The sequence below is a fragment of the Notolepis coatsorum genome (genome assembly GCF_963971535.1).
Source record: "Notolepis coatsorum genome assembly, chromosome: 17".
NCBI lineage: Eukaryota > Metazoa > Chordata > Actinopteri > Aulopiformes > Paralepididae > Notolepis > Notolepis coatsorum.
The window spans coordinates 93294389-93352999 of record NC_140181.1 but is presented as its reverse complement, the minus strand read 5'-3'; the positions used below and the strand labels follow the sequence as shown (position 1 = coordinate 93352999).

The window sequence follows — 58611 nt, the reverse complement described above, 5'->3', positions numbered from 1 at the left end:
GACCTAGCAAACAGATAAAAAACAAATAAAAATAAAATAAAGACTAATGGGGAGAAACGTATATTCAGCACGGTAGAAGGGAGCTCATGTGAAAACACGTCTACTCCATGATCGCTCAGCTCCGCCTCCGTGACATCATCATTATTAAGAAGGGACGACCCAGCACCCTCAACGACTACAGGCCAGTCGCTCTGACGTCACACGTCATGAAGACGTTTGAGAGACTGGTCCTGCAACACCTCAAGCCCCTGGTGTGTGACTCCATCGACTCCCTGCAGTTTGCATACCAGGCAAACATCGGGGTGGAGGACGCCATCATCTATATGCTCCACAGAGCGTACACGCACCTGGAGAAGCCGCGCAGCTCAGTGAGGATTATGTTCTTTGATTTCTCCAGCGCCTTCAACACCATCCAGCCGTCACTGCTAGCGGAGAAGCTCTCTGCGATACAGCTGGAGCACGGCTTGGTGGCCTGGATCAAGGACTACCTCACTGAGAGACCGCAGTACGTCAGACTAAAGGACAGTCAGTCTGACGTACTGGTGAGCAACACCGGTGCCCCCCAAGGAACTGTGCTGTCACCCTTCCTCTTCACCCTCTATACCTCAGACTTCTGCCGCAACTCAAGCGGGTGCCACCTGCAGAAGTTCTCCGACGACTCCTCCATCGTAAGCTACATCACCGACGATGATGAGGAGGAGTACAGAGCCCTGGTGGAGAGCTTTGTGGGGTGGAGCGACAGCAACCACCTCCAACTCAACACCAGTAAGACCAAGGAGCTGGTGGTGGACTTCCGGAGGGGCAAGAAGAGGCCCCCCCCCGATTCCCATCACCATCCGAGGGGAGGAGGTGGAGGTGGTGGACTCATTGGGGTACACCTGAACAATAAACTGGACTGGTCGGATAACACAGAGGCCCTCTACAGGAAGGGACAGAGCAGGCTGTTCTTCCTGAGGAGACTCAGGTCCTTCAACGTGTGCAATAGACTGCTGCAGTCATTTTACCAGTCTGTAGTGGCCAGCGTCCTCTTCTATGCTGTGGCATGCTGGGGAGGCTACATCAACTCAAGGGACACCAACAAGCTCAACAAGCTGGTGAGGAAGGCTAGCTCCGTGGTGGGAGTCGAGCTACCTAGACTAGAGGGGGATGAGAAGGAAGCTGGCTGCCATCCTGGAGAACCCCTCCCACCCTCTCTACGACGAGCTAGTCAAGATGAGAAGCACGTTCAGCCACAGACTCATACCCCCCGACACTCAACTAACCGCCTCAGACAGTCCTTCATACCAGCGGCCAGACAGGCTCCACAACAGTGGGCAGGGACTGCTGCCAGACATCGACCTAGAACTAATAGGAACCCAAGGACAATAACACTACCTTAGGCATACTGCACCTTCTGTGGATACTGTGATACTGTGAATAATGTATATTTCAGTTAGTTAGATAGTAAATTATAACACTACCTTATGCATACTGCACCTTATGTGACACTGTGAATACTGTGAATATATATTTCAGTTAGTTATAGTAAATTATATTGACCTATTTGTTTACACTTGTAACTGAGGGGTACAATTCCCTGACTGTATTACTAGATATGATACTTACTACCACTACCTTTGTACTTAATATTCGGCCACCCAGTACACGGCATAAATATATTATCATGAACACTCTCACGTAGATGAAACGGATCCAACACAAATGTACGAATTAGAAACAGGTCTTTATTTTCTACACAGCGATGGTGTGTAGAATAAGCACTTAATCACTTAATTACATTTATGAATTGAAATAGTATGCACTTTTATGGCAAGGAGTATTCGTCGGTATATCAATAGAGAATGTCCAATCTCTGAAGGCGCAGGTGGTAAATATACGACCTGGAATAGTTAAGGAATAACAGCAATGATACTTTAATGATTATACTAGATACACTAGAGGGGGTTAATCCGGTCGCTTGTAAGCCGACAGGAGTAGGAGGGGGGGGGGGGTAGAATCCGGCTGCCTCGTCCGGCCAAGGGTATCCCAGGTGAACCCACTGTAGTGCCGTTCAATGCGCCGGCGATCCTTGGACCACAGATGAAAGCAGGTGGACTCTTTGTGGGCCGGCTCTCTCCGGTCCACGGGGGAGAGACGTGAAGCGACCTCGTCTTGCAGAGCGTCTCCTCACCTTGCGTCCTCTCCAGGGGGGGGGTTTCCAACACACGGCAGTGTCGGGGGTCTTTATCCATGGAATAATCAAAGTATCCAAAGCATAATCCGTGCCTGGGAAGGCGGGCTGTCGTCGGTAGAATAATCCGGTATACAGGTCCACTCGCTCGTCGGCTCTGGGGCTCCTCGGGTGCAGCTTCACATAGGGTCAACCACCCTGGGTAAGCAGCCAGTTCTCTGCCCGAAACGATGGGGTACTGACTACGGTAGTATTCTCACCGCACGAAGCACTATATATTAACAGACTATTATTAGCTTAATAGACTACGTCCAACTCGACGATATAGTGCCAAATATGACTATTCAAATATTAATATACACGATGTCTCAATACCGATGGTAGGCGAACTTGGCCTTACTCCCACACGTGGCGTCGCGGGGAGGCTTTACGTCTGTGACTCTATTGGAGGGTAAGAAACTGGACTGAAAAGAAAGTCCTACTTTAGTAGCGCAGTATATATACGCACTATGAACAAATAGTCCCATTAGTGGTGCGGTAGCCAAATTCCTACGCGGAACTAGGACTTGTTCGTACATGTCGAGCGGTACGTTTGAACTGGGTCTGAGGGGTATGGCAGCCTGGCACCAAGGTCTCGACCAATAGTAGAATGGAGACTATTATGGGATGTTCAGTAGGCTAGAATGGATATTCAATGCATATTGTACAAGGAATATACAAGGGATATCAGGGAATATTAGAGAATATACAAATACAATTAAATATATATATATAAATAAATATATATATATATTCGGTTTAATCTGGCCCTTCACAACAGCCACCCCCTGAATAGGTCCCAGACCTAATCAGTTAAACAGAGACAGATTAATCGCGTTGTCTATTTACACATAAGGGTTTGCTGTAGGGGTCAGTCAACTTCACAAAGTCATAGGGTTGTAGGGTCATGGTCATCATCGATTGTGTCTGGGAGTCGAGGCAGTTCTATGAGCCTTGCCACGGGACGGGTGTAAGTGCGACCCTGGACGAGCACTTCAGCTGCTCGGACCTTGCCGTCGGCACCGGTGATCACTTTGCTTACGCGGCCGGCCGGCCACATAGCTCTGGGCAGTGATTGATCAATAATCATGACGACTGTTCCTTCTGTCAAATTGTCTCTCTCCTTTACCCACTTCTGGCGGGTCTGTAGAGACGGTAGGTAGTGCAGTAGGAAACTGTTCCAAAACTTGTCGGCTAATACTTGGCTGTACCTCCACATTCGTCGGCCGTTCGCTTCTTCAGGCCGGTACATTGTCTGTGGTAATGCAGGATCTAGCCGCCCCATCAGGAGTGTGTTGGGGGTAACTGGGTCGATATCCGCCACATCACTGGAGACATATCCGAGGGGCTTCGAGTTAAGTACTCCCTCAATCTCCGTGAGGACTGTCATTAGGACTTCTTCCGCCACAGTCTGGGCCCCAAGTACTGCGTACAGGGCTGTCTTTATGGAGCGCACTTCTCGTTCCCAAGTGCCACCGAAGTGGGGTGCGTTTGGGGGGTTGAATTGGAAATCAACCTGTGCTGGAGCGAGGTGGGTCTTAAGTTCTGGGCCCATAGCTTGGAAGCTCTCTCTCAGCTCTCTTTCGCCGCCTTTGAAGTTTGTCCCATGATCGGACAATAGGGTAGACGGTCTTCCTTTCCGTGATGTGAATCTACGGAAGGCCATAAGGAACGAGTCTCTCTGGGCTCGCTGCAGTAGAAGCAATTCTGCTTCCTCGTAGTTAGCTGCTGACATATCAGCGGGGGACTTGCACTCCGGGTGGTACCGCAGGAATGTTCTTTGTTGTGCACTCTCTATGGACGTGCAATCGTCTATGTTAGGGTCGGTGGAGGCTACGGTGCTCAATCCACAGAACACAGACTTCTTAATTTCCACCTCCTCTGGACTTGCTTCCCTCGGGATAGGCATGGGCCACTGTCCTTCCGGGAGTCTTAGGAATGCGGGGCCGTCACTGTAGACATTGCGACGGGTGAGGTCATCCAGGGGCATCCCCCGGGTGATGACGTCAGCTGGGTTCTGTTTTGTATCAACGTAGCGCCACTCTGTTTCTCCGGTTAACTCTTCGGTTAAGTCTTGAATCTCGGTGACTCTGACTCCCACGAAGACTTTGTACTTGCATGAGTCCGATTTGATCCAGGCGAGTACCGTCGTGGAATCTGACCACAGGATTGTTCTAGACACCGGTATGGTGAGCTCACGTTGGATGAGCGTGGCTAGGTGCGCTCCAGCTAGGGCTGCGCAGAGCTCTAGACGTGGGATAGATTGTTGCTTGCGTGGGGTTATTCTCGAGCGGGCGAGGACAAATGCTGTGTAGATCTCTCCCCCCTGGTCTTGGGCCCGCAAGTAGGCTACTGATCCGTATGCGACCTCTGAGGCGTCACTGAAGACGTGTAAGTCCATTTTACATGTCTCTGGCCTCACCGTGGGTGGGAAGTAGCTTCGGCGCATATTAACGCCTGGGAGTGAGTGGAGCTCCATCTCCCACTCTCTCCAGGTGGATGCAAGGTGTGCGGGAATGGGGTCGTCCCAGCCCTGGTCCTTGTCCCACAATGCTCGTACAATCATTTTTGCCCTGGTGGTGTACGGTAGAATACATCCTAGCGGGTCATATTGTCGGGCGAGTGTTGTGTACACACTCCGTCTGGTGGTCGGCGCCGCCGCCGGCCTTCCCTGCTCCGTAGTCAGGGGCTTGTGTCTGTAGTGAAGCGAATCTGTTTTGAATCGCCACACCAATCCCAGGGTCATCTCCTGGGCTTCTCCCGGGATTGTAGCCATCCAGGTCTCGCTGCTGGCTGCCTTGTCCTCGGAGGAGAGGCTGCGCAGTACTTGCGGATCGCTGCTGGCCCACTGCCTGAGATCAAAGCCGCCTTTGATCAATGAGGCGCGGAGTTTAATCAGGAGAGCCTCGGCTTCTTCCTGGGTTGAAAGGCTTTGTAGACAGTTGTCTACGTAGAAGCTGTTCTTTACGCTGTGTCGGACCTCTTCGTCCGCTGCTGGGTCCTCTGCTACATGTTTCTGTAGTGCAAATGTCGCGCAGCAGGGGCTGCACGTCGTTCCGAAGGGGAGGACTTCCCATTGGTAGATGGCTGGGTGCTCATCTCCTGGCTTCTCTCTCCATAGGAACCGTAACAGGGGCTTGTCCGCCTCTACTAATCTCACCTGCAGGAACATTCCTTTAATGTCCCCGCTGATGGCCACCTTTTCCTGGCGGAAGCGGAGTAGAACGCCGAGTAGGGAGGGGCCGAGTGTGGGACCGGGCAGTAACTCTTTATTCAGATTTTGGGATCCGATCTGGTAGCTGCAGTTAAATACTATGCGGTCTTTACCGTTGTGATGGACCTTGTGGTGGGCCACGTACCACGATTCAGTGGTCTGGTCAGCCTCTTTAATGTCCATCTTTGTGACGTGTCCCACTGTGATGAGCTTCTCAATCTCAGCGCGGTATACACTCTCTTGGGCGGGGTTCTTGGCTAAGCGCCGCTCCGTGTTCAGCAGGTACCGTTCTGTGGCGTCTGTCTTGGCGTGGAAAGTAGGCATTCCTTCTCGCCGCAGGAGTGGCGTGGCGTATCTCAACACGCCGTTGACCGGGACTCTCTTGGTCCCTGTCTCGAGGAGGTGAATGGCGTAAATGTCATCTTTAGAGCGAATGTCTTTCTTTCCGTTCTTAAAGGGCATTTGTTCTAAGGTCCATAGCCGCTCTACGTGTTGCAGGAGTGCGGTTTCTCCCTCTGTGACTCGGGAGTGGAGACATCTAGTGGCTGTACTTCGGTTGAGAGATTTTGCGAGCGGGCCTTGGAGAGTCCATCCCAAACGGGTCTCGACTGCTGCAGGGCAGCCTCGGGGTCCGGTATGAACCCGGTCTATCGGGACAATGAGGTCTGCATGGTCGGAGCCTATCAACAGGGTCGGCATAGCATTGTCTATGAGCGGGATCGGTAACTTGCGCAGATGTGCATATTTCTCCATCAGCTTGGCGACGGGGTATGTGTACCGCGACAGTCCTATTTCTTGGCTGGTGAAAGCGTCTGCAATCTGGTACCGTCGCTCAGGCTGGCCGCTTGCTGCGATAGAGAATGAGACATTCTCGCCCTTTATCGTCTTCAAATCTCGTCTTATTGTCCGAATTGTCATTTGGGTTTCGCTTCCCCGCAGCCCTAGCTGGGCCGCAGCGGAGGCGAGCAGCAGGGTCTTCTCTGACCCGTCATCGAGGACGGCGTAAGTGTCCAGGATTTTATTCTGGTAGCTTAGTGTCACACGCACTACTTTTAGGAGTACTCGGGCTCCACTGCTGCTGGCGGGATCGATGTACATGACGCTCGCTTTGCGGCTGGATGGTGCAGGTGAAGGGCGCCGTCTGTTACTGTCGTGAAGTATGTCCAGATGGGCTCCATCGCACTTGGTGCACCTTTTCTTTAAGCGGCATTCGGCTGCCATGTGTGAGCGCGCACAGCGAAAACAGCGCTTGTTGGACTTTATCCATTGACCTGCTTCCTCCGCGTTCAGCTTGGGGAAGGAGTCACATTGCGCTAGCCAGTGTTCTTTCTCACAGTAGGGGCACACTATCTTCCACTTCTGGAGGGGGTACTGTGGCTCCTGCTGCTCGGTACTGACTCCGATTGGTGCATCACAGTCACCGATCTTCTTCCATCATTTAGTCGTCTGGTTCCTTCTCTGGAGCCAGGGGTGCTCCGTCCGAATGTATCTAGCCGTAGGCTGCTGACTTCTCTCGCCAGGAAGTCTGCTAGATCGAGGAGGTTCGGTTCGGGGCCATTCGGGTCTCTGTGGTCCCTCTGCCGCCTAAAGCGCTCCTGACGAGCGGGCGGCAGCTTCTCCAGGATCCTTTCCACATTTGAGTTGGCGTAAAGTTCATGCCTCCCCTTCTCTCTTTGCGCTCCCAACATCCCTACCAGGGACTGCACTCTGATGGACAGGTCGTCCAGTGCTCGATTGTCTATTGCTGGGGGTAAGCGGTCGATGTGTCGGATCTCCTGGATCACGTAATCCCATATGCGCCCATACCTCTGGTCCAATGCTACCAGCGCTGCTGTGTATGGGGTGGTGGAAGTCGCGTAGGCGAGCGCTATATTATGTGCGCGGGGTACCTTTAAGTGCTTCAGTAGGATGGCGTATTTGTGGCGTTCATCCAATACATCCACCAACATGGTCTCCAGACACATGCGGAGTTCTGTATACTGGGCCCGGTTCTCTTGGGTGAAGTCGGGTACCATAGGCGTGCCAATGTATGACGCTGACTGTGGATACATCGGCGAGCGTTGGGGGAGAGGCCTCCTAGGCGAGTCTCCTCCCGCTCCTTGGTATGGGCTGGTACCGGCAGTGTACCATGGCCCGCTTGTCCAGGTGCTGTTCCTCGGTGCGGGTCGTGCGTCGTGCTCACCCGTGTATAGAGTCGGGGGTCTGTAGCGCAGCTCCGCGGGAGTATAGCCTGGGCTGTACCGGACCTCCTGGTCCGGTAGAGTACTGTGCTGTCTTCGGGCGTGGTTCTCCTCCTCTTCCTCTTCGTCTTCAGTTAGGTCATCCAGTGCTTGTAGTCTCTGGTTTAGCCTCTCCACAGGATATGCTGCTCCTTCCCGGTTGCTAGGTCTCGCTTGGACCGGTGGGGGGAGGTGGTCTGTGGGGGGTATAGACCTCGTCTGTTGGTCAAGTTCAGGGTTGTTTACTCGGCTAGGGGATGCCGCCCTGGAGGTGTGTCTAGACGAGTTCCTGGAGCCTCTGGCGGAGGGAGAGGGTGTTGTCCGTCTGATCAGCTGTTCTATTAGTTGCGACTGCTGTCTGTTGCGCGCTGCGTCCCGTTGAGCACCGGCTCGTTCTCGGGCCACATTCTCTTCCATCTGAATGCGTCTTATTTCTAGACGTATCTGCTCGTGTTCGCTTCGCTGCTGGATCTGCAGTCGGTCGCGTTCAGCAGCGGCGTTCAGGCTGATGAGGAAGGCCTGCTGTAGGGTCCTCTCTGCCTCGCTGGGAGAAGGCGGTTGTATAGGGGAGCCTTCCCTCGGGGTACTCCTTGCGGAGCCTTGGAGCTCTATCTCCACGGTGCTCTCCCCGTCTTCTTCCGTGCCGAGTTCTCTCTCGGTAGCGTTGTATTCCTCCCGGGACTCATCGGGGACTACTTCTTCAGTACTGGCGGGGTGTGAAGTCATGTCTGGTTCCCACTGGTCCCCACCGTGAACTTGGTCAGCTACATTAGAGCCCGTAGGGGCCTCTATGGTCGGGGTAGTCTGGGCGTTGGGGTTAGACATACTTTTACTTTCTAGTTTTACCGCGTTTACTGTTAGTAGAAGACTAGGTTGTTGACTGACAGCGTAAGCCTCTAAGTACTGAGGGAGCCGTCGTTCGCGCTGCGGGCGTTGGTTAGGAGGATCGTTTCGTGGAGTGTTCATCATAGGCCATTTCAATATTAATAACACTATATTAATATTACACTAATTACCATCCGGCTCGAAGGACCAATTTTAACTGAGGGGTACAATTCCCTGACTGTATTACTAGATATGATACTTACTACCACTACCTTTGTACTTAATATTCGGCCACCCAGTACACGGCATAAATATATTATCATGAACACTCTCACGTAGATGAAACGGATCCAACACAAATGTACGAATTAGAAACAGGTCTTTATTTTCTACACAGCGATGGTGTGTAGAATAAGCACTTAATCACTTAATTACATTTATGAATTGAAATAGTATGCACTTTTATGGCAAGGAGTATTCGTCGGTATATCAATAGAGAATGTCCAATCTCTGAAGGCGCAGGTGGTAAATATACGACCTGGAATAGTTAAGGAATAACAGCAATGATACTTTAATGATTATACTAGATACACTAGAGGGGGTTAATCCGGTCGCTTGTAAGCCGACAGGAGTAGGAGGGGGGGGGGGGTAGAATCCGGCTGCCTCGTCCGGCCAAGGGTATCCCAGGTGAACCCACTGTAGTGCCGTTCAATGCGCCGGCGATCCTTGGACCACAGATGAAAGCAGGTGGACTCTTTGTGGGCCGGCTCTCTCCGGTCCACGGGGGAGAGACGTGAAGCGACCTCGTCTTGCAGAGCGTCTCCTCACCTTACGTCCTCTCCAGGGGGGGGGTTTCCAACACACGGCAGTGTCGGGGGTCTTTATCCATGGAATAATCAAAGTATCCAAAGCATAATCCGTGCCTGGGAAGGCGGGCTGTCGTCGGTAGAATAATCGGTTATACAGGTCCACTCGCTCGTCGGCTCTGGGGCTCCTCGGGTGCAGCTTCACATAGGGTCAACCACCCTGGGTAAGCAGCCAGTTCTCTGCCCGAAACGATGGGGTACTGACTACGGTAGTATTCTCACCGCACGAAGCACTATATATTAACAGACTATTATTAGCTTAATAGACTACGTCCAACTCGACGATATAGTGCCAAATATGACTATTCAAATATTAATATACACGATGTCTCAATACCGATGGTAGGCGAACTTGGCCTTACTCCCACACGTGGCGTCGCGGGGAGGCTTTACGTCTGTGACTCTATTGGAGGGTAAGAAACTGGACTGAAAAGAAAGTCCTACTTTAGTAGCGCAGTATATATACGCACTATGAACAAATAGTCCCATTAGTGGTGCGGTAGCCAAATTCCTACGCGGAACTAGGACTTGTTCGTACATGTCGAGCGGTACGTTTGAACTGGGTCTGAGGGGTATGGCAGCCTGGCACCAAGGTCTCGACCAATAGTAGAATGGAGACTATTATGGGATGTTCAGTAGGCTAGAATGGATATTCAATGCATATTGTACAAGGAATATACAAGGGATATCAGGGAATATTAGAGAATATACAAATACAATTAAATATATATATATAAATAAATATATATATTCGGTTTAATCTGGCCCTTCACAACAACACTGCTTGTGTTGTTTTTACTACCTGTACCCCCCCCCCCCCCCCCCCCCTTCCCCCATGCTGCTATGATGCCTGAATTTCCCCAAGGGGATCAATAAAGGAATATCTTATCTTATCTTATCTTATTAAGCATTTTGAGCAGGTGGCCTAGCCTGGTGGCTACACAGTCACACACACACACACACACACACACACACACACACACACACACACACACACACACACACACACACACACACACACACACACACACACACACACACACACACACACACACACACACACATCCCACATAACACACTCACGTCCCATAGCCATCACATATTCCACATTACACACACTTCTAACAACATCTACGTAGCCTTCTCTGTCTGCATACCACAGTCAAACATGTACAGTACACACACTTTCTCTGTCCACATAGCATTCTCATAGTTTGCATATCATATCTACAACTCATAGTCTGTACGTCAAGGTACCACTTAGTTTAGTCTCTCCTGTATAAATACTTTGCTAGCTCACCATTCTACAGAGATCTGGGCCATAGGGCGCCATTGCTGTAACCTATAGGTCTCTCCGTGTTGCAACATGTCCTTCTGTCAGTAAGCTCACTCCTTAATCAAATACCCGTTGTCCGCCCCCGTGAATAATCTGGTCAAATTATTCCACGCAAACCGGAACACTACAGTAGGTGCCCTGTGTTTGTATATGTCATACATGAGCACACGCACGGCCATGCACATGCATAATGCTGGGTCACATCTTGGGCCTGGGAGGTATAGTGGTTACGTCATTGCTGTTTCCCAAGCAGTCCACCCCTCTTGAAATCACAATGTATTTCCAATGGACCAACAAAAATGGAAAGCTTGCCAATGATCATGAGGCAGAATTATTACAATAACTGATAATACATTTTCCCAATTATAAATCCCTATACGGGTGGACCGTGCGGGAAACTAAAGTGATGTCAGACTACACCTCCCGTCAGTCATGCTCTCAAAATACTATCAGTCACAATGTTAATATTCCTGCAATAATTTGTTCATTGTGCACAGAGTTAAATGACAAAATGGTAAATGGTGCATTTATATAGCAGCTTTTATCCAAAGCACTTTACAATTTTGTTCCTCACATCACTCACACATTCACACACCGACAGCGGAGGCAACCATGCAAGGTGCCAACCTGCTCATCGGGAGCAATTATGGATTAAGTGTCAAGTACACTCAAGGACACTTCGACACGCTGCCCTTCCAATTACCAGGCGACCGATCTACCTCCTGAGCTAATTAAAGTTAACATTTGTATGTTGTTCAGTAGGCTATTATAAATCATTGCTATAATCAGGGACAGACATATGTAGGCCTACAGATTAATAAGAAAATATTCTATTAGCTTTCTTTTATTTAGGACACATGCAAAGTAATGTAATATGAAACAAGGGCAGCAATGACAGTTATGTAATGTTAGTGTTGTAGTACTCGAGTCCTGGACTGATTTTCAGGACTTGTGACTCGACTTGGACTTGAGCACTGATGACTCTGACTTGGACTCGAGCATCGACTGCATTCGGACTCGGAAGGTGCAGACTCGGACTTGTTACTTGATCAATCGTTTTTATATTTTTGTAATAGGCCCTAATCATTTGGCATAAGACATTGATGGCTAGTGCATTTGTTTGGCTATTGTGTCACAAAGTAAATAAACTCCCTTTGAAATGGTGACCGCAGTGTTTATGGTTAGGTTAACGTAGACCTTTTTTTATTTGTACGTCAGCTCTTTGACTGCCCGAGTGGGAGGTGACTCAACCTTGATGACTTGGACTCGGGTCATGGGGACTCGACTCAAACTCGAACACTGGGGACTCGAGATTTAGTGACTTGACCACAACACTGACTGGTCTGCAGCGGCTGCCTCCCGGTGGCTCAGCAGACGGTAGTGCACCCCACGTGCTTGTGCTGTTGTGGGTTTGAAACTTTGAGTCAGGAATGCAAGGCATCAGCATCAGTAGCTTTTCAAACCAGAGCTAGAATGGTGTGTTGCCAAGTTACCTGTAATTCAATGACAGCTGATTTTTAATCCCCCCGAATACATGTCTCCATGGAGACGTCATGGAAGCAAAGAGTTATATTATATATGGAAGTCATGGTTAGATATTTGCCGCAGACAGAGAGAGGTGTCTGGAACATGATGGCCACATTACACGCCTGGCCAAACAATGGCTCTGGCCATTAAAATACAACGTTAATATATTATTCTACATGTAGAACTCGGGCCTAGAGAAGCAGGTCCAACACCAGTATTAGGTACAGAATGTTTCCTGAACTTTTAGGATTTAATGTATTTTTTTAACCATCTCGTTTCACATACTGTAATCTCTCACAACCATTCAGAAGAAACCTCTCCAGGGAATGATTCTCTTATCAAACAGCAGTCTGTATCCAATGTCACCCCGTCTGGAATCATGCAAATCAGTACATTGTCATCTGTGTTACAACTTTGTTTGTGTAGCCACGTAGATAAGCCTTCAAATCATCACACCACTTCAAAATCCAGATATTCCCTGATGTAGTGTTATTGACTGAAGGTCAACGGACATGGAATCAGGAAGCTAGCCTCAACACAATGGGCGACTATGTAACTCGGAATAAAAAGAGAACAGTCCTGGGAACGAGAGTTGGATATTTTATTTTTCTAAAAAACAGGCTTAAAATGATCCCAATATCCATATGCCTTTATATCCATTATGCTTCTCCAGTAACATGTCTAATACCATGCATTTTACGGCTTCCTTGTGTTGAAACAACGGACCCATTTTAATTAAGCAGTCTCATTTGAGATGCCAGTTAAATATTGTTTTATAATAGTTGAGAGTATACAGTTCAGGGTGGGAAATTTGTTTCATAGTCTTATGAGAGTTAATAGGCAGATAACTACACATTTTTCTGAAGTAATTTTTTATTCTGGCTGGTACAAAAGCTTAGGTGGATTGTTTGATTTTGGAATACACCGGCTATTGTAGCAGGGGGAAGAAAATATTAGTTTCCTGCCGTGAGAGGAAATCAAATAAATAATAAAAAGACAATGCAAATGCTCACGATTGCCATAAAAGCATCCTCATTAACACTCTTTGTAACGTTAACTTCAATTTCCTCTTCCTACTCCAAGTCTCGATTTGAATGGCCGTTCTTATTCTCTTCACAGAGCTTTGTCTCCTTGCCAACTGCTACTTTGATGAGAAGGTTTAGTTTAGACAAGCTTTCCACCCCTGCCATTCCCCAATTTAGTCGTTCTGCCATTTCCCATCCTGGTTGTTGCGCTGCCCTACTGTCGGTCTGTGGAGGGTGTAGACTATCACATGCTGCCCTACTGATGGTCTGGGGAGGGTGTAGTGACTATCACATGCTGCCCTACTGATGGTCTGGGGAGGGTGTAGACTATCACATGCTGCCCTACTGTCGGTCTGAGGAGGGTGTAGACCATCACATGCTGCCCTACTGATGGTCTGGGGAGGGTGTAGACTACCACATGCTGCCCTACTGTCGGTCTGAGGAGGGTGTAGACCATCACATGCTGCCCTACTGATGGTCTGGGGAGGGTGTAGACTACCACATGCTGCCCTACTGTTGGTCTGAGGAGGGTGTAGACCATCACATGCTGCCCTACTGTCGGTCTGAGGAGGGTGTAGACTACCACATGCTGCCCTACTGTTGGACTGGGGAGGGTGTAGACTATCACATGCTGCCCTACTGTCGGTCTGTGGAGGGTGTAGACTATCACATGCTGCCCTACTGTCGGTCTGAGGGTGTAGACTATCACATGCTGCCCTACTGTCGGTCTGTGGAGGGTGTAGACTATCACATGCTGCCCTACTGTCGGTCTGAGGGTGTAGACTATCACATGCTGCCCTACTGTTGGTCTGAGGAGGGTGGAGACTGCCTCCTTCGATGTGGAGTCTCCCTCCAGATCCCCTCCCTGCTGAACAGCAGGAGTTGCTATTGCAATGACCAGGACTCATACCCCACAGGCTTCCCACAAACGATCACTGCCAATTGTATTCATAAGGACGACTAACCAAGCTGGACAGCTGGATTCGAACCCAGAGTCTCTGCGGTGGTAGGCGGGTGCTTAGACCTCTACGCTACCCGCCCGTGACTTATTTACACCTTTTCAGCTCTGAACCTGGACTTAGAAAAGGTGGTCCCACAGAGGGACCCAGGCTCTGGTAGGTTGTGTAAAGCAGCAGTTGTGATAGACAGGACCCCAGCACGGCACGGAACGCATTTCGGACTCCAAAACCATAACGAGCGACACAGTGAGCTAGCTTAATAAATAATAAACAAGGTAATAAAGCTTTTGACAGAAAAACCAGGTTGGAGATTCTGCAGAGCAAACACCGCAGCTCTGGTTTGTCACCCGGGTCGACGTTTATAAAAAGGTTCCCGTGCGCAGATTTTGTGCTTACGATGAAATCCAAGCCAAAGTTCTTCTTTATCTTGTTAACTTTTTAACTGATTTACTCTTTTTTTAATTTATGTTCTGTGATATCAAAAGCTAAATATCATTATGTATCATCAATACTGGAGGTATAATTTTTTTTTTTTTATCATATTCTTTGAAATGATAATACAATAGAATCTAGGATAAATAAAAGAAAAAGAAAATCTTTATAAATAAGGCCCCAGATCTTAACTGCACTCACGCCAGGATCAGACTACGGGATTGTCTTTCACAATGGTCATCATGTCAGATTAAGCTAATCCTAGCATTAGAAAACCTTGCTGTGTATTGGCCGGTGTTGTGCCGAATTCTGACCCCCTGCCAGAATCGGACCCACCTCGCGTGAATAACGTTAGAAATAAGAGAAAAAACAAAATAAATTGCGTCGCGCGAATTTATAGCGTCAATAATCGCCTATTATAATATATAGAGCACGGATTATGAGTTGAGTTAACGATGAACGTATTTATATGCTGCTGATAGCTGATAGGCTGATAAACTGATCGCGTTAACTCAACTCATAATCCATGCTCTCACAGAATTATTATATATTATAATAGGCGATTATTGACGCTATAAATTCACGCGAGCGGCATTTTAATTTTTTTCTAACGTTATTCACGCGAGGTGGGTCCGATTCTGGCAGGGGGTCAGAATTCGGCACAACAGGGACTCGGGAGAGACAGCAATCACCCCATGCCATCTTGGTATGAAGTTGGCCAGGGATCGGGGGAGGAGGGGTTCAGTTTGGACTAATAATTTGAATCCAAGATCAAAGAACACATCACAAGGAACCGTCACAAAAGAAGAAAAAAAGGCAAAAAATTCTAACATGCTAAACCTTTCGTCTGGGTGTCATTGTTTGATTACTGTATGTCACGCCACAAGGGGTAAAAACACCCATCCGTCGTTCATAAATCGGACACGACGCTGGAAACATGTCGTCCACAACAAAAATCGTGTATAAAAATCTGGCTGAATTTGTGTCGTCTGATCCCGGCATGAGGTCTGTTGTAAAGAGGATGTCAGTAAAGAGTAAGTATATAGGATTAAGCAGTTTTCATATCCAAATGGTTTGATATGTAGGGTGAATAATACTAGGGCTGAGATCTTACGTTTTCAAGAAAACTATAAGCATATCCCTGGTCAACTCAAGATCTAAATTACATTGAATCTGTTAAATGAATTTTTTACAGATTCAACAAATCGATCCATAAAACCTGTTAGTCTGTTAGTCGACTAAGAATTTATTTTAAGGAGAACAATAAATAAGAATTTATTTTAAGGAGAACAATAAATAGGAGAAGGAAGGACAAAGGATTCATGCCATGGTGGCTAAATCAGGGGTGACCGATCGTATTTGATACCTCTGCGTTGTGTTAAAATAAATAAAAATGAAAAAGTAGCGAATGTGAGGCAGCAGCAGGGCTCTCCGGCGACACGATAAAATGCATCCAACAATCTATGTAATATAAGACACATCATCATCAGCGTACGGTGATCATAAAACCCACTTTCCTATTCCGCAAGCATCTCGGCTTCAAACGCTGCCCTCACTCTCTGCCCCGGGCCGGGCCAGGCCAGAACACAGCTTAATGACACACAGAACACCCTCCATTAGTCCCATACAGAAAGTCCAGTTAAAAGATAGAGGTGGGTGTCCCCTGCGAGGTGGTCTTCAGTTAGCCTTGGCACGGAGCTGTGCCCTCTTGCCGGTGACGGCCTGGAAGCCGGTCTTGATGCTAGCGACGGAGCAGCGCGAGTGGCAGGTCTCGCACTGCAGGAAGTAGAGACGCGTGTCCTTCTGGAGGATGGTGTCGGGGGAATGAATGAATGAATGAATGAATGAATGAATGAATGAATGAATGAAAACTTTATTTAACAGATTGCAGAATGGGTACAATACAGTACGGCTCAATACATACAATTGTTAAGGGGATGCAGACCTGAGAAAGACGTTTGTCTTGTTTCCATCAGGGTCCCCCATTTTCAATTCATATAGACATATATGACATACATGACATACAGATAGTCATTACTGCTACATCTATACATTTATGACATACCAGATTTGCAAATACAGTACTGTTTGTGATACAGAAGGAGTCAAGAAAAGGGAGTATATACATTTGACGTAGAAACTGTACATTGGAGGTTGGGTGGGGGGGGTTGGGTACATTGGGATATTGACAACCATACTGGGTAATTTACATTGGAGGTGGTTGGGGGGGGGGGGGGGCGGGGGGCATACTGTATAAACAAGTAACACTGTACATTGAGGGGGGGGGGGGAGGAGACACTGTACAAACAAACACAATTGTACATTGAACTATTGACAAAACCATACTAGGTAAATGACTGTACATTGGAGGGGGTTGGAATGATTGGGTTAGGATATTTACAGGGGCCAGTGTTGAATTGCAGTCTCCCGTAGGTGTCCCTTGAGAGAGGTTTTGAAAGTGGGTAGTGATCCACATTCCTTTACAGCTTTGGGTAGGGCGTTCCACATTGATGTGGCATAATTGCGAAACGTGTTTAGTCCCTTATTTGAGCCGAATCTGGGTTTGACATGATTTGTGGAGCTCCCTCTGGTGTTGTGATCGTGGTATTCACTGACCTTTGGGAAGTATTTTGACATGTACATGGGTACCTTGGTCGTGTAGTGTATCTTGTAGACCAGGCCCATTGCAAGTTGTTGTACTCTGTCGTCTACTCTAAGCCATCCTAGGTTGTCGAAGTGGGCAGGGGTGAGGTGGGTTCTAGGAGTAAGGTCAAGCAGTAGTCTGACCAGTTTGTTTTGAGATGTTTGTAATTTTGTTTTTAGCGCCTTTGAGGTGCTTTGGTACCATGAGGTGCAAGCATAGTCGTAGTACCCCTGAATGAGTGCTCCTGCCAGAGTCTTCAGGGTGTTCTTGTTTACCAGAGAGGAGATCCGGTACAAGAATCGAGTTCGTTGGTTGACTTTTTTTATTACATTGGATGCCATTTTGTCACAGGAGAGATTAGCCTCTAGGATGGACCCCAGGTAGGTAATTTCATCTTTCCTTGTGACAATATTGTCACCCACTGTAACTGAGAAGCCGTCGGTCTTGCTGAGTTTGTTATTTGAACCGAAGAGAATGGACTCTGTTTTGCCCATGTGTAATGATAGTTTGTTATCAGCGAGCCATATGCAGATTCTGCCTAGTTCCGAGCTGAGGGTTTTTTCAACCTGTAACTTGTTCTTGTCAGAGACCAGCAGGGCTGAGTCGTCCGCAAACAGGAACAAGTTGCAGTCACAAGCTGACGACATGTCATTTGCATAAATTAGGAACAGTAGCGGTCCTAGTATGCTTCCTTGTGGAACACCACAGCTCACTGTGAGGGGGGGGGATAGGGTACCGTTTACCTCCACCATCTGTTCCCTCCCCTCAAGGTAGGATTGCATCCAGCTCACTGATAGACTATCAAAACCAATTGCTTTTAGCTTGTCAATCAGAATGGAGTGATTGACCGTGTCAAAGGCCTTTTGTAGGTCCAGCATGACCATGCCGCAGTATTTGCCTGCGTCCACCTCTTGTTTGATGTGGTCATTCAAATAGAGAAGGCATGTGTCAGTGGAGTGGGATGTTCTGAAGCCAGATTGGAATTCGTAGATTAGATTTTTTTCCGCTAGGTACTTTTCGACCTGTTCGTAGACTATTTTTTCCATGACTTTCGAGATGGAGGTGAGAATAGAAACAGGGCGGTAGTTGCCTGGGTCTAATTTGCTGCCCTTTTTGTGCAGAGGGGTCACCCTCGCAATTTTGAAGTCCTTGGGGACGTGTCCCTGTTTTATGGAGAGGTTTATTATGTGTGTGATGATTGGTGTGATGGCGGCTGCTGAGTCTCTGAGGAATTTGGAGGGGATGTTGTCATGGCCAGTGGCCTTGTTAGGTTGGAGGGCGCTCAGTTTATTGAGTACCTCATCTGTTGTTACCGTTTCCAGCTTGAAGTCGTCCTTGCGGACCCCTAGGTTTTTGTAGAAAGCTACTATGTGTTCTACCCCATAAAGCCCTGAGTGGGAGGGTAGTTTGTTTACCAGTGTTGTGGCTATGTTTGTGAAGAAAATGTTTAAGTAATTGGCTACATCCAGCTTGTCTGTGATGAGCGTGTTGTCAGTTTTTATGTTTATGTTTGAGAATCTGGTTTTAAGTTTTTTACTGCATCCTAGTTGATTATTGAGTAATTTCCAAAGTTCACGTGGTTTGTTTTTGTTTTCCTCAGTTTTGTCATTGATGAAATTCTTTTTTGCAGTTTTGATCATGGAGTTTACGTCGTTTCTTAGTCTGTTTCTTTCTAGTTTGAGTTCAGTCACGTGGGCTTGGAGTTCACTGCTCGTGCTTTTAGTAAGCTTTGACTGACTTTTACGAAACTCAGAGCATTTTTTGTCTCTGGTTTTCATAGCGGCCAGTATTTCGGAGTGCATCCACGGCTCAGCGCGATTTTTTACCCTGGTGGTTCTTAGGGGGGCCATGTCGTTTAGTATTGCTGAGAATTTGGTTTTGAAACCAAGCCATGTTTCGTCAACCAGTGTACCATTGAGTTCATCTGACCAGTCCAGACTCTCCAGTTCAAGGTTGAAGGCCTCGCTAGAGTAGGTTTTGAGGTCTCTAGATGTGACTGTTTTGTGGCAGCCAGCCTTTTGTTTTAGTTTTTTTCGGCACGTGTGACACGTCACGTATTCCTCTGTGGAGGGAGAAGAGCGAGCGTTAGATCACATCTCTAGGAGAGGACAGAGAGGTTCATCTGTAGAGGGAGAAGAGTGTGTGTTAGATCACATCTCTAGGAGAGGACAGAGAGGAGAATGGGAACTCAGAAGTAGCTTCTATCCCCAGGCCATCAGGATGCTCAATGACAATGACACTATGTAACAACCCATCATCTACACACTGCACACACATCCACATGTACACACTCACTTTAAACAAACACTCACCTTACCACTCACTTTATTCACTTTAGACACTTTAACACACTTTATATTTATCTATTATTAAAGAGATTTGCACTACATTCATACCTCATTTGTACCATACCCTAAGTTTTGTACCTCTGCATTGTACCTCACTGTTACTCATTTGACTCTGTATTGTATATTGTATATATGTATATTGACTTTACTTACTTTGTACTTACTTCTTAATAACTTTTTTTACTTACTTTCTTTTTACTGTATGTAGCACACTCTCAGGGGCTCATACAGAAACAAGCATTTCATCCTCTTAGCATGCGCCGTCCCGCATGTGGGATGTTTTAGGACGATTTGCACACCGGCACTTTGGCGACCCCTAGTGGCTCGGGTGTGCATATTTTGTAATACTATATATATATCGAATTGAAGGCTTATTTGTTGCCTGTCGATAGCGACAAAATCCTTGTGCAAAGTAGTATACGGTATTGCGCAAAATACCACTCCCGACTCTTGGGGCTCTAGTTCCGTCAATCTAGATCCGATCTCGAAAATGATTGTGGAGGGTTGTAGCCAATGAGTGTGGCTTTCCAATGATACCCCACGTGGGGATGTATGAATCTAAAAAACAAAAGAAAACTAACGAGCGAAAACAGGAAAAGAAAAACAGCTGAATTAATTGAAGTCTATGAGAAAACTCAGTTTTTCTTTTGTACACAGTTTACCAAAATCACTCCTAATCACTCAGTTCTGAATGGATCTTTATGAAATTTGGACATGTACTACATAAAGCCATACCACCTTCTGGGGAAATACTACCTCTGGACTACTAACTACTACAGAAAAACTTGAGTAACAAGTTTTTCTACAACTCAAGTTCAGACCTATGTTACTTGAAACTATGACACATTAACTCATTCTGCGCCATCGCTTAATCCGTGAGAGGGCGCTAGAACGCCACCGCTTTAATCAATGGGGGGACTGCAGGATTTGCGAGTGCTTAAAATATATCTTAAATTATAGCTATGGGTCTAATACACCCGTCGATTATCAGTGAGTTGCTTCCAGTCAACATGTACAAAACGGATTGTTTTTTCATCGGTACATTTCCGTTTTATACCGTTTTGAATATGAGTATAGTTTTGGTGATTCTTAGTAATTCCAGGAAAAGACGCGATAATAGCCCTTTAGTGGAATACACTAAACACGTTGTCATTTTTCGCCTGATTATCGAATCTTCCTGAAATCAACACTAGATCATCATTATTATCCTTCCTCATGCAAGAATGAAAAGAGCCCTGGACCGCGGGGCTCCCCCAGTCCCCTCCTCCCACCCAACGGCACACAGCCACACATACACACACAGAGACAGCTTCGATCGGGGTAGAAAGACATATCAGATCAACGCAAGCTTTTATATATAGTGTTCTTACCTGGTATCTGATGTAATGCAAAAGAAATAATCCAATTATCTGATCGCCATTCCAAATACTGCTCATGGAGGTCCGTTGCACATTACCGAGCGTTACACACGAACGGGCGGGCGGGGTTACTGTTCCATGCCATCGTTGTATAGACCTACCTCGCCTGAGTATTTAAACCCCGCCTGCACGGCTCGGATCGTCCCAGAAAAGAAACTACACCATTCCTAATGGCGGTATTCGCCCTTTTTTCTTTTTTTTTTTATCCACTTTTTCTCCCATTTTTCTATATTTTCTCCCATCCCAATTTCGTATCATCCAATTCAACCCTCCCCTGTCACGAACGCTGTTTCTTGCCTCCCACAAGCCGGCTGCAATGTGGACTAAGTCATACATAGCACAAGTCCCTTCCGGTACTTGAGGTAACACAGGGATTAAAGCAAAAAACAAATCTCCTGACTGAACTTTTTTTCAGGCCAAGTCATATTCTTATTTTAACCTCCACTGTATTTCTTTTTAATAGCGTTGCCGTTTTAAGGGAGCCTACTTGTTTAGGTTTCGTCGATAATCCAATGTACAGTTACCCCCCCCCCCCCAACCACCTCCAATGTACAGTCCCCCCCCCCTCCACCCAACCTCCTCCAATGTACAGTTTCTTCGTCAAATGTATATACTCTCTTTTTTAGACTTATCACAAACAATACTGTATTTGTAAATCTGGTATGTCATAAATGTATAGATGTAGCAGTATTATCTATCTGTATGTCAAGTATGTCATATATGTTATGATGAATTGAAAATGGGGGACCCTGATGTAAACAAGAGGAAAGTCTTTCTCTGGTCTGCAACTGCAACCCCTTAACAATTGTGTGTATTGAGATGTACTGTATTGTACCGATTCTGCAATATGTTATAATAACAATCAATCAATATTTAACAGATTGCAGAATGGGTACAATACAGTACGGCTCAATACACACAATTGTTAAGGGGATGCAGACCAGAGAAAGACGTTTGTCTTGTTTACATCAGGGTCCCCCATTTTCAATTCAGTGACATTTATGACATACACAACATTTATGGCATAGGGACATACATGACATACTACAGAACAGGTATATAGTAATGTTACATTTGTGACATATACGATATGCAAATATACAGTACTGTTACCCATAGATCCTAACAGAGATTATATACATTATGATGGGGAGGAGACTGTACATTAGGGTGGGTGGGAGAAAAAAGATACATACGGTGGGGAGAGAATATACAGTGGGGAGGAGACCGTCTACAGATACACCTGTGTGATGTTGCTACGGAGTTAAGCTAATAAAGGATACTCACAACCACAGCAGAGGACTCACATATTTGTAGTGTGAAGTAACACGACAATGACAAATGCGTTGTTTCTGTTTTTCTTTTTGACATAGTTGCGGAACACGGAACAAGTTAACAACTCACCACCGTCTACAGCCCCCGCATCATACTGTAGCCTAGCCAGTCTCTTGAAACACTGCTATCTTCAAACGTCCATCCTCTCGTAACTTTCTTTTGTTGGGTGGTGCCGCTCATCCTTTTCGTCTGAGAACACTGCGTGCGCTTTCTTTTTAGTGGCCGGCTTACTCCTTCCATTATCGTTATTATGCTGACGTTAGCTAATAACTATGTGTTGGGGATAATGCTTCCGCACGGACCATATTGTTTGTTACATTGCTGTCGGCAAACTCGCTCAGAGTGTCAACATAGTGTTGACATTGAGTTGATGTTAGCTGCTAGCTGGCTACCCAAATCCACAACAGCCAGGCAGCCAACCGTACAAAATACAGTCTGAGCCAATCACATCGATTTGTACAGTTAGTTAGCTCCACTCCATTGCGAAATAAAAGTTAGCCAGCCAGGACAGCCCGTATTAGCAAGCTACAGTTGCTAGGTAGCTAACCGTTAGCCACCCGAAGAACGGTAGCTAGCTAACGTTAGCCACAGCTTCAAAAACAAATTTCAATTATGTTATGAGCTATCAGCTAGCCAGCTAGATAACGTTAGAGAACGCCTCGTGTAGTAAACTAAAGTGAATAGTTTACTGGGCCATTGTTTAATGCTTCAGTGGTGTTAAAAGAGGACCTGCACGCTTGCTATCTTCGGTGCAAATGATACGGGTCTGTGACAAGACAGGTCTGTGAGGGGGAGGGCACTGTGAGCAGCGTGTGTGCGTCAAGCTCACGTTTGATTGGTTAGAATGGTCAAAATGCCCTACGCATCTACAAATCATATTATACCAGGTAGCCAATTCCGTCAGACTCCAAATCAAATTGACGAAAAAATAAATAAAAAAGACTGAAATCCGTCTGGAGACGGAACGCTTTAATGCATGGGTAACAGCAGTCGCATCTTTTCACCTGCGCAGCTCGATCTCTCAGTGGCGAGGAGTAACACGTGGGAGGCTCACGCTGCCCCCGACACTTCCTGATTCTACTGCGCAGGCGCACCAACCGACCTGTAGGAGTCGCTGTCCACAACGCCCAATCCCCACCCATCAGTTTCCCACCCCCTAATACGGCCAATGTGTATTAGTACGGACGACCAGCTAAACTGAAAGCAAATGTGGAGCGCTGGGCTCGAACAGGCAAGCCCAGCGTCTCCAGATTTCGTGGCGAGCGCCTTGCCCACTACGCCACGTAGCCGCCCACGGTATTCGCCCTTTTGCGAGCTCAGACCCATTCCCAATGATAACATCAGGCTGGATGGATGAAAATTTATGGATATCGCTAATAAAAGAAATAACGATTAAAACCCGACTATACACGTGATTGGCGCTGAACGGTTAGCGAGTTAACCCGTCTATCATCGTGACTGGCGGATCTCCTCACTGGTAAACAAGAATACCCTGAAGACTCTGGCAGGAGCACTCATTCAAGGGTACTACGACTTGCACCTCATGGTACCAAAGCACCTCAAAGGTGCTAAAAACAAAATGACAAACATCTCAAAACAAACTGGTCAGACTACTGCTTGACCTTACTCCTAGAACCCACCTCACCCCTGCCCACTTTGACAACCTAGGATGGCTTAGAGTAGACGACAGAGTACAGCAACTTGCAATGGGCCTGGTCTACAAGATACACTACACGACCAAGGTACCCATGTACATGTCAAAATACCTCCCAAAGGTCAGTGAATACCACGATCACAACACCAGAGGGAGCTCCACAAATCATGTTAAACCCAGATTCGGCTCAAACAAGGGACTAAACACGTTTAGCAATTATGCCACATCAATGTGGAACGCCCTACCCAAAGCTGTAAAGGAATGTGAATCATTACCCACTTTCAAAAACACTCTCAAAGAACACCTACGGGAGACTGCAATTCGAAACTGGACCCTGTAAATGTCCTAACCCAACCCCCTCCAATGTACAGTAAATGACCAAGTATGGTTTTGTCAATATTCCAATGTACAGTTTTGCTTGTACAGTTGTACAGTGTCCCCCACCCACTCACCCCTCCTACCCAACCCCCCCCACCCCCCCCCCACCCCACCCACCCAACCACCTCCAATGTACAGTTTCTACGTCAAATGTATATACTCTCTTTTCTGGACTCTTTTTGTATCACAAACAGTACTGTATTTGCAAATCTGGTATGTCATAAATAGATGTAGCAGTACTGTCTATCTGTATGTCATGTATGTCATATATGATGAATTGAAAATGGGGGACCCTGATGTAAACAAGACGAAAGTCTTTCTCTGGTCTGCATCCCCTTAACAATTGTATGTATTGAGCTGTACTGCTGTACTGTACCCATTCTGCAATCTGTTAATAAAGTTTTCAATCAATCAATCAATCAAATGAGTTAAGTACAAACAGGTGAAACTCCCACTTACTGATATATCTTCTCAAGACGTTTTCTATCTGTTTCTGCTGGAATCTGCCTTTGATTACAAGCTGGTTGTTTCCGTCTATGGAACCACTGCATGTGAATAAATAACATACATATTAGCCATTTATAACAAAAAAACACCCAAATACTAATATTATGTATTGGAAGTTTCAATGGTATGTTGAATAGTGTGCATGTGCGTGTGTGTGTGTGTGTGTGCGCTAAATAAAAAGAGCACTTTACCTTGTTCCCAACTCAGCCAATAGGAAAGCCAGGAGATGTTTTGGCTGACGATGCAACCTGTATGGAACAAATAAGGTCTATTTAAATGCGTAGTCTGCCGTTATGGGAATTAGCAGAACCTCAGATAAATGGTTGAGGGATTATGTAAATACTTGCATTAAAAGGCAGTAACATCTTTTGTTTAATATTGTATGTCTGAAGTTGACAAAGGAGGTTTTCTGGGTATATATAACATATTAAGCTAATAGATGATAACATTCATGTAATATTGATTATATAATATTGATATAGGGCTCTTACAGTTTGCAGATGTTCTATGAATATTTCTTGGTATAATATAGAGTATATTATACTTAATAGATCATAACTTTGACATAATATTGATGTAGGACTCTTACAGTTTGCAGGTTGACGAGTTTTTTCCAGGTACATAAGAATATATTAAGCTAATAGATGATAACATTAATGTAATATTGATTATATTACTTAATGCCACGTAAGTTGCATTGGAATCTGTTTCTTTAGAAATCCATAATTAGAGACTGTCCAAATTATATTACTTCTTTATTGGAATGGACCACTGGACCCTGTCATATACGATCCAGTGATTGTCTTACACCTAAAGTGCCTAGAGTTTGTACTGAACTTGATCCAGTGATTGTCTTACACATAGAGTGCCTAGAGTTTGTACTGAACTTGATCCAGTGATTGTCTTACACCTAGAGTGTCTAGTTTGTACTGAACTTGATCCAGTGATTGTCTTACACCTAGAGTGTCTAGTTTGTACTGAACTTGATCCAGTGATTGTCTTACACCTAGAGTGCCTAGAGTTTGTACTGAGCTTGATCCAGTGATTGTCTTATACCTAGAGTGCCTAGAGTTTGTACTGAGCTTGGTCGATCTGATTTTGGCTTCTCTGCCCCCTACCTCACGGAATACCCTGCAGGAAACTCTGAAACTAGACACTCTAGTGTCTATGGGTCAGTTTAGAACCTTGATGACCTTGGTCACCACAATAGGTAATTGTTTTTAAATGATTACCTCTGGTTTCTTTTTAAATTATTTTTAAATGTGCTCTTAATTGTTCTGATTGTCTGATGTTTCTGTATTTATTAACGCACTATGATGACACTTGTGAATGAGTTTAACTACACAGTGTATTTATCGAATATAAAATAAAGATTGAATTAATTGTATTGCTATAGGGCTCTTACAGTTTGCAGATGTCTGTGAAGTTGACAAAGGAGGTTTTCTTGGTGCCGACTCGCACCACCTGAGGCGGCTTCATCACAAACTTCCTCTTCTCTCCGGCCACCATGTCCGGGTTCTTCTCCCTCATGATGTTGAAGACTCGGTTCAGGAGCTGGAGGTCAAGTGGAGGAGAAATGCACATTATCTGGTGGAAGTGTCCCGTCAGTGGGTGGGCGCGGCTGGGTAGCGTAGAGGTCTAAGCACTCGCCTACCACCGCAGAGACTCTGTCAGCGGTACCTCCGGCTCGGTCAGTCGTCCCTACGAACACGATTGTCAGTGTGATCGCGTGTGGGAAGCCGGTGGGGTATATGAGTTCTGGTCGTTGCAAAACAGCGACTCCTACTGGTCGGTCGGGGCGCCTGTTCAGCAGGGAGGGGATCTGGGGGAAATAGCGTGAAAGCCGCGAACCTCTGTACGCGTTGCGTTGTCCCAGTGAAACGCGTCGCTGTCGGGTGAAAAGCAGCGGCTGGCGACTCCACATGTATCGGAGGAGGCAGTGGGGCAGCATGTGGTAGTTCTACACCCTCCCCAGGCCGACAGTGGGGCAGCATGTGGTAGTTCTACACCCTCCCCAGGCCGACAGTGGGGCAATGCGCGCAACGACCAGGAAAGGAATTGGCCTAATGACTACATTGGGGGATGGGAGAAAAATGATAGAAAGGTGTCTGTCAGTAGTGACTGAGCGACTAAAAGGTCTCTGTACACTTGCTTTTAACCACACGTGTGGCTGTGCTATGATTCTCCTTCCAAAATGAGAGAATTAAAAGTACTGTCTTAAAAGAGAAGGTTGGTGTGTTCTGCTGTCCTAACAGGTATCGAACAGCAATTACAACCCTACCACATCGCAGAGTGTCCCCTCTCTCCATGAGGTCGCTAACCCTTCTAATTGAGTGTCACTCAAAATGAAGGAGAAGAGTTTAGTGGTCAAATTGGGACGGAGGGCATGAGTGTGTGTGTGTGTGTGTGCCGCACGTGCGTGTGTATCACTCGTATGGAGTAGAAAGTGTTCATGAAAGTCTAGTAAAACAGGGTGAGAAATTAACACCAGCCACCAGCTGGTAAATGTCTGTCTGAGCAGTTAGGGGTTAAGTGTCTCGCTCAATGACACTTCCAACACACTGCCGGGAGGAGAGGGAATCGAACTGGGAACCTTCCGACTACCACGCAACCGCTCTACCCCCTGAGCCACTGTCACGCTCAATGAGCGAGTGTCAGTGTGTGTGTGTGTGTGTGTGTGTGTGTGTGTGTGTGTGTGTGTGTGTGTGTGTGTGTGTGTGTGTGTGTGTGTGTGTGTGTGTGTGTGTGTGTGTGTGTGTGTGTGTGTGTGTGTGTGTGTGTGTGTGTGTGTGTGTGTGTTCATGCGTGCGTGCGTGCGTGTGTGCGTGCGTGTGTATTTCTGACTTAGCCTAAAATCCGGGATGTGTTTCACACTACAAACCAGTTCGGGACAAAAGCGCTGACCCCATTTTGTAAATAGCTGATTTCTGGGTCAGAGGTTATAGGGTATTGTCTTTATTCTCTCATGTAGTAGTGCTGGGAAAGTCTCCAGAGTCAAAAACAAGAGCAACTATTGTGCCCAGACATGGTGAAGTGGTTTAAGGAACACTTTCTTCCAAGACAGAATTCTGAGGAAATGTCTGGAAAAACTCAAACTAAAGAAAACCCCACTCGCACCTCAAAGGTTTAACCGAAGCGGTCAGGAAGAAACTAGTGGCTAAGTGGCGCAGTGGGCAAGGCACTCGCCACTAACGCAGGAGATGCTGGGTTCGAGCCCAGCTCTCGGCGTTGCTACCGGCTTGGCTGGTCGTTCATACTAACACAATTGGCAGTGTTAGGGGTGGGAAAGTCGGTGGGTGGGGATTGGACGTTGTGGACAGCGACTCCTAAAGGTCGGTTGGTGCGCCTGTACAGCAGAATCAGGAAGTATCAGGGGCAGCGTGAGCCTCCCACGCGTTACTCCTCGCCACTGAGAGATCGCGCTGTTCAGGTGAAAAGATGCGACAGCTGCCTCCTCGTGTACCGGAGGGGACACGTGATGCAAGGCTTGGTCCTCACTGCAGCCGACCAGTGGGAGGCATAGTCTAGCAACGTTCGAGACAGGGGAGGGGAGAATTAAATGGAGAATTGGCGAGGCGAAATTGGGATGAGAGAAAAATAGAAAAATAAGGAGAAAAAGTGGATCAAAGAATAAAAGAAACCTGTTTCAGTTTGTGTCTGCTATTTTACCTCCGACTTGAGAGGGTTATGTGGGTGTGCAGTATACAAACCACGTGTTCCTACATTTACATTTAGTCATTTAGCTGAACACTTTTATCCAAAGCGACTTACAATTTATGCAAGACAAGTCAGCAGGAGGGGTACCTTACAAGTTATGCAAGACGGGGGCGGAGCTGAGCGATCATGGAGTAGACGTGTTTTCACATGAGCTCCCTTCTACCGTGCTGAATATACGTTTCTCCCCATTAGTCTTTATTTTATTTTTATTTGTTTTTTATCTGTTTGCTAGGTCGTCGTGTTTAGTATACATTCATCAACTTTTTTCGACTTTCTACGATGGCGGGGGTGGAAACCAGAGCCATGAAAGAATTAGGCACGACACCGACACCGCCGAGCATGGCCGTACCGTCTCCCGCTGTCGGGGAGTTAAGCGAAGCTGTGCTCTTGGTCATGACCAAGCTACACGCAGACTCTGAGACACGCATCGCTGAAGCACAGAAGAAAGTACACGCAGACTCTGAGGCACGCATCGCTGAAGCACAGAAGCAAGTGCTGGCGGATTTCTGTATCAGCCTCCGTCGTGAGATATCAGAAGAAATACGGCTGGCGGTAGTCCCGCTGACAGACAAGATGGAGACGATTCACGCTGCCTCATCGGCTAATGCTAACGAACTAGCCATGCTAACGACGGAGGTATCATCACAATGTGAGAAGATGGCGGGTCTTGAATCCGCCCTGCTGGCTAGGCAGGCTGAAGTCAACAAACTACAGTCGGCGATGGAGGAGATGCAGTCCCGGGATAGACGCCACAACGTCAGGATTGTTGGAGTACCGGAGACCAGCGGTGAAGGCCGTCTCTCTGAGACCATGCCCGAACTGCTGCAGAAGATACTAGGGACGGACGTCCTCCCCTCGCCTCCTATCTGTGAGTCGGCCTATAGAGCGGGCAGGTTTTCTCCCGGCGTGAACAAAGAACCGAGGCCCATCATAGTCAAGCTGAACAGACTCCAACAGAGAGAAATCATCATGCGGTCGGCTCGTACCAGAAGGGGTACTCTGAGGTTTGGCGATCACAAAGTGGCCATTTTCGAGGACTTTACACCGGAGGTTCAAGCTCAGAGAGCCGAGTACAAGGTGGTCCTGACTAAGCTATGGAGACTAGGCCTGAGGCCCACGTTATTCGCTCCCGCGAAACTATCTGTGTTGGAGAAGGTCGGTGGTCAGCGTTTGTTTTGGTCGTTGGCTAAAGCGAAGGAATATCTCGCGAAGACACCCGAGTCTGTTGCTTGATATCTATGGAGGGTGAGTGACTTGGCGGTTTGGGCCTATATACATTGATTAGGTCGACTATTCACAAACACTTGCTGTCATGCCCAGACATGCTAACTGTCCTCTGCCCATCCAACTAGCGGGGCTTCCCAATGACTTCTGTTACTTGCTAAAGCTGACCTCATGGTCGTACTTGTGTATCGCCCCTTTGGAAGCTAACGAGCTAGCTGAACAATGTACATAGTAGGCTAACGTGCTATCCGGATTCGTCACTAGCTTACGCGCTAGCCTCGGGCTAGCCAGCGGGCTTCGACTATGGTCTGCGCTGAGACATTCGTTAATGGTTACGTATTTTGGTTGCTGTTGCTGTTCAAAGGGACATTGGTTTGCACAGTTCAAGAGTGACCGAGTCCCTAACTAACTTCTGGTATGCTTTTTATTTTTATATCCAGGTTGTTTTGAGCTTTGGTGATCCAAAGTAGATGCCAAGGTCGGTTGAATATGCATAAACAATATTTGATAACAGGTTGGGTCGGGTATGGCTTGCACTTAATGGCTATATGGTTATATGGCTTGCACTCTAGCCATTACCCTCTCTTCCTTTTTTTTTTTTTTTTTTTCTTTCCTATTGTCGCTGTTTTTATGTCATCTATATGCGCGATTTAAATGTGATCCGGTTCTACCTTGGACTAACTACTGACTCGCCTTAATTTTGTTTTGAATTTTCCGTGAGGCACTTATGCTATAACGTTGATACATTAATATGCAGACTCCAGGGTAGATGGTTACAGGTTGATGCTGAGTAATTATATAATAATTAGTGTCGCTGTTTTAAGGGCAATTGAATGAGCAGTTAACCTGTGACCCGAACCTGCCTTGGACTATCGGCTGGGATGCTTTAATTTAATTTTGTATTGAATTTTCCTATATGTTTTAATGGCATTTGAATGAGCAATTTAAATGTGATCCGGTTCTACCTTGGACTAACTACTGACTCGCCTTAATTTTGTTTTGAATTTTCCGTGAGGCACTTATGCTATAACGTTGATACATTAATATGCAGACTCCAGGGTAGATGGTTACAGGTTGATGCTGAGTAATTATATATTAATGGCTAATTTTTCCATTATAGCTGTCATGTTAGGGCCAAGGCTCACGTTGGCTCTCGACCGAATATACATAAAATATGTGATAACAGGCTGGCTTAGGTTTAGCTTTGCTTGCACTTTAGCCATAACCCTCTTTTTCCTTTTTCTATTATTGTCGCTGTTTTAATGGCATTTGAATGAGCAATTTAACTGTGATTCGATCCTACCTTAGACTAACTGCTGATATGCTTTGATTTTGTTTTGAATTTTCCTTTTTCCATTTATACTATAATGTTGCAACATTAATATGCAGACTACGAGGTAGTTGGTCACAGGGTTGATGCTGAGTAATTATATAATAATGGCTAATTTTTCCATTATAGCTGTCATGTTAGGGCCAAGGTTCATGTTGGCTCTCGAACGAATATACATAAATATGTGATAACAGGCTGGGTCAAGTTTAACTTTGCTTGCACTTTAGCCATAACCCTCTTTTTCCTTTTCCTATTATTGTCGATTCTTACATAGGTTATGTCATGTCAGCCGTTGTGCCTGATCAGAGGGACTGCTTCAGGGGTGCACTTTAACCATAACCCCTTTTTTCCCTTTCTTATTTTTGTCATTGTTTAATTGACATTGTTCACACAATTTTGCACAATTAACCTGTGACCCGATCCTGCCTTAGACTATCGGCTGGGATGCTTTAATTTAATTTTGTTTTGAATTTTCCTGTACCCATTTGGGCCATAACATTGCGACGTTGAAGCGCAGATTCGGAAATAGATGGTTGCAGGTTGATGTGGAGTTATTATTTAATAATGGCTATTTTTACCATTATGGTTGTCTTATGTTAGGGCCAGTGCTCAGGTGGTTTTCGACCGATATCTTTATTGAATTTAATTTTTATTATTATTTGTGTTTATTGGACTAGTGGGGGTTTACTCAGGGGTTTAACTAGAGGGGGGTGGGAGTGGGAAGCGTCTTATTGATCCATGTCTCTAGTGGGAAGTGATAGGAAGATGACCATCCTCAGTGGGTGGGGCATAGGGTGGGGATTGGAGAGTGGGTATAGAGGAACTTATAGTAGGACGGGTGGGTTAGGGTTTAGAGTAGAAGGGGGGGGGGCTGTAGCTGGGGTGGTATTTTTATGTGTTCTATGTACTGTTGTCTTATATATGTGTAAGTGTTCCTCCTCTGAACTCCTGGGATTGACCGTCCGGGCCCGCCGGGATCGGCACCTCTGTACTCAGCCTGGCTGCACGGGTATGTTCTCTACGCACTTATACAAGCTCGACCATGGCTAAATTGAATATTTTAATTTGGAACGCAGGAGGGCTTAACGCCCCACACAAGCGTGCCAGTGTCCTTTGGCTATTGAAGAGGAGAAATATTGACCTTGCTCTCCTTAGTGAGACGCATTTAATGGTAGGTGACGTGTCAAGACTGGCAAATCGGCAATATCACGTTATCTCCGCATCCTCAGCCGATGATAAGACGAAAGGAGTAGTCATAGTTACAAGACGTAACCTTGATATCAAAATCTTGGATGTATGGTCGGACACGGAGGGAAGGATTACTATAGCAAAAGTTGAATTCTTGCATAGGAAGATGGCTATAATAGCATTGTATGCTCCTAACACATTTGATTCAGCGTTCTATAATACAATCACGAAGAATATGTTGGAACTTAATGGATACGCTCTCATTGTGGGTGGCGATTTTAATGCGTGCTGGGATGCGGAGATGGATAGGTCTGGGCCCTCTGAAACGAGCGACCAGAAACGGGCCTCTAAGGCCCTCAGGATGTGGGCCAAAGACACGGGGCTCTCAGACCTCTGGCGCTTATGCAACCCCACCCTCAGAGATTACTCTCACCTGTCAGCCAGACACAAAAGCTTTTCTCGAATTGACTATGCATTCGCGTCCCCTAATATGTTTGATAGTTTCGATGTCTCATTGGTTCCCTTGGCTCTCTCAGACCACAAGGGGATTTTCCTTACGGCAACCTTTGGCAGGCTCTCCGCAAGAGCTCCCAGATGGCGTTTTAATTCGACCTTGCTAAAGAACGATGACTTCTGTTCTGAGTTCAGGAGTAAACTAGCAGAATTTTTGCAGATCAACGTTGGCACAGTAGAAGACCCTAGGGTCCTGTGGAACGCATTGAAAGGATTCATCAGGGGTCATGTCACACTATTTGCCTCCAATTTGCGAAAATCCCGGTCAAAAAAGCTAGAAGGACTGGAATCATTATATGCGGACCTATACGCATCCTTGCAAACTGACTATAATGAACGACTAAACACACAACGTAAGATAGTCAAAAAAGAAATAAACTCCATACTTAAACAACAGTCTGAGTTTTTGATACATAGGACAAGACAAAATTACTATTTTCACGGCTCCAGACCTAGCCATCTATTGGCAATGAAAATACGCTCAAATGATCATTTCTCAGATATCCCCTCGATTAGGACGAGCCAGGGTGCAGTCACTACTGATTCGAAAAAGATCAATGACACTTTTAAAGAGTTTTACTCACAGTTATATAGCTCAGAGGGTAATCTGGATGACTCTAGATTTGAATCGTTCATCGGCGGGCTTGAGATACCCCACATTTCTGAGGAAGAGGCCAAGGAACTGGGGAGACCGATTACTCTCGTAGAATTGAGGGAGACTATTGTTGAAATGCAGAGGGGTAAGGCGCCAGGCTGGGATGGTATTCCACCCGAAGTGTATTTAGCTTTCTGGGACCAACTGGGTCCATTGATGCTCGATATGATCAATTACGCTATCGAACAAGGGGAGTTCTCAAGAGATGTCAATATGGCGTTGATTTCTTTACTTCTCAAAAAGGACAAAGATCCCAATGATTGTGGTAGCTATAGACCCTTGAGTCTTCTCGGGGCCGATTTAAAGGTGTTTGCCAAGGTGCTGGCCCGTCGCCTGCAGAGATTTATGCCTGTATTGGTACACTGCGATCAAACTGGTTTTATCCCGGGGCGTCTGGCTGCAGATAATCTTAGGAGGCTGTTGCATGTAATCGATAACAGTAAAGACAATACAACTCCATCCACAGTTCTGTCTTTGGATGCCATGAAGGCGTTTGACAGACTTGAGTGGTCATACCTGTGGAAGGTACTTGAGGTCATGGGTCTTGGAAAGAGTTTTATTCATATGATTAAAGTCCTGTATGCCTCGCCGTCTGCGATGATACTGACAGGCAAAAACTGTTCCACACTCTTTCCAGTCTCCAGATCTTCTAGACAGGGTTGCCCTCTGAGCCCGGGACTGTTCGCGCTTTCCCTCGAACCTTTGGCCCAATTTATTAGGCAATCGGAGGACATCGTCCCCATAATGGTCAACAATACTCCACACAAAATTGCTCTCTATGCGGATGACCTGCTGATTTTCATGGACGACCCCTCCCGGTCGGCCACAAAATTATTGAGGATAATCGACGACTTTGGTAAATTGTCAGGTTTTAAGATTAACTGGAACAAATCAGCCTGCCTACCTCTTAATGAACTGGCCAAGGCGGTACGACTACCAGCTGATATCCCCATAGTAGAACATTTTAAATACCTGGGCATAGAGATATTCCCCACGCTGAACCAAACTACTAAGTACAACTTCACGGGTACTTATGATAAAATACGCCAGGATCTAGACAGGTGGTCGTCCCTTCCTAACTCCTTACAAGCCCGGGCTTCCATAATCAAAATGAACATCCTGCCTAGGATAAATTTTATTAGCTCAATGCTCCCCCTGCCCCCTCCAATAGACCACTGGCGCAAGGTACAATCGATGGTATCTAAGTTTGTCTGGAATAACAAACGCCCGAGAATCAAAAGGGCTACTACTCAACGTAGGAAACAAGATGGGGGCCTCGCAATCCCTGATTTTAAACTTTATTTCTGGTCCTTTTCACTGAGACCTCTGATGTGCTGGCTAGACCCTGTAGAGGCTGTATCGTGGCGCTCCTTAGAAGCGGCGGCGGTGTCTCCGCTAAGATTGCAGGATGTAGTGTACTCCACTGTCTCTATTGCGAAATGCCGGCTGAGGTATGGACCGATCATAACTCACGTGATCCAAACGTGGCGTAATGTACAGAGGTCGTGTGGGGTTAAATGCCCTTGGCACCTGGACTCTCCAATTTTTAATAACCAGCAATTACTTGTTGGACACAAGCCGGTTAATATTCCTCAATGGCAAAGGAGGGGAGTGCATACTCTGGAGGATATTTATGATAAGAACGGCCTCCGTGCGTTTCAGGACTTAAGAGAATTTTATGATCTTCCCGGCGAGTCCTTCTTTCTTTACCTTCAACTAAGGTCAGCACTGAGGGCGCATGGCGTACCGTGGGCTCAAGCCTTGCACCCACACCCCTTCCTCAGGCTCATAGTGGACAGGACGACATCCAGAGGGTTTGTCTCCGACTTTTATACGCTCTTAATTCAATCCACGTATAAAAATTTATCATTGGATACAATCTGGCGTGTGGATATCCCGGAGTTGGACCCCGAGTTTGACTGGGATGATGTTTGGGCAAATGTGGCATTATCTTCCCGCAACCCCAATCACCAGCAAATTAATTTTAATTATATTCATAGGACCTATCTTACACCTAGGAAGCTATTTGCTATGGGACTGATAACCGACTCTCGGTGCACTTTGTGCTCTCAAAAGGCCACTGGCACTTATATGCATATGTATTGGGATTGCCCACCAGTGGCCCGCTTCTGGAGGTCAATAACGGACAAACTTTCAGATCTGTGTGGCTTAACTATCCCATTATCAGCTGTTACGCTACTCCTGAACGATATAACGACACTACCCGCGTCCGTACAACTGAAAAGGGTTGTCCTAGCGGGCGTCACAGCAGCGAAGAAGCTAATAGCAATGAGATGGAAGGAGCCTGAGAAGCTTACAATGATTAACTGGTCCCTAACTCTATTGGATGTGATTTATCTTGAGATATCCACAGCCCGGGTGATTGGGGTGGGACAGGCTGGAATTGACCTGTGGTTCGCAGCAGCTGAGAAGGTAAAGACCGCAGTGTGCGGCTGAGCGGGGTTGGGGTGCGTGTTCGGGTGAGTCCGGCGGTCTCTTGGGAGGGGGAGGAGGAAGTGTTTTTGTCTGTCTTGTTCCTTGTCTTGTCATCTTGAGTTTAGCTGGGGATATTATGGGGGGGCAGCTATTTAACTAGTTCTTCACTGTTTGGCCACTTTTACACGGTCTCTGTGAGTCTATGGAACACCTACAGGTTTTTGTTTTTTCATGAAGGTTCATTGCTCTGGTTTCAGGTCGTGTTCCCCCAAAAAATGGTCCTTGTGGTGGGTTGGAGATGTACGTTTTATTAATATGGGGTCACACGGCCGGGAATCGGGACTGAACACTGGGAAAGACCATTTATTAGATAGTACCCCTTGGAATTAATTTAGTAGGTTGAACTCTGGTTTCTTTTCTTTTGTCTGTATAATTGTTAGTCATTATTATTATTGTTTTTGTTATTTTCTTGTGAAGTTCTATGTATTGTGATTGTGGTTAATGTGTTGTCTTGTCTCGTGAGAATGTCAATAAAAAAATTTGATCAAAAACAAAAAAAAAAACAAGTTATGCAAGACAAGTCAGCAGGAAGGGTACCTTACAAGTTATGCAAGACAAGTCAGCAGGAAGGGTACCTTACAAGTTATGTAAGACAAGTTAGCAGGAAGGGTACCTTACAAGTTATGTAAGACAAGTCAGCAGGAAGGGCACAACTCTTTCAGCTGAGTAACAATGTTCATCAAACAGTGTTGAAACTTGGGTTATATGCAAGGTAGATTCCTTAGTGGCAGAGTGCATAATAGTCAGTGTTGAGTGCATAGTAGTAGAGACATATTAGTATAGTAGGTAGTAATATAGACCAGGAAGATTAATTAGTGGAAGAATGCATGATAGTAAAAGACAGTAAGAAGGTTAGGTATTTTTCTTTTTCATCATTTCAGATATTGATTGAAGAAGTGTGTTTTTAGTAGTGGAGCAAGGACCGAGAATAGGCGGCTTCTCTCGGATAGGAGTGGGTCCGAGGTGGCCAGAAGATGTAGAGCGGAGGGGTCTTGAGCGTGTGTAGTTAGAGACCGTTGACCGGAGGCAGGCGGGAGCCGTTCCCTTCACTGCGTGATATGCCGGGTCGAGAACCTTGGAGCGGATTTGTGCGGCGATGGGGAGCCAGTTCCTACCTCGTCGTATGAGTAGTCTCTCTCGGTGCCGGCCCAGGCTGGTCCCATGGACGAGCTGAACGAGATGCCATCGTTATTCTTCCCCTCGTCGTCGTCCAGAGCTGGAAACACAACATAAATCAAATCAAAATCAAATGTATTTGCAAGGCCCGACAACACAAATTGGAGGAGGCATGTGGTAGTCTATTCTATACCCTCCCCAGTCTGACAGTAGGGCAGCATGTGGTAGTCTACACCCTCCCCAGACTGACAGTAGGGCAGCATGTGGTAGTCTACACCCTCCCCAGACTGACAGTAGGGCAGCATGTGGTAGTCTACACCCTCCCCAGACCGACAGTAGGGCAGCATGTGGTAGTCTACACCCTCCCCAAACTGACAGTAGGGCAGCATGTGGTAGTCTACACCCTCCCCAGACCGACAGTAGGGCAGCATGTGGTAGTCTACACCCTCCCCAGACCGACAGTAGGGCAGCATGTGGTAGTCTGTCTACACCCTCCCCAGTCTGACAGTAGGGCAGCATGTGGTAGTCTACACCCTCCCCAGTCCGACAGGGCAGCATGTGGTAGTCTACACCCTCCCCAGGCTGACAGTAGGGCAGCATGTGGTAGTCTACACCCTCCCCAGACCGACAATAGGGCAGCATGTGGTAGTCTACACCCTCCACAGACCGACAGTAGGGCAGCATGTGGTAGTCTACACCCTCCCCAGACTGACAGTAGGGCAGCATGTGGTAGTCTACACTCTACACCCAACCCAGCCCATGCTTGAACTCTTCCTATTTTAGGACACTTTAAATGAACAAGGAAAATAAAGGTCACTTTAAGGAAAGAACCGATGTGGTCTTGTATAGTATAGTTTAGATATAGCAAGTATAGCATAAGGATATAGAGTAAAAACTATATTGTATAGTAGTGTACATAGGACCCAGTGCCTTAAATCCGTAGCTAACATTGTATTGCACTATCTCAGGACTTTAGCATGTCTATTTTATCATGCCTATTTTATGTCTATTTTATTACCTGTTTATTATGTCTATTTTATTATTAGTATTATTGCACAATCAAAGCGGCATGGCCACCCGCATTTCACTGTATGCCCAGGTATGTATGTGACAAATAAACCTCTTGAATCTTGAATCTATGTTATAAACCTATTCATTTAAAACGTTTTTTTCCCCCAGCCAATCTCTTGATTGTGCCAAAGAAACTATAAAAGAAGGAAGGGTCATCACGTCACGCACATTGGTGCCAAGTGTGGAAACTTTCAGTTCGGCTGACATTGAGTTGGATGGGATCAACCATCTCCTCGTCTATGACCCATCATTTAAACAGGTTATATTACCTCAGATGTCAGAATCATCTGCAATTTGTTGCATTGTTATCTAGCTAACGTTTTATATAATTGGTTGATGTATATTCCCTCAGATAGCTGGTATATTTTTTATCTTAATATAGGCTTCAATAGAAGTGGCACCAAAGTCTGGCACCAAGCAGAGCATAGAACGCTGGTATTCTGACGTCATGACCCTTCCTTCTTTTATAGATTCCTTGTTAACAACCAGGAAATGCCTTAGATAAAGTTGTATGTATTGTAGTTGAAATCTAGTAATCCATGCGCAAAGCAAATCTCTTAGTTACAACAAGTGTAATAAGTAGGGATGTCCGATATTATCAGCCTACCGATATTATCGGCCGATATTGGCATTAAAATGTGATATCGAAAATTATCGGTATTTGTAACTGAGGGGTTACAAAACCCTGACTGTATTAAAGATTGTGATAGATTAAACCACTGCTAATTATTATTATTATGACTTGCCAGACAGTACAGTTATTATATGGCAGACACTCAGAATAGACGGCACGGTGACAAGGAAATATCATTTATAGTATTTATTATTATGCAGCAATATACAAAATGGGAATTACTTAGTCGCGCTTTTATGGCGAAGAATATGATAAAGTCAGTGAGTAGCAAAGTCAGTTGGAATGAATAATTCCTAAGCTGGGTATACTAGACCAAACGCCGCCTGGCGTGGGATGGCAATATAGGGGGGCAAACGAGGGTACCGCTGGAGACAGGGGATATCCTCCCAGAGTGGTAAGCTCTGGAGGAAGGAAGAAGGTTCGGATACTCAGTCTGTTCACTTGAAGAAAAGGGGTTCTCATACGGATCCGGTCCTTATAATCCAAGTGCTCAGTAGCAAGGTAATAGCTGTAATCCAATGCTCGATAGCAATGATGATAGCCAGCCAGCTTTGGTCCTCGAAGCTAGCCCGAGGTAAGATCTTCAAGGTGGTTAAATCCAAACGACAGTGGGTATTAACGATGCTCTTCTCCACGGTAGTACATTCCACAATCACTATAATCCAACCAATACTGGTTCTACAATATCGCCGCGGTAGGTTCCAATATGCACATGTCCAGTAGTTCTGCGACTAGGCCCTCCTCGTGTGCTGGCACTAATTACTAAGTCCACACACACTTGCTAAGGTTTTACACTAGCTACTAAACGAACGAACTGCTTGTTAATGCTGCACACCGAACTAACTGCTGTAATACGATTCACACTAAATGACGACTCTTTACTTCACATTAAGCTAGGTCGAACTTGACGTTACTGCATTAGATCTGACACTTTCACTTGTTCACTTCGCACTTCACGTGTTTAGGTTTCACTAGATTAGGTTCACACTACGGCTGCTGCGCCTTCCACAATATATACTCAGAGGGCTTTCTAGTGCCAAGCCTCAGCTCTCGTCTGGAATCAATGCGCCGGCACCAGGCATGTCCCAACATGTCCAGACTCGCCTTTGAACCTGACTCAGGGGCGCGGTCCTTGGCGCCGCGAACGTCAAGGGCATTATCCAATGAGGAAAGCGAATATTACTATGATTCAAACGGAGGCTTAAAGGGATATAGCTTATATATATAAATAATATACAAGTTATATAAAACAATAAAACGTAGATTCTCAGTGTTAATCTGGCCCTTCACAACAGCCGCCTCCTAATTAGTCCGCACCTAATTAGTAAAGGGAGACAGATTAATGGACTGCTCCATACTTGTTGTGAGGAGTAGGGCAATCTACAAAGTCAGTGGGTCATGGTCGTCATCAGGGGAGTCAGGGAGCTCCGGCAACTCTATCAGCTTCGCCACAGGTCGGGTGTAAGTCCGCCCTTGGACTATGACTTCTGCCGCTCTGACCTTCCCATCGGCACCAGTAATCACTCTGCTCACGCGGCCGGCCGGCCACGTAGCTCGGGGTAGTGACTGGTCTATTATCATGACGACTGTGTCCACCTTCAGGTTGTCCCTGTCCTTTACCCACTTCTGACGGGCTTGGAGGGATGGTAGATAATGGAGGAGGAAACGGGTCCAAAACTGGTCGGCCAATACTTGGCTGTATCTCCACATTCTCCGGCCGTTCATCTCATCATGTCTGTACACCGCCTGTGGAAGGGCTGGGTCCAGCCGCCCCATCAAGAGATAGTTTGGGGTGACTGGGTCGACGTCTGCTACATCACTTGAGACGTAACCGAGGGGCTTAGAGTTCAAGACGCCCTCGATCTCCGTGAGGACTGTCATCAGGACTTCCTCCACCACGGTCTGGGCCCCAAGCACGGTGTACATAGCAGTCTTTATAGAACGGACTTCTCTTTCCCAGGTTCCCCCGAAATGAGGGGCATTCGGGGGGTTGAACTGGAATGTGATCTGAGCGGGAGCGAGGCGGGTCTTAAGTCCTTCACCCATAGCCAGGAAGCTCTCTCTCAATTCTCTGTCTCCTCCTTTGAAGTTTGTCCCTTGGTCGGACAACAACACAGACGGGGTTCCTCTCCGGGCTTGAAATCTCCGGAAGGACATGAGGAATGAGTCCGTACTCATGGTCTGGAGGATTTCTATATGAACAGCTCGGGTGGTCATACACTTGTACACAATGCCCCACCTCTTCTCTGTCCCTCTTCCTTTCTTGACGTTGAATGGGCCGAAGCAGTCCACGCCCGTGGAGTGGAAGGCCCTCTCGCCGAGTCGGAGGCGGCAGGGAGGCAGGTCGGCCATCATCGGTATACTGGGCTGTGCTCGCCACTTGCGACAGGTTAGGCAAGTCCGTTGGAAGCGACGTACTGCTTCTCTCCCTTGGAGTATCCAGAAGCGTCGTCGGATCTCAGCGAAGACTCTCTCTGCCCCCGCGTGGTGCACCACCTCGTCGTACTTCTGTATGATCAGCTCGGTTATCTTGTGTCGGCTGTTGAGGACGATAGGATGCTTAGCATCGTCAGTCACGTCCGGGGCCTGTCTCAAACGACCACCCACCCTGATGAGGTGCTGGGCGTCGAGCTCTGGGGCCAAAGTGAGAAGTCGGCGGTCTGAGGGGACTGGCTTGTCCCCTTTCAGGCAGTCTAGTTCTTCTGGGAATGAGTCTCTTTGGGCTCTCCTTAGCAGAAGGAGTTCGGCCTCTTTGTAGTTCGATGCGTCAAGGTCTGTGGTGGGGGGGACCTCAGGGTGGTGCCATGTCCTTTTCTGAGCACTCTCAAGGGTTAAGCAGTCGTCTAGGTTCGGGTCCGTTGGAGCCGGGGCGTGCGTCAGCCCGCAGAACATAGACTTCTTGATCTCTGCCTCCTCTTGACTCGCCTCCCGTGGTGTGGGGGTAGGCCACTTCTCCTCCGGGAGCTTGAGGAACTCAGGACCGTCACTGTAAGGGTTAAGATGTGTGAGGTCGTCTAAGGACATCCCCCGTGTGATGACATCTGCTGGGTCTGCTTAGTGTCAACGTATCTCCAGCACGCTGATCCTACCAAGTCTTGAATCTCTGTGACTCGGACTCCGACGAAAACTTTGTATCGACAAGAATCGGACTGGATCCAAGTGAGCACAGTCATGGAGTCTGACCACAGGATTGTCTTTCGCACCGTTATGGTGAGTTCGCTTTGTATCCGCGTGGCGAGTTGCGCGCCTACCAGAGCTGCGCAGAGCTCTAGACGAGGGATAGATTGCTGCTTGCGGGGAGCTATCCTTGACCGAGCCAGGACGAAGGCTGTATGTACTTCTCCTCCCTCCTCTCGGGCTCTCAAGTAAGCCACCGATCCGTAAGCCACTTCTGAGGCGTCACTGAAGACGTGCAGGTCTATCTGACACGTCTCCAGCCGCACTGTGGGTGGGAAGTAGCTCCGTCGAATGTTCACATCTTGCAGCGAGTCGAGTTCTCCCTCCCACTCTCTCCAGGGGGAAGCCAGGTGCTCGGGTATGGGGTCGTCCCAGCCCTGCTCCTTGTCCCACAGTTCTCGCACCAGCATCTTCGCCCGAGTGGTGTAAGATAGGATACACCCCAGCGGGTCGTATTGGCTTGCGAGTGTTCTGTATACACTCCGTCGAGTGGTCGGTAGAGGGGTCGACCTTCCCTGCTCCTTGGTCAGGGGTGTGTGCTTGTAATGGAGCGAGTCTGTTTTGAAACGCCAGACGAGGCCCAATGTCATTTCCTGTGCTTCACCTGGGGTGGTCGCCATCCAGGTCTCGCTACTTGCTGCCTTTGTCTCTGGGGGGAGGCTGCGGAGTACGTGAGGGTCACTGCTGGCCCATTGCCTAAGGTCGAAGCCGCCTTTGACCAGGGAGGCTCGGAGCTTAAGCAGGATGCTTTCCGCTTCTTCTGGCGTCGATACGCTCTGTAGGCAGTTGTCCACGTAGAAACTCCTCTCCACGCTGTGTCTGACCTCCTCGTCGGCTCCAGGGTCTTCGGCCACGTGCTTTTGTAGTGCAAACGTGGCGCAGCATGGACTGCATGTGGTGCCGAAGGGGAGGACCTCCCATTGATAGATGGAGGGTTGTTCATCGTCGATCCTCTCTCTCCACAGGAACCGCAGCAGGGGCTTGTCTTCCTCCATCAGTCGCACTTGTAGGAACATCCCTTTGATGTCGCCGCTGATGGCTACTTTGTCTTGGCGGAAACGTAGTAGTACGCCGAGGAGGGAGGGGCCGAGTGTCGGGCCGGGCAGGAGCAAGTTATTCAGGTTCTGTAGTCCGATCTGATAACTGCAGTTAAATACAATGCGGTTCTTGCCGTTGTGGTGGACCTTGTGATGGGGCACGTACCAGGATTCAGTCGTCTGGTCTGCCTCTTGGTCGTCGATTTTCTTTATATGTCCAGCCGTGATCAGTTTGTCGATCTCAGCGCGGTATATCGTTGCTTGAGGGGGGTCTTTAGCGAGATGCCGCTCGGTGTTCTGTAGATAGCGTTGTGTCGCTTCTTTTGATGCGTGGAGGGTGGGCATCCCCTCCCGCCTCAAGAGTGGAGTTGCGTATCTCATCACTCCATCGACCTCGACCCTCTTTGTCTTCTGCTCGAGGAGAGCTATGGCGTACTTGTCTTCCTTGGAGCGAACTAGTTTCCGTTCGTTCTTGAAGGGCATCGAGTCTAATGTCCATAGTCTCTCGACGTGCTGCAAGAGGGTGGTGTCGTTATCGCTTACCCTCGTGTAGAGGCAGCGTGTGGACGTTGGTCGGTTGGAAGACCCGGAGGGGGCCTTGGAGCGTCCAGCCCAGGCGGGTCTTGACCGCGGCTGGGCAGCCTCTGGGTCCGATGTGGACCGCGTCCGTTGGGACGATGAGGTCTGCGTGGTCGGAGCCTATGAGCAGGGTCGGTGTGGCGCCGTCGATGAGCGGTATAGGCAGTCGGCATAGGTGCGCGTACTTCTCCATCAGCTGTGGGATGGGGTAGTTATAGCGTGACAGACCTATGTCATGGCTTGTAAATGCATTAGTGATGCTGTACCGCTTCTCGGGCTGCTCGACCGCTGCTATTGTGAATGAGACGTTTTCGCCCTTTATGGTCTTTAGATCTCGCCGAATAGTACGGATTGTCATTGTTTCTTCGGTACCCCGCAGGCCCAACTGGGCTGCGGCGGAAGCGAGGAGGAGAGTCTTTTCTGACCCATCGTCGAGGACGGCGGAAGTGTCCAGGACCTTGTCCTCGTAGCTTAGGAGCACTCGGACCACCTTCAGGAGCACTCGGGAGCTACCGCTCTTCGCAGGGTCTATATATAGGACATCTGCTCTCGAGCTGCTTTGTGGTACGGGTCTCCGCTTGTTGCTATCGTGTAGGACATCCAGGTGGGCGCCGTCGCACTTGCTGCATCTTTTCTTCAGGCGGCACTCGGCTGCCATGTGGCTGCGCGCGCAGCGGAAGCAGCGGCGGTTCGCTTTGATCCACTGACTCACTTCGTCAGCGGTCAACTTCTTAAAGGTGTTGCATTGAGACAGCCAATGTTCGTGTTCACAATACTGGCAGGCAATCTTCCATTTTCCCTTCGCGGGGGGGGTGTTATGGCTCTTGTGCCGCGGCACTGACTCGGCCTGGTGCATCACGGTCACGGACCAACGGTTGTCATTGAACCTCCTCGGTCCATCTTTAGGGTTAGAGCCACCCCACGCGAACGTGTCTAGTCGTAGACTGCTGACCTCCCTGGCTAGGAAGTCAGCCAGGTCTAGGAGGGATGGTTCTGGGCCGTGGGGGTCACGGTGGTCTCTCTGCCGCCGAAAACGCTCTTGACGGGCTGGAGGGAGCTTCTCCAGTATCCGCTCCACGTTGGAATTGGCATATAGTTCATATCTCCCCTTCTCCTTCTGTGACCCGAGCATCCCCACAAGGGATTGCACCTTGATAGAGAGGTCATCTAGTGCTCTATTGTCTTTGGCTGGGGGGAGGCGGTCGATATCCCGTATTTCTTGAATTACGTAATCCCATATGCGTCCATAGCGCGCGTCGAGGGCCACCAGAGCATCAGAATAGGGGGTTCTTGAGTTCGAATATGCCAGCGCTATGTTATGCGCTCTGGGTACTTTAAGGTGCTTGAGGAGGATGGCATATTTATAGGACTCGTCATGTACCTCGGACATAATAGTCTCTAAACACATGCGTAGTTCAGTATACTGTGCTCTGTCCTCACGCGTAAAGTCTGGGAATGTGGGTGTCCCAAGGTAAGATGCCATGGATGGCTGGGACACCGATGCGCGTAGGGGGAGAGGCCTCCTGGGCGAGTCTCCCCGTACAGGTGGTCGTGGGTTAGTGCTGGGTGGGAACCAGAGGCCGGGCCCCCAGGTACTGCTCCTCGGTGCTGACTGTGTATTAAACTCACCCATGGGTTGGGTCGGGGGTTCGTAACGCAGCGGCTCGGGGCTGAGGTCGGGGCTGTACTGTGCCTCCTGGTCCGAAATAGGTTTGTGCTGGTGGGCTTGATGTCCTCCCTCATCCTCCGTTAGGCCTTGAAGTCTCGTAGTTAGTTTCTCGGCGACGTAGGCGGGATATTCCCGTTGGTCGGGTCCCGTATAGACTGTTCAGAGAGGGGAAGGTGCCCTCGACCCGTGTAGTGATGATCTCCGAGAGCTCCGGGTGGAGGAGTGGGGGGTCGCCCTCTGGAGTAATTGCTCCATCATCTGCGCCTGCAGGCGGTCCCGCTCCGCTTCGCGCTGTGCATTGGCGGCCTCGTGCTGTGCATTGGCGCGGTCTCGTTGGATGTTTTCTTCAGCCTGGAGGCGCCTCTCTTCCAGTCTGATGCGTTCGCGCTCGTTCTGTTGTTGCGCTTGGAGACGTTCTCTTTCCACTGCAGAATGTTCGCGCTCACTCTGTTGTTGCGCTTGGAGACGGTCGCGCTCACCCTGGATACGGTCTCTTTCAGTTGAAGCTGTCAGCGTGGCGATCAGGGCTTGCGCTAGTCTCTGGTCAGCCTCGCTGGGGGATGGCGCTGATGAGGGTGATCTGGCGTTGACAGGACTTGGTGGTGACCTGTTCTCTTTACGCGCTCCGAGGTCCATCTCTAGAGCGCTGCTTCTTATTTTCTCCCGCGCCCCGAGGTCCATCTCTGAGACGCGGTACTCTTCTCTTTGGTGCGCGCCGAGGTCTATCTCGGGTGCGCGCTCTTTGGTCTCTTGCGTTCCGAGGTCCATCTCGGTGGCGCTGTCTTTATCCTTTGGCGCTCCGGGGTCCATCCCGGTGGCGCTGTCTTTATCATTTGGCGCTCCGAGGTCCATCTCGGTGGCGCTGTGGTCTTTGGGTATAGTCACGTCATGTCCCGCTTGTCCCCCCCCCGTGAGCTAAGTCAGTTTCGTTTGAACTCACTGGGGTCTCTACTAGTGGGGCCGACAAGTCGATAGGATTGGGCATGCTTAAACTAGTAGTTTTATCCGTGCTTAACGTCTTTTTAGATAAGCTAGGAGGTAGAACGACAGCGTAGTCCTCCAAGTGTGGAGGGGGCTGACGTTGGCGCTTAGGGCGCTCTAGTTTGGGAGAGCCGTTTGGAGAGTGTCCGCCGCTGGCCATATCACTATTAATATGATTAAGATTACTGATACCCTCCGGCTCGAAGGACCAATTGTAACTGAGGGGTTACAAAACCCTGACTGTATTAAAGATTGTGATAGATTAAACCACTGCTAATTATTATTATTACTTGCCAGACAGTACAGTTATTATATGGCAGACACTCAGAATAGACGGCACGGTGACAAGGAAATATCATTTATAGTATTTATTATTATGCAGCAATATACAAAATGGGAATTACTTAGTCGCGCTTTTATGGCGAAGAATATGATAAAGTCAGTGAGTAGCAAAGTCAGTTGGAATGAATAATTCCTAAGCTGGGTATACTAGACCAAACGCCGCCTGGCGTGGGATGGCAATATAGGGGGGCAAACGAGGGTACCGCTGGAGACAGGGGATATCCTCCCAGAGTGGTAAGCTCTGGAGGAAGGAAGAAGGTTCGGATACTCAGTCTGTTCACTTGAAGAAAAGGGGTTCTCATACGGATCCGGTCCTTATAATCCAAGTGCTCAGTAGTGTTATGGTTTGTAACCGACCCCAATCGCACAACACAAGACAGGTATGATGGTTTGCCAAGAAACAGATATTTATTGAACAACAGGGAAAAACAGGGAAAAGGGCACTGTCCCTTTAAGGGAGAATCACTAATACAGGAATATAATATGAGGGGAAGGAAAGGTGCCTTTAAGAGGCGGGCAGGAAAAGGGGAACACCAAGGGAAGGTTAAAGGAACGCTAGGGGAACATTAAAGGAACGCTAGGGGAAGGCTTAAAGAAACAGAGGAACTAGAGACTAGGAGATGTCGGGACAAGGAGAGCTAGGGAACAGGAGAACTGGGGACTAGGAGAACTAGGGACAAGGAACTAGGTGGAACTAGAAGGGGAGAACTTGGGACCAGGAACTAGGTGGAACTAGAAGGGGAGAACTAGGGACAGAGGGGACTGAGGCCCGCGGAGGCGGGCTGGGGAACAGGGAGGAACTGGGGACTGGTGGGAAAACATCTGGGCCGCTCTGCAGAACAGAGGAGAGGGTTAATATACAAAGGGAACAAACAGAGCAGATGCAGAACAGTCCAAATAACAAAGTAACAAAGTAAATACTATCTTCGTGTGAACAAACACACAGTGGGAGATGAAATGTCCAAAATAATATCCACGAGAGAACAAAACAGAGTGGGAGATGAAATGTCCAAACTAATAACTAAGTGAGAACTAAAGGAGGCAATACGCTGGGTGAGTGACATCACAATCAAAACTCACCCAGGCGTATGCGTAATGGTTCAGGAACAGCAGCGGGACGAGGGCAAGGGGCATTACGCTGAGTGAGTGACATCACAATCAAAACTCACCCAGGCGTATGCGTAAAGGTACAGGGACAGCAGCGGGAACGGGGGCAAGAGGCATTACGCTGAGTGAGTGACATCACAATCAAAACTCACCCAGGCGTATGCGTAAAGGTACAGGGACAGCAGCGGGAACGGGGGCAAGAGGCATTACGCTGAGTGAGTGACATCACAATCAAAACTCACCCAGGCGTATGCGTAAAGGTACAGGGACAGCAGCGGGAACGGGGGCAAGGGCACTACGCTGGGTGAGTGACATCACAATCAAAACTCACCCAGGCGAAGCGTAATGGTACAGGGACAGCAGCGGGGCGAGGGCAACGCCACCGGGTGGCTGGCTGTCCGAGCCGAGGGACAGAGTGCTGGAACAGTGGCGGTGGCGAGGGTGTCGTCCACCGGGTAGCCGACTGTCGGAGCCGAGGAACAGAGTGCTGGAACAGTGGCGGTGGCGAGGGTGTCGTCCACCGGGTAGCCGCTGTCGGAGCCGAGGAACAGAGTGCTGGGACAGTGGCGGTGGCGAGGGTGTCGTCCACCGGGTAGCCGCTGTCGGAGCCGAGGAACAGAGTGCTGGAACAGTGGCGGTGGCGAGGGTGTCGTCCACCGGGTAGCCGCTGTCGGAGCCGAGGAACAGAGTGCGCGCCACACCTTGGTGTGCGCGTCGGAACAGTGGCGGTGGCGAGGGTGTCGTCCACCGGGTAGCCGCTGTCGGAGCCGAGGAACAGAGTGCGCGCCACACCTTGGTGTGCGCGTCGGAACAGTGGCGGTGGCGAGGGTGTCGTCCACCGGGTAGCCGCTGTCGGAGCCGAGGAACAGAGTGCGCGCCACACCTTGGTGTGCGCGTCGGAACCGAGAGACGCCTCGGGGTGCGTCTGCGAGGAGGAGTGTGCCAAGCACGAGGATCCTTGGAAGATGCGCGTTGCGCGCTGGAGACTGGAGAGCGTGCCAAGCCCTTGAAGATGCGCGTTGCGCGCTGGAGACTGGAGAGCGAGCCAAGCCCTTGAAGATGCGCGTTGCGCGCTGGTGACTGGAGAGCGTGCCAAGCCCTTGCAGATGCGCGTTGCGCGCTGGTGACTGGAGAGCGTGCCAAGCCCGAGGGTCCGGAAGATGCGCGTTGGTCTAGATGTGCGTCAGGACGAACAGCTGCGCTGGGGTCTGCAGTGGAACGCTGGGGTGCCTCCCGTGGAAGTTACAGGGAGCGCAGAACAGTCTCCTCCACAGGCTACGGCGACAGCAAACGAAGGCTTGAGCGCATCTGGCGCGCTGGTCTGGATGTGCGTCAGGACGAACAGCTGCGCTGGGGTCTGCAGTGGAACGCTGGGGTGCCTCCCGTGGAAGTTACAGGGAGCGCAGAACAGTCTCCTCCACAGGCTACGGCGACAGCAGACGAAGGCTTGAGCGCATCTGGCGCGCTGGTCTGGAGTGGAACACTGGAATACCTCCCGTAGAGGATTAGAGAGCGCAGTACAATGTCTCCCTCCAGGCAAACGGCGACAGGTGGCCAAAGCTTGCACCTCGTCTCACGCCGGAGATAAAACAGCATAGGCAGACAGAGGATCTCCCGAAAGAGTCTAGATGTTAGAGAATATGACTCAGCATGAATACAACACGACCCCACGCCGAAACGAGGGGAAGAGCCCTGGTATTTAAAGCCCACAGGGGAACTAATTAGCCTGCCACCACAGGTGCGAGAGGTAATTGATAATAGTCCAGGTGTGGCCACTGAGAGTAAACGAGAGTAAAGAACGAGAGGGTGGGGGCTAGAGAGAGTGAGTGAGAAGGGAATTTCTAACAGTAGGCTTAAAGAAAACAGAGAAAGTTGGTGAGCAGCGGACAAAACCTCACAGTACCCCCCCCTCAACGGGAGCCACCTGGCGACCCAAAACAAATACAGACAGAGTGGCAGGGGGCAAAACAAGAGGTACTGGCCAAGCCAGCAGGGGAAGCCACCACAAGAGTGGGGCTAGCAAAAGAAACAGGGTCGCCGAGGGGTAACTAGGGTAGCAGAGGGGCAACTGGGGGAACTGGTCTAGAGGAACTGAGGGGCAAGCAGGGTAGCTAAGGGGTAACCATGGAAGCACCGGGAAGGGGCTAGCAGAGGGAAGGTTAGCTGCCAGGGCACTGATAGCTACAGGGCCTATGCTAGCTGTACTGCTACATCAACATAGAGGCTGCGCAAGCTGCCGGAGCCAGGCTAGCAGAGGGAAAGGGTAGCTGCCAGGGCACTGATAGCTACAGGGCCTATGCTAGCTGTACTGCTACATCAACATAGAGGCTGCGCTAGCTGCCGGAGCTAGGCTGGCAGACAGGGCTGGACCAGCATGAGAGCACAAGCTAGCTGGAAGGACAGTCCTAGCTGTGTGAGATAAACTGACCTTGCTAGCTGAAAGGGCAGTCCTAGCAGTGGGAAAAACTACACAAAAAAGTGGAGGCCATGCAGAGGGACCGGGTTAGCTGCTTGGGCCTGGCTAGCTACAGGGCCTATGCCAGCTGCAAGGCTGCATTAACATAGAGGCTGTGCTAACAGCCGGGGCCAAGCTAGCAGACCGGGGCCATGCAGAGGGAAACTGGGTTAGCTGCCAGGGCATGGCTAGCTACAGGGCCCATGCCAGCAGCAAGGGCTGCATAAACATAGAGGCTGTGCTAGCAGCCGGGGCAAAGCTAGCAGACAGGGGCTCTGCTGAGGGACTGGGTTAGCCGCCAGGGCATGGCTAGCTACAGGGGGGTAACAGGCTAACAAGGGAGCTAAACAGGACTAACAAGGAAGCTAAACTGGGCTAACAGGGAAGCTAACAGGGCTAACAGGGGAGCTAGAGGGGAGACTAACAAGCTAACAGGGGAGCTAACAGGGCTAACAGGGGAGCTAGAGGGAACAAGAAAAAAAAAGGCAAACTCAACATACACCGTCTGTGCTGGCTGGGGTCGTCGATTTGGTGGGGTCGTACTGTTATGGTTTGTAACCGACCCCAATCGCACAACACAAGACAGGTATGATGGTTTGCCAAGAAACAGATATTTATTGAACAACAGGGAAAAACAGGGAAAAGGGCACTGTCCCTTTAAGGGAGAATCACTAATACAGGAATATAATATGAGGGGAAGGAAAGGTGCCTTTAAGAGGCGGGCAGGAAAAGGGGAACACCAAGGGAAGGTTAAAGGAACGCTAGGGGAACATTAAAGGAACGCTAGGGGAAGGCTTAAAGAAACAGAGGAACTAGAGACTAGGAGATGTCGGGACAAGGAGAGCTAGGGAACAGGAGAACTGGGGACTAGGAGAACTAGGGACAAGGAACTAGGTGGAACTAGAAGGGGAGAACTTGGGACCAGGAACTAGGTGGAACTAGAAGGGGAGAACTAGGGACAGAGGGGACTGAGGCCCGCGGAGGCGGGCTGGGGAACAGGGAGGAACTGGGGACTGGTGGGAAAACATCTGGGCCGCTCTGCAGAACAGAGGAGAGGGTTAATATACAAAGGGAACAAACAGAGCAGATGCAGAACAGTCCAAATAACAAAGTAACAAAGTAAATACTATCTTCGTGTGAACAAACACACAGTGGGAGATGAAATGTCCAAAATAATATCCACGAGAGAACAAAACAGAGTGGGAGATGAAATGTCCAAACTAATAACTAAGTGAGAACTAAAGGAGGCAATACGCTGGGTGAGTGACATCACAATCAAAACTCACCCAGGCGTATGCGTAATGGTTCAGGAACAGCAGCGGGACGAGGGCAAGGGGCATTACGCTGAGTGAGTGACATCACAATCAAAACTCACCCAGGCGTATGCGTAAAGGTACAGGGACAGCAGCGGGAACGGGGGCAAGAGGCATTACGCTGAGTGAGTGACATCACAATCAAAACTCACCCAGGCGTATGCGTAAAGGTACAGGGACAGCAGCGGGAACGGGGGCAAGAGGCATTACGCTGAGTGAGTGACATCACAATCAAAACTCACCCAGGCGTATGCGTAAAGGTACAGGGACAGCAGCGGGAACGGGGGCAAGGGCACTACGCTGGGTGAGTGACATCACAATCAAAACTCACCCAGGCGAAGCGTAATGGTACAGGGACAGCAGCGGGGCGAGGGCAACGCCACCGGGTGGCTGGCTGTCCGAGCCGAGGGACAGAGTGCTGGAACAGTGGCGGTGGCGAGGGTGTCGTCCACCGGGTAGCCGACTGTCGGAGCCGAGGAACAGAGTGCTGGAACAGTGGCGGTGGCGAGGGTGTCGTCCACCGGGTAGCCGCTGTCGGAGCCGAGGAACAGAGTGCTGGGACAGTGGCGGTGGCGAGGGTGTCGTCCACCGGGTAGCCGCTGTCGGAGCCGAGGAACAGAGTGCTGGAACAGTGGCGGTGGCGAGGGTGTCGTCCACCGGGTAGCCGCTGTCGGAGCCGAGGAACAGAGTGCGCGCCACACCTTGGTGTGCGCGTCGGAACAGTGGCGGTGGCGAGGGTGTCGTCCACCGGGTAGCCGCTGTCGGAGCCGAGGAACAGAGTGCGCGCCACACCTTGGTGTGCGCGTCGGAACAGTGGCGGTGGCGAGGGTGTCGTCCACCGGGTAGCCGCTGTCGGAGCCGAGGAACAGAGTGCGCGCCACACCTTGGTGTGCGCGTCGGAACCGAGAGACGCCTCGGGGTGCGTCTGCGAGGAGGAGTGTGCCAAGCACGAGGATCCTTGGAAGATGCGCGTTGCGCGCTGGAGACTGGAGAGCGTGCCAAGCCCTTGAAGATGCGCGTTGCGCGCTGGAGACTGGAGAGCGAGCCAAGCCCTTGAAGATGCGCGTTGCGCGCTGGTGACTGGAGAGCGTGCCAAGCCCTTGCAGATGCGCGTTGCGCGCTGGTGACTGGAGAGCGTGCCAAGCCCGAGGGTCCGGAAGATGCGCGTTGGTCTAGATGTGCGTCAGGACGAACAGCTGCGCTGGGGTCTGCAGTGGAACGCTGGGGTGCCTCCCGTGGAAGTTACAGGGAGCGCAGAACAGTCTCCTCCACAGGCTACGGCGACAGCAAACGAAGGCTTGAGCGCATCTGGCGCGCTGGTCTGGATGTGCGTCAGGACGAACAGCTGCGCTGGGGTCTGCAGTGGAACGCTGGGGTGCCTCCCGTGGAAGTTACAGGGAGCGCAGAACAGTCTCCTCCACAGGCTACGGCGACAGCAGACGAAGGCTTGAGCGCATCTGGCGCGCTGGTCTGGAGTGGAACACTGGAATACCTCCCGTAGAGGATTAGAGAGCGCAGTACAATGTCTCCCTCCAGGCAAACGGCGACAGGTGGCCAAAGCTTGCACCTCGTCTCACGCCGGAGATAAAACAGCATAGGCAGACAGAGGATCTCCCGAAAGAGTCTAGATGTTAGAGAATATGACTCAGCATGAATACAACACGACCCCACGCCGAAACGAGGGGAAGAGCCCTGGTATTTAAAGCCCACAGGGGAACTAATTAGCCTGCCACCACAGGTGCGAGAGGTAATTGATAATAGTCCAGGTGTGGCCACTGAGAGTAAACGAGAGTAAAGAACGAGAGGGTGGGGGCTAGAGAGAGTGAGTGAGAAGGGAATTTCTAACAGTAGGCTTAAAGAAAACAGAGAAAGTTGGTGAGCAGCGGACAAAACCTCACAAGTAGCAAGGTAATAGCTGTAATCCAATGCTCGATAGCAATGATGATAGCCAGCCAGCTTCGGTCCTCGAAGCTAGCCCGAGGTAAGATCTTCAAGGTGGTTAAATCCAAACGACAGAGGGTATTAACGATGCTCTTCTCCACGGTAGTACGTTCCACAATCACTATAATCCAACCAATACTGGTTCTACAATATCGCCGCGGTAGGTTCCAATATGCACATGTCCAGTAGTTCTGCGACTAGGCCCTCCTCGTGTGCTGGCACTAATTACTAAGTCCACACACACTTGCTAAGGTTTTACACTAGCTACTAAACGAACGAACTGCTTGTTAATGCTGCACACCGAACGAACTGCTGTAATACGATTCACACTAAATGACGACTCTTTACTTCACATTAAGCTAGGTCGAACTTGACGTTACTGCATTAGATCTGACACTTTCACTTGTTCACTTCGCACTTCACGTGTTTAGGTTTCACTAGATTAGGTTCACACTACGGCTGCTGCGCCTTCCACAATATATACTCAGAGGGCTTTCTAGTGCCAAGCCTCAGCTCTCGTCTGGAATCAATGCGCCGGCACCAGGCATGTCCCAACATGTCCAGACTCACCTTTGAACCTGACTCAGGGGCGTGGTCCTTGGCGCCGCGAACGTCAAGGGCATTATCCAATGAGGAAAGCGAATATTACTATGATTCAAACGGAGGCTTAAAGGGATATAGCTTATATATATAAATAATATACAAGTTATATAAAACAATAAAACGTAGATTCTCAGTGTTAATCTGGCCCTTCACAACAGTATTGGTTTTCAAAAAAATATATATATATAAAAAAATTACATTTATTGAACCTTTATTTACCCAGGCAAGCAAGTAAGAACAAATTCTGATTTTATTTATTGTCAAAAGTATGCATAATGTTGTGTTAATTCCACAACAAGAGATATGTAATGTTAATTACCTGAAATTATTCAGTTTTTGGGGGGGGGGGGGCTGCATATATCGGTATGGTTGATATCGGTTGATATTGGTATCGGAAATTAAGAGTTGGACAATATCGGTATATCGGTATCGGTAAAAAAGCCAATATCGAACATCCCTAGTAATAAGGCATTTTTATGTTTTTACCTGACAAAGCTTTCCTTTTGGGAAAATGAAGCTTGTTTGGTGGCGACTTGCGGCCCTCTAGTGGTCAGAAAATAGCTATTGCAGCTTTAAATCAACCAATGGCTTAATCTGACAACGTCCTATACTGTAACTGTTAGTCCACTAAGATAATAATGTCTTTAGTCGAGGACAGTCCTTACCATCGTCCTTCTCCAGCATCTCTCCCTCCTCAAAGTCAATCTTCTTGGCCCTCTTCTTCTTAGCAGGAAGCATCAAGTCGAGGTCGTCCTCCTCTATGAATTCTGTCTGCTCCTCTTCAATCTTCAGCTCCTGGGTAACAAACACAGATGGGCCCAATGAAAGAAATGGACTGCATTTATATAGCGCCTTTATCCAAAGCGCTTTGCAACCTATGGCTCACATTTCACCCGTTCACACACAAACGGCGGAGGCGACTGTGCAAGGTGCCAACCTGCTCATCGGGAGCAGTTAGGGGTTAGGCGTCTTGCTCAACGACATGAAGCCTCTTATACACAGTATATATACAGTACTGTGTCTATCATATATATATATATATATATATATATATATATATATATTTGGCACAATATATATATATGATAGACACTATGGATGAATAATGTTTAGGGCATTTCTACTTTATTTAACAGCTTATTGTAGAGTGAGCTGAAACGGGTGAGATAGAGAGAGTATGAAACAAGGTGAGCCTCGCAACTCACTTTTGATGCTCCAAGGTGTTTTAATTGTGACAAAAAATAGCATAATACAACTTTTCGACCCTTCTGGGTCAAATATACTTGAAAAAGACCGGAAGGAACGTTGTATCTGCTATTTTTTGTCACAATTAAAACACCTTGGAGCATCAAAAGTGAGTTGCGAGCCTCGCTTCATGTTTCATGTACTACAGTTTTTACAGTTTGGCTCAGCACCAAGGAACGGAGGATGTGCGTTATTTTTTTTTTTTTTCTGAGATAGAGAGAGGACACGCAACAAGGGTCAAGGGCCGGATTCAAACCCACGGCGTTGCAGCTACATGGTATGTGCCTCAGGTCACTAAGTCACCAGGACACCAAGCCCACCTCTCTGAACTCTGACTCTCCTGGGGTGGACGTTCCATCACTACAGCGCTGTGCCTGTGAGTGACTGACCTTTATGCCTTCCTCGATGATGTCGTTGTCAAACACCTTCTTGGGTTTCTTCTTCTTCTTCTTCTGGTTGATGAAGTTGAGGTCGTCCAGGTCATCAGAGGCCTCTGTAGGAATGAATGAAAGATTATTTTTTAGTCTTTTTTCGAACAAGTATAAAAACAAAAATATATCTGTTCATTTGACATATATATATATACAAAAGATAATAAAAAAAGACAACAAAAAGAGAAACAGATAAACAAATCATAGTGTACCCTGTTCGAAAAAGGAGTAGGAAGAACTTCTGTATCTCTATATAATCCAATACATTTATATATAAATACATTTATATAAATAATATACATATAAATATATAATATATATACTAAAAAACTAAAATAAATTTTTATTTACATCTCATTTATTTAGGCCTCTGTAGGAGATTAACTAAAGTAGATGTATCTACTATCTATCTATCTATCTATCTATCTATCTATCTATCTATCTATCTATCTATCTATCTATCTATCTATCTATCTATCTATCTATCTATCTATGCATCTATTGATTCCACTGAAACCGTCTATAGGGAAAACGTTAATAATGAGGTAATAATGAATAATGAGCATTGGTGAACCGGATCAGGAGCTAATAAAACAGCTACTAACACCCCCCCCCCCCCCCCCCCCCCCCCCACATCGCTGTGTCTTCTTCACCCTTCTTTCTGCCCTCATCCTCGTCCAGCTCCAGCTCCCTGTCCTCTCCTCCATCTGGCTCCGCCTCCTTGGTCTCCACCTGCGGGGACTCCTCTCCTCCCACGCCTTCTCCTCCTTCCTCCTCCAACATGAAGGGCTTCTTCTTCTTCTTCTTCTTCTTGGACATGTTGGGATCAAAGATCATCTAAAAAAAAAGAGAGAAGAAGAAGAGATTAGATACAGTAGTACATACAAATGGATAGAAAGAGCAGATACAACCAACAGACATGGTTGGTTAATAATATGGGTCAGGGGTGGTTCTTCAATGTTATTGTTGCAATGCAAAGTAATTTGGAAACATCAACTCATAGGATAAATATAGCCTAGGTCACGTGGCTTGACCAATTGATGACAGCTAGAGACTAACTGCTATTCTATCTCTGATGTTAATGATGTAAGATGTTCAGTGACCTGGTGGGAAACCTAGCAAGACGAACGTTGTTCAACCAACTATGGTAAAAAATATTGATTATTGTCATTCGAACTCTGGTTGATCTAACTAATTACTTTAGCCTGATGGTTTCATTCATTCAAAACGTGATTGGTGTAGGTTAATTTGCATGACAGTGCGCGATACATTGTGCTATTTGTCCCTCTTGCCACTGTCATTCAAGCTAGCCCATGCCATTCAATGGTCCATTATTATTTATGAATAATTCTTGGTACCATGTGAGGGACTTCAAGTTCAAGTTTCTTTAATAGTTGTCATACAGAAGTACAGAATACTTTCATACAAAATGCTTCTTACTGTTACGCTCCAGAGACTGTGCTAGACAAGATAGTATCAAATAACATAGTATAGAATGTAAATTAGAAGTCGAAAATGAGGTCACAGTGTTCAGTATAGACATATGTACAATGTTCGATGCAGAATAGACGTAACTGAGTTACCATATAATATACAATACTATGCAGTGTACTAATGTACAATATTATATAGTGCAAAGCAGAAATGCAGAAATGGGATGAGGTACAATTTAGGTACAATTTACAGTAAGGTGTACGAGTTGTAGTGCAATCCTTCATCAATAAATATAAAGTGTGGGGAGTGGGTGCTACAGTGTGTTTGTTTAAAGTGAGTGCGTGCTATAAAGTGTGGGGAGTGGGTGCTACAGTGTGTTTGTTGACTTGCTGTCAGGGTGGGGAGCAGAGAGAACTGCTGATCAAGAGGCCCATACTCATTCTATTCAATGGTCTTGATTGATTGATTGATTGAAAAGTTTATTAACAGATTGCAGAATGGGTACAGTACAGTACAGCTCAATATACAATTGTTAAGGGGATGCAGACCAGATAAAGACTTTCGTCTTGTTTACATCAGGGTCCCCCATTTTCAATTCATCATAATTCATAACATATTATGACATATACATGACATACAGATAGACAGTACTGCTACATCTATACATTTATGACATATCAGATTTGCAAATACAGTACTGTTTGTGATATAAAAGTGTCCAGAAAAAGAGTGTATATACATTTGGCATAGAAAGTAGAAACTGTACATTGGAGGAGGTTGGGGGGTGGGGTGGGGTTGGGTGGGTTTGGGTGAGGTGAGGGCTGTACATTGGAGGTGGGGGGGGGGGGGGTTGGGTAGGGGACACACACACATTTTACACTGTACATTGGAATACTGACAAAGCCTTACTTGGTAATTTACTGTACAGCTAGGTTAGGACATTTGGTCGGGGTTAATATTTCACCCCAACGCGTATATATCTGACAAATAACATGTGACTGCTTACCTCGTCTCCTGACATATTTGCGGGCTGAAAAATATCCGGAAATCCAAAAAGTTTTTATCCTTCGATCTGTCACACTGCGCCGAAAATTTCTTGCATCAGCGTTAGATTTACAGTACGCAAGCGTGGGGCTGCCAAGTCGTGACGTCAGTCCTAGGCGACGCCGCAATTTTAATCGGAGGAGCGTTCAAGACCAAGACCAAGACCACCGCAACACTTCCGGGATTCTGAAATCATGGAGGAGAGAGCGGGGGAGAAAATTAATGAATGTGGATGAGAGCCTTTACATTAAGTGGTGGTTGTAGCTACGGCTGTGGGGTGCTGGACACATAATCCAATAGACGTTTAGACGCCTGAGTCTCCTGAATACGGAGATACCAATCCCAAATCGATCGGCACTTTCTCGGCCTAGCTATAGTCACCTTTTCGCACCTACTCCCCAACTCTGCATGAC

General features: G+C 47.9%; 1 protein-coding gene across 2 annotated transcripts; it reads right to left on the bottom strand.

The window, feature by feature from the left end:
• Nucleotides 1–15871: 15871 nt before the first annotated feature.
• Nucleotides 15872–58287, bottom strand: LOC311244452 (eukaryotic translation initiation factor 2 subunit 2-like). 2 transcript variants are annotated; one of them, XM_084333968.1, is made up of 10 exons: nucleotides 58161–58287; nucleotides 56374–56557; nucleotides 55679–55782; nucleotides 54710–54839; nucleotides 37135–37235; nucleotides 26302–26450; nucleotides 25088–25144; nucleotides 24849–24934; nucleotides 19297–19318; nucleotides 15872–16443 (listed from the first exon to the last, which is right to left on the bottom strand). In XM_084333968.1, exons 1-10 carry the CDS (start codon nucleotides 58173–58175, stop codon nucleotides 16290–16292), a joined length of 1002 nt encoding a protein of 333 aa, XP_084190094.1. In that variant the 5' UTR covers nucleotides 58176–58287; the 3' UTR covers nucleotides 15872–16289. The 2 variants fall into 2 exon arrangements, with proteins under 2 accessions (XP_084190094.1, XP_084190093.1); XM_084333967.1 differs by lacking the exon at nucleotides 19297–19318 and having other exon boundaries at nucleotides 15872–16415.
• Between the last annotated feature and the right edge of the window lie 324 nt (nucleotides 58288–58611).

Coding starts and splice junctions, on each gene's coding strand:
- LOC311244452 (XM_084333968.1), bottom strand. Junction 54,840..55,678: donor TCATCGAGGAAGGCATAAAG/GTCAGTCACTCA, acceptor TTTGTTACCCAG/GAGCTGAAGATTGAAGAGGA. Junction 25,145..26,301: donor TTCACAGACATCTGCAAACT/GTAAGAGCCCTA, acceptor TGTTCCATACAG/GTTGCATCGTCAGCCAAAAC.